The 71,508-nt window shown below is 41.3% G+C and overlaps 2 protein-coding genes across 2 annotated transcripts; one reads left to right on the top strand and one right to left on the bottom strand.

Moving 5' to 3' along the window:
- Positions 1–16,106: 16,106 nt before the first annotated feature.
- HTR5A (5-hydroxytryptamine receptor 5A) lies at positions 16,107–17,755 on the bottom strand. The gene is made up of 2 exons (XM_065744947.1): positions 17,018–17,755; positions 16,107–16,439 (listed from the first exon to the last, which is right to left on the bottom strand). The coding sequence occupies exons 1-2, from the start codon at positions 17,753–17,755 to the stop codon at positions 16,107–16,109; spliced, it is 1,071 nt and encodes a 356-aa protein (XP_065601019.1).
- Positions 17,756–36,451: 18,696 nt separating this feature from the next.
- Positions 36,452–67,040, top strand: PAXIP1 (PAX interacting protein 1). The gene is made up of 20 exons (XM_065744837.1): positions 36,452–36,598; positions 39,926–40,060; positions 42,114–42,157; positions 46,640–46,703; positions 47,202–47,315; positions 50,185–50,829; positions 53,149–53,857; positions 54,594–54,688; positions 55,600–55,695; positions 56,195–56,332; positions 57,988–58,109; positions 58,636–58,820; positions 58,952–58,995; positions 60,350–60,417; positions 60,760–60,862; positions 62,971–63,139; positions 64,704–64,804; positions 65,982–66,116; positions 66,200–66,275; positions 66,813–67,040. Exons 1-20 carry the CDS (start codon positions 36,512–36,514, stop codon positions 66,938–66,940), a joined length of 3,258 nt encoding a protein of 1,085 aa, XP_065600909.1. The 5' UTR covers positions 36,452–36,511; the 3' UTR covers positions 66,941–67,040.
- The last annotated feature ends 4,468 nt before the right edge of the window (positions 67,041–71,508 follow it).

Genomic DNA, 71,508 nt, shown 5'->3' with positions numbered 1-71,508 from the left:
AGATTGCTCCTGGCCAGGCTGCCCATTCTTCTGCCCTCCCACAGTACAGAGCTGCTCATCTCAGTGCTCCCTGTGGGGAATCAGCATGCAGAGAAAGCCTGCCCACCCTGTGCTCCAGACACACGGAAGCTGAACACTGCCAGTTTCACCATGTTCTTATGGCACAGTGTGTGTCCTGTGGCCTCATGTGAAGGCAGCCTGTGCAGAAGATGTTTTTCTGCTGGAAGGGAGGCATGGGGAGATGCTGGAGCCTTGTTCTGGGAGCAGAGCTCAGGCTGTGCACTGCTTTGTGCTGTTGTACTCCACACATTTCTCATCATAAAAGGAGGCATAATAAACTTGTCTTACGACAGATGAGTGTTTAGGAGAATGAGAAGGGGGAATTGCTTCTCTCCCTCCTCAGATAACAAATTTGATTGCTGATGTGAAAAAGTGTGATTTGTAAAAGCAGAGTGAAGCTGAGAAACAGCAAACGTCTTGAATGACAGCAGATTTCTCTGAAGGGACTCTTCTGCCTCTGCCAGCACTGGGATTTGGACTGCAGACCCCAGTACTGGCAAACACTCTGCTCTGGTTTGGATTGCTTGGACACGCATTAAAATAGACTTGTTTACTCATTTTATATATTTTCACATAAATCTGATAAGATAGCAGTAAATGTTATGCCCCTGGAATTGTTAATTTGTGATGGGAATAATGGACACATGCTGTATTTTGTCACGTCCCACCCACTGGCCACATCCTGAGAAGAGGGATCCAAGAACATGGGTGAAGCAAATTGGGTCAGAAGATGCAGAGAGGAGCCTGGAGGAGAAGGAAAGAGGAGGAGACCAAAAGCAAGATGTGACATTTATCCTGTTTCTTTCTCTGCCACTGTGCTGTCCTAACGGTAGTACCAAGGTCATGGGGTACATGTAACACACTGCACCTCTGTGGACAAAGGCACTGTGCTTCCTATCAGCACCAAACTTATGTTCCACAGGAGTATAAGTTGGAAACCAGTGTCCCCTCTCCTATATCTGCACCTTTCTGTCCTCTGCAGACCTTTCCCTCTGGGGACAGCCAGCCCTAATTAATGCACTTCTGGCTTCTTCACAGGGCTTTGCCATTTACCTAAAGCACCTCAGAGCTACTCAGAAAGGTCAGATAAATGAAGAAAAAAGTGAGATTTTGCAATGTGTCTTAACTCCATTATTGTTGCAAACTTACTGAGCCTGGCTGTGTGCTCAGGAGCCCCTCTATCTGGTGTCAACTCAACTGCCCATCTTTGGGTGGTCCAGACTAACAGTCTACCTTAGGAGTCTTGTGTGAGTAGTTAATTAAATGCCTTGGTGTTATAATTTCAGTCCAACTAGCAACATTCTTAACCTTAAATTGTTGCTTATTGCTGTTATTTTTTTTTATCTTTTATTACCAATCTATTTGAGAAAGAAGAATCATTTTTCATTAGCAAGTATTACTTAAAAGAAAAGTCAACTAAAATCTACTCCAGAATATTTCAGTCTGTGGTTCTACTGAGATGGATTTTGAAATTCGAATGGATTCCAAAAAGCAAAAGCACTGATTTGGAGGAAAAGCACAGCTTGCCTGCTGTTGTTCTCAGAGGGACAGTGAAGGCAGTGCTCTTGGGTTGATGGATCTCCTGAAGGGAGAACTCCTTGCTTGCTTCTTTCAGTTCACACTGGAACAGGAAAGGAGTCTTGGAAATATTGTTCAGAAAATAACTCACTGCTTAACTGAAGTAAGAGATTCTTTTGCAGAGATAAATTAAAAATAAGAGACTTTTCAATACGTGATGTCTCAATTTTCATCAGTGCTTCTTAGTGCTAGCTAAGAGCTATAGTGATCATTTTCTGTCTAAAGATTAGGGGAAAATGCAACTGAAAATGCCATGAAATAATTTTCTAGGCACTTCATTATTTTTAAGGTAATTAGAAGTCTCCATCTGGACCAATTTTTGTGTGATAATGACGTAAGTGACTGCTGCTGGATATTTCCAGGCAGCCCTGTACACCTGTAAAGATCATGCTTCTTCGAGGAAGCTTTGGGAATATATTTCTCCTTTAAACAAAACTAATTATTTCAGACCAAGATACTTCCTTGCTCTCACATAAAATTCCAACCTTAGCTTCTGATTCTTTTACAGCATGTGTAATTTATCTAATATGTAGTGAATGAGGGACATTTATCATCTTCATCTCATCTCTGACAGGGCAACAACTTCTGCCAGCCTTCTAGACTCCCTGTGGGTAAGATGAAGCCACCAGCCAGATCCCCAGGCACATCCCAAGCAACGAGGCAGGTCCATTGCCAAGGTGTAGGCCAGCAGTGGTGGATAAATATGGCTGCAGACCCCAAAGTATAATGTCTGGAAATTATTCCTTTTTTTCCAAACTTCTTTTCTCTCAGTATTTTATCTTTAGCTCCCTTCTGAGGGAATTTATTTATTCACAGCCCCACTTATCTGAAAGTCATAAGAGTAACTTGAGGTAACCAGACCCTTTACTGGTCCAAACCTGTTGATCTCTCACTGGGATGGTTGGGACACAACATAGCCCAGCACTGCGGAGCTCCAGAAGAAGCTCTCATGTACGTTCATAGATTCTGTCTAAGTATCAGGAGGCAATTACAAGGGGAAAAAAAATAGTCCCTGTTACATCAGTGGATGGTTTCTATTTTTCTAAGTCAGCTATTGAGCTAACATGCCAGTTTTCATCCGTAACCCAGACAGTGGCTGACTGCCACAGAGGTGCAGCTTAATGTAGCAAGAAAGACATCCTTTCAGGTGATTTGTGGGAAGCACAGTCAAGACATAGTGATTAACTCGTCTAAGTGGAGAGAGAGCTGTAAACAGATCTCCTTGGCTCCTACTCAGGAACAACAAGCAGTTCTGGATTTTTAGGGTTTAGTTGTTTGGGTTTTTTTTAAGATAATTTTCTTAACTAGAGCCAAATGGTAGCAGCAATCTAAATTCTGACATTTGAGTTTTAGCTTAGGATTGTTCACCTCTGTAACATTCACACTAAGATGATGAACAGTGTGTGGACCACTGAGGGTCTGCCCCAGGCCCTGGTGCTACATCTCTGGGGTAGGAAAGGCCCTGGCATATGCAGCTCTTCAATAGCCCCAGTCTCTGCAACAACCCAAGCACTGTCCAAATCCAAACAGCGGTGCAATGCAGGTGTCTCCTTTTGCCACTGAGAAGCCTGTGAGCCCTTCTGCACCCTGTGAAGTCTCATTGTAGTATTCTCATAGCTTATCACCAGCCATCAGAATCAAGGAAGTGGTTTATTGCAGGTTTATTTAGCAAGCTAGGAGTCCAAGGCTGCATCAATGTTAATGTGAGCGTATCACTGATTCAGTATTCAGGCCTGTAATTTTTAAGCACAAGGAAGAGTGAGCATCAAAGCCAGTGGTATTTGAGGGAACTCAAATCCAAGCGCAAGCTGAAGCTAGAGAAACAATCTTTGGTCTCTAAGTGACTACTAAGATCAATTCACAAAATCCCCTCTTATTATAATTTCTATAGCATTCAACCTTACCTCTCCTCTGCTATCCTCAGCCCTTATACCTGTTTTGATCTAAGTCTGATTAAAAAACAGATATTTGTCCCATGTAAGGGTAAAAGTACTTGGTTATCTCTTTCCACAGTTAACCATTCTAGCAAACCTTGGCTTTTTCTTATGTGATGCTACTTTGTTTTGTTCCCTATTGAGTAGGGTCCCTATCATCAGACTCACTCTCCACAAGAGAGCACCTATAGAAGTTTAGAGATTTTGGAGGAATTCAAGAAATTCAATGAAGTGTTTCCTCTTTCAGGTGCTTTGAAAATTAAAACATAGCTGTTCAAATCCATCCAAATTCTCTATTTGCTTTGTTGTTTTTGAAAATCTGGTGACGGGGCTCATAGCAATTTTCTAGTGCTCCTTTTACCACTGCTTATGTTTTTGTTTCTACTCATTTAGCCTCAGAAACCAGTGAACCGTTCCGACAGCTCTGACTACATTTTCTCATCTTCATGTGTCAGAGCCTTTTGGGGTTTGCAGCCAGGAGCTGATTCCAAAGAAGACCAGTACAGCACTGGATCAAGGATCTCACTGGTTTTCTACCATTTGCTGTGATCATATGGCTTGGCCACCTGTCTGTGGGTGGGTGGGTGAGTGACTGTACCGAGCCATCAACCCATGGAGATTTCCATCCCATAAACTGGCATTTGCCCACTGGCCCCTAGTCTGCTTGGATGGACACAGACCAACTCCCACGTGTTCTCATCTAATCACGCCTCCAGAACAAGTCCTTGGCAACCTTCACAGATCCCTTTTCTATTCCAGCTCACTCTCCTTTTTCCACTTTTGAAGGCATTTCAGATAAGTAGGTTTAAAAAGAATCCATAGAACAACATGCAGGGTGATGACCCCAGAACAGCCTGTTATTCCACAAAAAAAAAAGTAAAAAATAAAATAAAAAAGATCATAAAACCTCTGAGCACAACGGGTTTCCACCCTCCTACTCTCTTCTGAGCATGCACCTCCTTTAAATCCTTTTGTACCTGCAGCAGAGGAGCACCAAGATGCCCCAGCTGGCATCATAGCCCTTTTGCATGAAGGATCGTGCAATGAGTAGTGGAAGAGTAAATGAGATGGTGAATGTACACAAATTAAAGGCAAGTTCCACGCTGTCTTCTTCAGGGCTCAGTGCAGTAGAGATGACATGTCTTTGGGATGAAGGATGGAACAGAAAAGAAGGGTTCACGTGAACCTTCTTTCTTTCTTCTGTCAATAGAAGAATTGACAGGAAAATGATGCTACACGTGAGCCTTGTATGCACTGTCTTGAATGGCAGAAATGAGTTAGCTCTGGAGTATTTTCATGATGAACACTTTTGACAGAAGACTGCATGTTCTTGGAACTTCAATCCTCTCCCTTGTCTCCAAACTCAAAGACAAGTGTAACATCTACAGTTGCCAATCTTGTATTTACTTTAATACTCCACAGCAAAAGAATGATTTCCTGTTGAAACCACAGGAGCCATCGCTTGAACAAGCATCAGTATTTTTGCCTTTGGACATTTAAGTTCTCACTTACAAAGAATGGCCAGTAACCAAAGACCCATTGTATCACCTGTTAAAAAACATCTGTTTTCCCATTGTTCAGTGATATAGTTCTACTAAACCTCCCATTCCACACAGTTTTAGCAAACTCACTCCAGGAAAGCATTTGACCACTAGGATCTCTGGCTAAATAAGAAAGTCCTGCTGTGCTCTCACACAGCCAAAAAAAAAAAAAAAAAAAAGGAAAATAAACCCCACCATTAATTTTTGTGCATTTTTTAAATAAATGGTTTGTATTGTCTAAAGAGTTCTTTCTCATGCCTGGGATGTGCTTGGTGTTCTTCCTGGCTGTTGGAGTTCTTCCCTTCCAGCACCCAGCACTGAGGTGCCACAAGACCCAAGAAACTGCTGGCAAAGAGACCGTGTAGCTTGGCTTTTCCAAGAAATGCCAATCAAATGACCAGCTGGAAGAGATGTTTAAGTTGTAGGCAAAACTCTTCATTAACTTCCCCGTTGTGAGTTTGACATCCACATTATGCACCCACACGCTGCCAAACAGCTTCCACGTAACTTGTGATATTCTTTTTTTTTTTTCTGAAGGAATGAAAAGAAGGGAAAAAAGCGACTGTTGTATCTTTTTCTCCTTTAAATACTTGTGAGACATGTAGCTACAAGAATTCTCCAGATGATCCCTGAAGGCAATAACAAAAAGGAAACAATAAACATTTTTACTCTATTAAAAAAAATAGCTTTCATTAATTCCAAGAATACTGGATGCCAGAGTACAAGATATATTCCTAGTTCCCACCCACAATCAAACATTGGAACAATAAATTTAATTGCAGTAGAGGGTATGAATGTGAATAAATGAAGTTATCTGTCCTATTGCAGACAAAATGACTTGCTTGTCCCTGCAAGATTTTTGTCCTGTTAGTCTAAAATAGATTAAAAAAAAAAAAGCAAACAACCAAACACAACCAGAAACAAAACTTTCACTCAGGTCTTTTCAATAGGATTAGACTAAAACCAGCCAATTCTATCTCTGTAGTGATTAGCCATTGAAAATCAGAGTGAATTTCACAGGTTAGAGAACAGGAAATGAAGAATTCTGCTTTGCAAATGACTTGTTTTTTGCAAGGATTGGCTTCTTAGTTCAGAATAGAATTTAGAAACACCAAATATGCTTTGGTTTTTATCCAGTTGCTCAAACAAGATGCCTACCATCAAGGGGGAATGAAGCACTGGCACAGACTACCTATGGATGCCCTATCCGTGGAGGTGCTCAAGACTGGGCTGGATGGGGCTGTGAGCAGTTTGGTCTGGTGTGAGGTGTCTCTGACCATGGCAGAGGATGGAAATGGATGAGCTTTAAGGTCTCTTCTGCTCCAAACCATTCAGTGATTCTATGATTCAATTATATTTGAGAGCGTGTGGGCTACTACAAAAAACAGTGAGCCTGCAGACAGTAAAAAGGGACCTTTACTGAGTTGTCGCATTGAGAGAGGATCAGTGGAGGTCCCATCCTGAATCCTGAATTGTGAAAGCTAAGGTAGAACAGAGAGGACAGAGTATGGCTGCCATCTTGGCTCCTACCTTAGATTTTCTCCTGACCAGGTTACAATATATATGATCCATACCCATCATTGTGTATATATACATATATATTAACTCCTTACAAAACAGCTCAGGCCTCAGTAGATTGAACAGAGACAAATAGTGCAACCACATTTTAAACATCCTGGGTGTAATGCCAGAAATTATGGTCTACTAGGGCTTGTACCTTAACTTAGCAAAGTGATTGATATTGTAACAAGAAGTGAACCACCAAACCAATTGGGAAATCATGAACTCCTAATTTCAGCTCAGCAACATTGCTGCAGAAGTAAGCATCTGAATTTTGGTAATGTCATTGAACATTCCAGTAAGAAGTATCCAAGCTGTGACAAGAGAACCTAAGATTCTAAGCACAGGAGTTAAAATGTTTTCATAATATAAAACCACACATGGAAGCCAAAAGGGTTACACAATGGTAAAAGATAATGCTGGGTACCATAAGCTGCTGTAGTGGCTGCTGTCCTATTACTTCCACAACACGACTGGTGACAGATGTTGCCAGCTGCATGATTTGGTGATGTGGTCCATTTGAGAAGGACAAGTTTCTTGGGCCCAGCTGGAGTCTGAGAGGCCTCAGAGAAAGAAAAGCCAGTTTCACACATCATCAGTAAGTGTGGTACAGTGGCACAAATCATTTTTCACAACCCACAGCCAAAACTGACCATCCACATCTTTCCTTCTTTAATACATGAGAATTGAAAGAGCGCAGAGAGTGGGAGAGAAACTCTACCAGACTCCTAGATTTGTCCAGTCATCAAAGAGAAAAAAATGTGATTCAATTTTCTGTACTTTTCTGGGTTTGAAATTAATTTGTACCCCTGATGAAGTTAATCTCATCTCCCTATAAAAGTCTTCAAATTTAGTGTTTAAATAAATGTGGGCTGGTGTCTGTAGGCTTCCTTCATATTCAGGGCAAAAACTTCTATTTTTAACAATGCCTGACTCCTTTTGAATGGGGGGTTAGGCAACAAGATGCTCCAGAAAACACCACTCACTGATGGCCATGGTCTTCACCTCCTGGTCTTGTATCTGAGCTGTCTATAGCAGCCTATCTACAGCATCAGCCCTTTGTGCATAACCATGAGCATTTCATTCTGAGTGATCACAGTGATTGCCAAAACCTCCTGCTAATCACCTCTGGAAAAAGTTCATGAAATGTTTTATCTCTTTTAATTACATTAATTTATGCAACAGATAAATGAAACAAGTTAACAGAATGTTCCTGAGTGAAAATCAGCTTCCTTTGGCTTGCCTTTCCTTTTATCTTTGAGATGAGAGAGGCTTTTTATGCTGACAGAGATTTTTGTCCTTCATACGTTTGCACAAAGAGTCTTCCCAGACAGGAGAAAGAAAAACAAAACAAAACAAAATGAAGCGTGTGTCTGTTTGTGCAGTGTATGTTTTGTAGGAAAATTATGCATTTGGGGTGATGTTTTCTGGTGTGTGTGGGCTGATCACTGTGCCCCAAAAAGGGCACTTCTCTGGGTGTATATAGGCATTCGGTGCTGTTTGCTTGGTGGGAGGAGGCCAGAGGGTCTGATCTGGTTCAGAGGGCTGCTTTAAGAGTGGTAGAGAGGAAGAATGGAAAATACATGCACAAAGCCAAGCATCCAAGTGCAAAACACCTCGTACACACTGCTCATTTCTCACAGCATCCCACACAGCTTGCATGTACTTGCCCAGGGGCAGAGCACACTTTGCTTCCACCCTCTGTGCTGAGGCGTGGGTCATCAGGTTATTGGGGTGCTTCATTACCCTTCAGATAAAAGAAGCCTAAATAGCTTCCCATCTTCAAGGACTGGGAACAATAAAGGTCATATTGCTCCTTGGGAGGAAATTAAACCTAATCAGTCTCTCCTTGCCCTGCGCTGCCACCTCCAGCAGATCTGAGCACACTCAGCTCCTGACCTCACTGAGATGAACTGGGAGCAGAGGAGCTTCTCCAACATGGGGCTGTACCATGGGGCCCCCCCTTCAGGAATTGCTCCATGGGTCTCCATGGGCAGCAACTCCCCCAGCCCTCCTGTCCCACAGCAGCCTCTCTCCATGGGTTGCAGCTCCAGTCTGGGCCCTGCGCCTGTGGAGGATCTCCAGGTATTTCCTCCAGGACACATCCACTGCTGCACCATGGGCTCCTCCATGACTGCACGTAGAGATCTGTTTTGTTTGGTGCCCGTGGATGCAGGTGGACAGCTTGCTCCTCCATGGCTCAGTTCTGTGCACCACTGAGTCCCTTTTGAGGCATCTGCAACTGTCTCTGACCTGGGGCAGCCCCCCACTGCCAAAACCATGACCGGTAAGAACAATACACTTCCCCAGTGGGTTCGAGGCTCTCTGTGAGGGTGCCCCAAAAGAAAAAAATACCACAGCAGTGCTAGGTAAGGGGTTGGGGGGGGGATGAGACATTTCATTTCATTCCTGGAAGAAGCAGGCTCCCTGCAGGTGGGTAACTGCTGCCTTGGAGACAGGTGGAAATACAGTGACAGCACAGAGGGTGGGAGCTGGTCTGAGAAGCAGCGGTGGATCTGCTGTCAAATAGGCTTTGTTCAAGAGTTATTTGCTGTGTTCTGCATTCAAACACCAACCATGCTGGGATCTCCGAAGGAATTTAAAGGGTTTGTGCTGTTTATAACCTTGTCTGGAAGCCTAAATGTTCACTTCAATAGAAATAGCCCTGACTTTCATTTTGGTTAGCCACTATTAACACCATATGAGGTAGCCCAAAGGCTTCAGCCAGAGTAATGTGCTACGAATTCCCCTCAAGGCCAAGGTGTGTGCTGCCAAACTGTGGGAAGCAGAGCAGCGTTGCTGTGTGCTGCCTCTGCCTTCCCTTCAAAACCCTCCAAAAAATCTGAATTATTTTACACTGCAAACTTGCAGTTTCCTCCTCCACTCCCATTCCAGATATTGAGCAGTCCCCTGTGCCGGTGCTGCCTCGCACTTCACATCTGCTGCTCACCTCCTGTCTGTTTAATATTCACCCCAGCACGAGCACCCTGCCTTAATGCACCTGCAGTCATTGGCAGTGGGTGAGCAGCTGAGGAGAGAGAAATATCACAGCCCCACACCTCCCGACACCGTGTGAGGGGCTCCATATGCTCTGGTGCTCACTGGAAGACCTGAAACTGGCATTGCATCAGAATTGTTCTCCCCACCTTTGAACACAGGTCTGCATCCAAGCCATGGCATGACGTGACCATCAGTTTGGTGTGGGGCTCTGGATTTTCCCCCTAAGACTGCCTGTCAGGAGCATGGGGACTCTAGGGCAGGATAGAAGGCTCTATGAGGGCATCATGGGGTGATTACTTTAATTTTCATGAATGTCTATGTGCTGCCAGCTCTTTAGGGGTAGAAATAGTTCTGTTTGTTCCAGAGGGTCCATGTGTGAAGGCCTTGCTGATGTGCAGTGCTTCCCTTCTTCCCTCCCCTCCTGTCCCTCTAATCAGCAGGTTACTTTGATGACAGAGCTTTCCACCTTCCGCAGCCAACTCAGGGACCAGGCAGGATATATGCCCAAGTGATGCAGCAAACATTTCATCTCCAGCTGAGGGGCTGAAGCTGGGCTGCTGTTATCGTGCAGTCAGGGTTGCAGCAGGTTGAGGAATGTTTCCCTTCATTTTCAGAGCAAACCTTTTGGAGCTGATCCCAGACTCAGGCAGGCAATGCAGAGCTGCTTCTCCCACTGATGGAGGTGCTGGTCAGGATGAGGCACTACAGTGGTGCCTGGGGGATCTGGAGAAAGGGCCAATCTGTCTCACTTTTAGGATGGTTAGGGGAAGCCTTTGGTTTGCAATTAGCAAATATTGGGTGGTTTGAACCACACATTGATTTCTTCTTCACTTTTTCATGGAAGTATTGAGTGTCACCAAGACAAGTTCATTACCAAAGGATGAATACTTAATATCACCATTTGCAATGTTGCAGTCAAAGAAAGACATCAACGTCATTTATTTTAATGATATTTATTTCTTGTAATTTTTTATTCATTGAGTCCTTTATCTATTCCACGTTTATGCCAAGGATCAGTTTTAAGCCGTAAATCAGTAACAGTACTAGCCTTAGGAATATTTGGCTCTCTCCACCTGCACTTTTAAAGCACTGGCACAACCTCAGCTCTCATCCAGTCCTCTGCACTCAGGTGTTAGTGAAATTAACAGTGATTTAAACAGCTCTATGGAGCTCTGCTTTGAAGTCAAGGGCTATTCTGTCAGCTTGGTGATGTTCTGCATACTGCAGTGGGGACACAGATTTTGCTGGAGGTGTTTCACCCCACTGCTCCACATGGAGCATAAATGGCACCCTCGTTATGATCCCTGCCATGTCTGCTACCTGCTCTGTGGGTACAGTAAGGGAAGGGGAACATGGTGACACGCCCCAAATGCACAAAGCAGCCAAAATCACTACTTCACAACAATCACTTTGACACTTTGTCAGCTGCACCTCACCACAGTGACTGTTGGATCTAATAGTCATTAATTACCTCTGTCAGCTGATGTTTCCTTAATTGCCTGCTACTTTACTTCCACAAACTCACTGGTTTCAGCTGTCAGTGCCAGTTTAAAAGGCTTTCAGAGGTAATCTTTAGGAAAAATCCAGGTGAATTAATGGGAAGTGAAGTCACCTGGCAGGGAATTGAAGTCACCTGGCAGTGTGGGTGCGCATCCTGATGTCACCTGAGCACCGTGCCTTCCCCAGGGAGCACAGGAGGAAGGTGCTCAGCTGACTGCCATTTAATCCAAGGGAGTTCTTTCATGGCCTTTCCTTTTCCCCATACGCAGAAGTGGGGCTGCAGGCTGCCTGCAGAGTCACTGCTCCTTGGACCTTAACCAGAGGTGCGTTGAGCAGGCAGCACACAGCACGCGTGGCTGCTGCAGCCAGCAGCTCTGTGCAGATCTCTTTTGAGCTGTCAGGACACCGAGAGGGAAATGAATTCATCAGAGGTGTAGAAGGTTAGTTAAATCTTTTCAGAAAGTATTATACGGCTATTAAAATTGCATAGGAAAGTCAATAATAATGGGCAATAAAGTTGTTAAGAGAAATTAAATAGGAGCCCGATCTTTAATGCAGCTTGGCATTCAAACCAGAGTGTTCAACATCCCGGTACATGATAAACATTTACTAATTAATCCTCACAAACCCTCAGCAAGGTAGATCTCTTCACTTCGCTGACTCTGTTTAATAACTGGGAACAAGAAGGTACAAGACACGTTCTTTGAAGCTGGGGTTATGTCTATCTTTAAACATGGCCTGGGTCTCTGGGAGCCTGCTCAGCACATGTATCTGAATAGCTTTTTGTGAAAAGCCTCAGAGCCGGGATCAGAAGTCAAGGCTGCTTTATGCTGCTTTACATGCTCTGATCATAGCTGCATGTTTTGATGTGAATCTTCAGCACAGTCTCTGAAACACTGATATTTTTCCTGTGTGATCACACTGCATTACTGGAATGGTATTTAGAAGAAAAGCCAATGGTCTTAAGCCTCAAGCTGTAGGAATTGGCCCAAAATGGAGCTGCTAATTACGCGTGGAATCAAAGGAACAAGACTGGGGGCCAGCTGGAAGCTGCTATTTGCAGAAGATCAGTAAGGATTGTATGGGATGTGGATTGTTGTATAGATGTGGATGCAGTTTGCACCAGGACACTGGACTACCTGCAACTATGGACAAATTAGAAATATTTAGTGTCATTTTATAATTCTCCTCTGTCTCCTCATCACCACTTAAGGTGTAGCATGAATAAGCACAGGATATAAGGAAGGAGAGCTTCATCCCAGACACCAAGCTGCAGCAGAGGTAGGTGTCTTTCCCATTGATCTCAGTTTTGTCTACTTACATAGGGTATAAAGCTGAACATGCCACTTATTCCATGGCCTGTGCAAGAATCCCACTGCAAGAATGACAAAGAATCTGCACTTCTCACCCAGTAGCAAATGAAAATGGGGATAGACACAGCCCAGACATGAGGCTGTATAAACATGATGGTTTTGGTTAAAATAGTGGGATAATGTCCAGCCTCCCAAATGGTCCACGCTTCTGTGCTGAAATTGTTGCCATGGTGGCCTAACAACTAAAAACGATACCAGTGACATAGACACCTACTTGTTTAACATAGAGAGAAATTTTGGAGAATTTTTTACCCAATGCTATTTAGCTCAAAAGTTATTTCTTGTGTTTCAGAACTAAGGAAGATCTCACATGCTTCACTTGGAGTACTGCATCCTGATGTGGAGTCTTCAGCACAGGAGAGACGTGGAGCTGCTGGGCTGTGTCCTGAGGAGGGCCACAAAAATGATCCAAGGGATGGAACACCTCTCCTATGAGGACAGGCTGAGAGAGCTGGAGAAGAAAAGGCTGTGGGAAGACCTGAGAGCGGCCTTTCAGTATCTAAAGGGGCTGTAAGAAAGAAGGGGACAGATTCTTGAGCAGGGATTGTGGTGATAGGACAAGGGGAAATGGTTTCAAACAAATAGAGAGGAGATTTAGGTTGGATATAAGGAAGAAGGTTTTTTTTACAGTAAGAGTGGTGAAGTACTGGCACAGGTTGTCCAGACAGGCTGTGGATTCCCCGTCCCTGGAGACACTCAAGGTCAAGCTGAACACAGCTCTGAGCACCTGATGGAGCTGTAGGAGCCCCTGTTCACTGCAGTTGGATTAGATGGCCTTTAAGTGTCACTTCCACTCTGTGATTCTGTGATAGTTTAAGAAGTGTATGGATTGTATTTCAGAGGAGCGTTGTACAGATGAAACACCTTCTGCTTACAGGCTTTGCTGAAAATGACTACGCAGCTTCCACTACCTGAGCTGAATATGGCTGGATAAGGAAGCATTCCTGGATGAACAACCCTTCACTCAACAAAAGCACTTAAGTTCCCAAAAAGTACAACTCTGCGTTGGTGAAGAGCTGTCCAGAGAAAGCAGTGTAACTTTTATACCTTCACAGGAAAAACAGCTCAAGAATTTATCACAGGTTTTGATACATCAAAGAGAACACTGCCTTACTTCATGAAATAAAGAAATGATATAGTCTCTTATAAACCGTGGGGAGGTTGCTCCCTGGCTAGTGCAGAGCCAAGACTATTTCACGGAATTAGGATAAGATTGTTCCCATTCTGCCCATCTTCTTGAATTAATTAACTTGAAACTATGGTTTTACAAGACAAGACCTTGCTTAGGCAGGGGGGTCGGACTAGATGATGTCTAGAGGTCCCTTTTATCCCCTACAATTCTGTGATTGGGTAAAATTCCAATTCACTTGAATTCACTGAGAATTTGTCCATGGCCTTCAGTGACAGTAAGGTTTTACCCAATGTTTTGAACAGACTTTTATAAAGTAATGTTGAAAAAGATCTCAAGGGCCACCTTATCTCTCCTCTTGCCTGGAGGTGGATCAGCTGCATCTATGTCACTCCTGATGGATGTTTGGCCCTGGAAGGGCTGCAAGGCTTGGTAGCACCTTGAGCTCTGCTTCCATTTGTACCTGTCTCAAGATAAGAAATGAAAAAGGGATTTTTTTAACAGTTCTAACAGGATTTTTGACTGGTTTAAAGGACCAGTGACAATTTCAACTTCTGAGGTCTCATGATCCACTAAGGATAAGAACTAATCCTATCCATCACCAGGGAACTTTCCCATGATTTATAGACTTTTTTCCCTTTTATCCCTTCTTGAGAGATCCGATACCAAATCATGCCATTCCGGTTTCAATCTGATTTCAGTGGTTGCCCCTTAAGAAGTGATAGTTAAAAATAGTGCTGTTCTTCATCTGGAGGCCTGTCAGTCTTTCAGCAGCACAGTACGAAGTGTGTAATTCTAATTTGAGGAGTGAAATGTCGCCAGCAATGTGGGCAACAAGGGAAGGCAGAGAGGCCACAGAGCAACAGCCACCAGGCAGAAATAGCTGTAGGGGGGCAAAAGAATTATTTAATTCTGGGCCTCACAGCAGAGCACATCTATGAGTTGGTTCTGCTTCCAGAATGAAACAGTGCCCATCATTAGCTGCCCCATGTCTGCAGTCCAGTTCCCATGGAAATTAAATGGGGTCTTTGCTTTTACTCAAATGAATCACAGAACTGTAAGGGTTGGAAGGGACCTCTAGAGATCATCGAGTCCAACTCCCTGCCAAAGCAGCTCCCTAGCCCAGGTTGCACAGGTAGGCATCCAGGTGGGTCCTGAACAACTCCAGAGAAGGAGACTCCACCACCTCTCTGTGCAGCTGTGCCAGTGCTCCATCACTGCACTGTGAAGAAGTTCCCACACACATTTGTGCAGAACTTCCTGTGCTTCAGTTTGTGGCCATTTCCCCTTGTCCTATCGCCACACACTGCTGAGAAGAGTCCAGCAATCTGTCCTTAGATATTTATAGATGTGCATCAGATCCCCCAAGTCTTCTTTATTCAAGGCTGAACAGCCCCAGGTCTCTCAGTCCTTCCTAGTAAGGCAGATGTTCCACACCCTTTATCATCTTTGTGGCCCTCTGCTGGACTCTTTCAAGGAGATCCCTGTCATTTTTGTACCGGGGAGCTCAGAAATGGACACAAGTGAACCTGAATCATGCCCATAAATACAAATACACAGCTTCCCATTGACAAGAAATCTGAAATGCATCCCTTGTATCCCCTGCAACTACAGGAAACTTGCCCCACATCTGCTCAAAATACATCTGTGATTTAGAATGGCAAACACAGACACAAAACTTAACATTCACAGCCCAGGAATGGCTGGGGTTTTTTAAAGTAAAAGTCTGAAGCAGATGCTTATCAGTTAGGCAATGAGACAGGTGGATTTCCCATGCATTATTTCTCATTCCTGTGTATACCATGCATTAAGTTTTCACAATAAATATTAAAAAAACCCAACCTGCTACATGGAACAGAATAACAAACAGCACAATCTCTTGTAGATGCGAAAAAGGGCTTTGTACTTGGGAGTCTGCTTTTAACCCTTTAACAAGGAGACAATCTCTCAAATACAAGCACCTAACAATCTCTACCAGCAAAAGCTCTGACCAACTGTCTGTTCAGTGTCAAGTTTCATCCACAGTCATCAACTGCCATGACACTGAAGGCTTTGCACATGGGACAAAGCTGATTAATGCTCCAGGAGACCAGCAGTGGGTCGCACCAGAGTTTCAAATAGGAACCTTTCTCAGAAGCCATCACCACACCATTACTGCCACCTCAATGTCCCAAGAGCCTCACTGCAAAGGGAGGAGGAAAGCAGTGGGGCACCAGAGGCAGAACGCTTTGCTGCTGGCTGGAGAAATCCTCGCATGCTGCTTCATAAAAAATAGCAACTGCATAGGAATGGGGACCACTGCTAGGACGTACCCATGGGGATGCATCCTCAGCCTCACCACAGCATCTGTGGTTCTCAGCTTCCTCAGGAGTTCGTTAAGTTCCACTGAGAGCTGAGAATAGCCTCCTAGGGCAGAGAAATCTTGCCTTGCTCAGTGCTGTCTAAAGAATAGGTTCCGGAAGGCATTGTTGTAGTTTTTGTTGAAAGCAGTATAAATGAGGGGATTAAAAAAGGAATTGGAATAGCCTAGCCATAGAAAAATACTCTTCCAAATGGGTGGGATGTCGCAGGAGCAGAGTGGGCTGATGAGCTCCGTGATGAAGAAGGGGATCCAGCAGAGCACGAAGACTCCAATGAGGATGCCCACCATGAGGGCAGCTCTCCTCTCCTTCTGCTCTCTCCACGTGTCTCCGTCTGTCTGGAACGTAACCGTGGCATGCCGGACAGTGAAGACCATCTGTGGCTGCTGGGCAGCTTCCTTTATCTGCCAAAGACAAACACAAGTCGCACCGTATGCGTCTCGGCCGGCTGATCCTGCACACAGCAGGTATGCAGCCAAGGCACAGGGAAATGCAAACCATCTACGTCACGCTCCAGGTGGAGCGAGGCTGGGGCTGTGACCCTCTTGTGGGTGACCTGGGCCAACAGGGACATATGTGTGCGTAGAATTGCTCACGTATCACAGGAAGATTATTTCCCCATCTACCATCAGATCAGTAAGACAGGCACACAGCCACATGCCACGCACACAAGTCCTGCCTTCTTCATATACACCAAGAGTTCTTAATGAGGAAGGTGACATAATTAAAATACTTTTCCTTCTTTCCCCTCATGAAACCTTTACAGTGCACAATCACCATGCTCAGGATGAACAGACACAACCCACGAAGGACTTGCAAAGATACTTTGCGTGGGTAAATCCAAAACCTCCTCAGGTCCCATTTGCTCACCAGCTGATCCTCCCAGCTGGGATGGGATCCCATTCCTTGACACCCCGGAAGCAGCTTGGCCCCGCTGCTCCTAAGAGTTCCCTAGAGCACAACTGTAAGCCAGGTGACCTACCTCCAGGGCATCTGGTGAGACAGGGGTGATGGAGTTGCTCTTCCGAGATCCGATGCGAAACTTGGCCGCCTTGTAGATCTTCCAGTAGACAAAGAGCACCACACACAGGGGCAGGTAGAAGGCCCCAAAGGTGGAGAAGATGGTGTAGGAAGGCTCCTGGCTTACCTGGCATTCCTCACTGTCCTCAGAGTAAGTCTCTCCCCAGCCGAAGAGCAGAGGGGCCAGGGAGATGAAGGCGGAGAGCACCCAGGTGAGCGCGATCATGACGTTTGAGATCCGGCGCCGGGTGCGCAGCGTGTACTCCAGGTGCCGGGTGATGGACCAGTAGCGGTCGAGGGCGATGGCAGTGACGTTCCAGATGCTGGCGGTGCAGCACAGGACATCGAAGGAGATCCACACCTGACAAAGCGAGCGACCCAGCCGCCACCGCCGCCCCGACAACTCATGCACCAAGCTCAGGGGCATGACGAGGGCTGCCACCATCACGTCGGAGATAGCCATGGATGCCACCAAATTGTGGGGCACCCGATGAAACGTGCGCACGCGGAAGATGGTGGCCAGGACCAAGCCGTTCCACAGGAAAGTGGCCACCACCAGCAAGGCCAGGAGGGTGAGGACAAGCACGCTGAAGACCGAGAGCTGCGCCCTGCCACCCTGCAGCCCGCTGGACGGCCCGCTCCGGTTACTGGCATCCGGCGTCGCACCGCCGAGGCAGCTGATGTTGAGCTGGCGGTCCATGCCACCGCGCTGAGCACCGCGACTCCTCGCTGCTACCGCGAGCGCGCGGAGCCCCCTCGCCGCTCCGCGCTGCCCTTCTCCGGGGTCTTCATCCCCGGGAGGAAGAGCCGTGCGTCAGCAGCCGCCGGCTGACGGCAGCCCCCCGGCCCCGCGCCCGCCCCGGTGGCGGCGGAGCGGCGGCTCCGCGGGCGCGGCGGCTCCGCGGCTCCCCCCGGCGGAGCGGAGCGGGGCGGATCGGGGCGGCGCTGCCGGAGGACGCGGAGCGGCGGCGGAGGAGCCGGCGGCGGGCAGGTGGGTGCCCCGGGCCGGGTGCTTAGTCATGGCACGGCGCCGGTCTCGCCACGCCACAGGAGCCGCGCGATGCGGGCGAACCGAGCCGGGATGCGCGATGAGGGATGCGGCTTTGTCCCCGCCGGGGGTGGGTTCCCAGCGGTGGGGATAGGGTGTTAATAGCAAAGGGGGAAAGTTAGAGTGCGGGTTGCGTCGTAGCTGGGTCCTGCTGAAAATCTGCTGGGGAATGTCACGGCAGTGTTACGGCTTCCGTATAATGTGCATGAGACGTGCCAGCTGGTGGTTTTGCTTATCTGTGTCGAGGGATTAATTCTTTGAGAACTTCTGCTCTGGCGTTTCCTAACTTGTTAGCAATCGGAGAGCCCTTTCTTAGCGGCAATCTCTCTTTCTCCGCTATTCCTATTAACTGCTGCGTGGGCATTTCACTTGCCTGAGATGAGAAACGGGTTCTGGGCCTCGGAGCGGAGAGCAGAATAGGAACGCACCGAGCACAGGTTTCCTGCGCACCAGCTCCATGCAGGCTCCAGCCTGGGCAGCTCTCGGCAGGGCTGTGCCTGCCTGGGCACCCTGCTGCTCCGGACGGCCCCACCGAGGGCTCCGAAGGGCTTCCAGGTAGGATCTGCTGTCACCGGGCATGGGACAAGAGCAGGTGCCAACACACAGCACCCGCAGCCCCGCGTCGGCAGGACAGCTCCGTGGGAAGAGGGAATTGCAGCAGCGTTAGGAAATGGGAGCAGTGACACTTGCTGTTGAACTGCACTTTCAGAGAGTCGGGAGAGAAAAGCCAAATGAAGGTGATGCCGTGTACCCAGTGCATGCTGTGCTATGTGCAGCTTCACAGACAGCCCCTAAACGGGGTTGGGAATGCAGTGTGGGGAAAGCCCCGAGCCCAGTAATCGGTCTGAAGGCAGTCACCTTGATTTGGTGAAAGGGGGATCTGCCCATATGGACTCACGCTGCGCTGTGACATTTGTCCTCAGAGCCAGGAAATAGGACCTGGTCTGGTTTTGTTGTTAGAACGGATGTAGCCTTAGGGATTGGAACATAATTTCAGAAGTATGCTGCCATCTTTTCGGGGGAGAGATCGTTATTTTGTCTTTTGTGCACATGAATACTGACAGTTTGGAATGGGTAGTTTCCATACTTATGATTCAAAGGACAGGCGAGGTTTGTATGCTTTCATAAAAGCCTCCTGATTTAAAATTCCAGGTTTGCAAGGTGCCAGATGTCCTTGACTATCATTCAACTGATCAGAACACTCAGCAACTGCTGGCACTGAGAGGTTTTTGTAGTGTGGGTCCTTCCCGGAGAATCTTATGAAGCCCATAATTCACAGATTTAAGCACAAATTATAGAAAATATGTTGTTGTTCTTTGCTTCAGGAACAAATACAAAAATTGCATTTAAAGAGAAATGGAAATTAAAACGTATTAAATCTGAAGAAGTAAAATTACATTATGTCCTAATGAAAAAAATATTCATATTTTCATTATCTTGCTTACTGAACTTTTAAAAATATGTATTAGCAGATTCTGGAGTTAAATGGGTTGGTTGAGTACTAATTGAAAATAGAAATTGTAGACAAATAAGGACATGTATATATTTATGTATAAAATTCTTCTCCTGAAAGAAAGATATGGAAGAACCCTTTACAGCTGTACAGGCTGTGTTAGCACTTTGAAGAGGGCCTTTCTTTAACATGAATTGGACTGAGTGCTCCCCAGTGGTCCCTTCCACCTCAGGGCATTCCACAGCTCTGACTCTGTAATCCTTAGGTAACGATGCTTAATGCCCCAGATGCTGGGAAGTGACTGGATGTTGTTGTTATTAAAGACCAGCTGCTGTTTGCTTGACACATTAATTTCCTCAGAATGGTTGTTACCTATCATGCGAGTGAAGGTTTGAGATCGGTAGCAATTTGGTAGTGTTTGTAGAATAATCTCATCTATGAAACTTAAGAAAAAGGTCTAGGTTGCAAAGTCAGGATTGTCTCACAGTTTCAAGGATGGTGTTGGGGAATTCAAAGTGACACTGGTTAGTTAGAATTAGTGGATTCCGTCTAGTGGAAACTATTAAATGCTGCTTGTAACCAGATACCATATCATAGGATCACAGAATTGCTTTGGGCTGGGAGGGACCTCAAATATGACCTAGTTGCCAACCACTATGCCCAGGAACCCATCAAACCTGGCCTTGAATGCCTCCAGGGATGGGGCATCCAGAAGTTCTCTGGGCAACCTGTGCCAGTACCTTATCACCCTCTGAATGAAGAATTTCTTTCTAACAACTAACCAAAACATCCCCTCTTTCAGTTTAAATCCATTCCCCTTGACCTTCTGCTATCTGCTTGCATAAAAACTTGGTCCCCCTCCTGCTTGTAAACTCTTTCAAGTATTGGAAGATTGCAGTGAGATCTTCCTGGAGCCTTCCCCAAGCTAAACAATTCCAACTTCCTCAACTTTTCATCATAAAAGTGGTGCTCCAGCTCTCTAATCATCTTTGTAGCCCTCCTCTGGATCCACTATGACAGCTCCGCATCCTTCTTGCACTGCGGGCCCCAGGCCTGAATGCAGAACTCCAGATGGGGCCTACAAAAGGCACAGTAGAGAGGGTCAGTCCCCTCCCCCTCCCTGCTGGGCACCCTTCTATTGATTTAGTCCACGATACCATTGCCTTTCCAGGCTGCAAGAGCACACTGCTGGCTCATGTCCTTTCATCCACCAGGACCTTCAAATCCTTGTCTGCAGGGCTGCTCTCCAAGAGTTCATCTCCCACTCTATACTCACATCTAGGACTGCCCTGATCCAACACTTTGCACCATCTGCTGAAGGTACCTTCCAATTCAAAACATCCCAATGTGCTGATAGTTGGAGACTGAGTGGGAACCCCAGGCACAGTCACTACAGAGCCAGTTCCTGTATGAATGTCCAACTAGTTCCTGCCTGTGAGGATGGGATGAGTAGACTTACTGTCAACCTGTATTCAGATCTCTCGAACCTTTGCACTTAAAACCGGCAGAAACATGACAGGAAATGACCCTGGAGGTGTTTTTTTCTGAGCAAACCTGATGAATAAACTTAAGGCTATGGGGGAGGTGATGCTGCTGGGATAAGCTTTTAAGAAACATGCGTACTCACTTTATGTATACACCAGCACTGAAAGCTCTGCTCAGCTCCCAGCCAGGCTGCTCGGTAAGTGTGCAACTTGTCAGCACAATTTCTAAAACTCAAGTAGTCACCAATTAAATTTCATTTAATGTTCCTCATTTCCAGCATGCTCATTTTACATCCAGACATGCTTTCTGAACACACTCGCACGCCGCCCACTCCTTTCCTGTAAAGGCAAAACTTAGAAAACGTAAAATACCCCAAATGCGAGGCTGTTCTCACACCCTCACAGCCCATCCACACTTCTGATTATCACTCTAGGCTTTCCAAAGCCAAGATCTTCAAGCATGTGTTGTGACAGACTTGTGGTGCCCCACTTGTGGCTTGGTTTGGGTTTCACTGTCCTGTGGTGGTAGGAATGCTGAACCAGAGCTTTTCATGGAATTGCACCAGTTTTTATGAAGTTTTCATCTTTTTGTCTTATTTGTTTCATAAACACTTTCTCAGGTCCAGAGTCGTAGCTGCAGCTGGGAAGCAGGCTGAGAGGTTCCCTCCATCTGCAATGGTCCATGAGTTAAAGCATTTACTTGGGTCATAGGACATAAAGGTTCAGAGCGTCCCAGCTCAGACTACAAGCTTGAATCCTGATGCCTCATATCCAACACTGAGTATTTAATTGCCATGAGGATGGTTGTTTGGGGTAGCTCTCTCTTCTGCTGAAGCTGTTTAGGAATGACATGTTTAGGAGAACACGGATTTACCCAAGCATTTCCAACAGCCAAGTGCCACAGCAACTGAAAAATGAAGTCACCCTCTTCCAGTAACTTCTGTGAAGTAGAGCAGTTCCAGGCTGAGAAGCTTTGGGGCTGTATTAGTACCTCAGGGCAGGAACAAGGAGCACCTGAGTGCCCCAGTTCCCAGTGTCCCCTGGGACAGACCCCTTTGCCCAGCTGGTGGCCATCCCCTTTGCTGCAGATGCTCATGAGGGTCTTTGAAAAGTCTGATGCAGAAATGAAAACAGTAAATGGAAGTCCTTTTTCTTTGTCTGGAAAACTGTGTTCCTCATTCAGCTTCTCATGGCAGGTCTAATTCAGCTTAGGGCAAGCCTTTCTTTAAGAATTATCACCATTTGTATGCATTGAGTGACAAATCTAGAGTTTAATATTTGCAGTAAGAACAAAGCAGAACAAGAAAAGAAGGTGTTTACAGAGCAGCCTCTTTGTGTATCTGTCTTACCAACAGCAAAGTCGTCTCATGTAGTCTGCCATGAGTTTGTCCACGCTCCATTACATGGACAGCCTGAAGGGAGGATGGACTCAGTACCTGAAATACCATGTTTTTCTCAGTAAGTGCTCTGCCAGGAGTGTTTACCAACCTTCCACCTAACGTGAGTTAACTCCTGTTGGAATTAATCCTTATCTTTTGCTTAGGAAAAGAAAATAATCTGTGTTCATAGTGAAAGATGGAGCATAAGTTCAGAAAGTCTTATGGGCAGCTCCCACATCATTCATTGCCACCGTTAGGGTTGCACTCTGTGTAAATAAATGAAATATAAATATTTTATCCTTCCTTTCATACCTTCAGGGCCAACATTAGTCATCTGTATAATTTCAGGGGAATCCGCGGAGTTGCTAGGTGTCAGATTGGCTTTTAGTCAGAGGTACTTTGCAGTGAGCAGTTGTGACAGCAATGCAATAACTCGGGGGCCTGCCTCAGGGGGTGCTGCCCTCGTAAGGCTTCCATTGCCCTCATGTGTTTCTCAGTTGATAGCAAATACTTAACACCTATATATACCCGCATCTGTAATATTCTGTACCTGTAGTCAGTCCCTGGGAGCTGTGCCACTCTCCTATCTCCGATGGAGTTAGTCTCTGCAGGTTGCAGATCGCTGCTGAAAATTATCCGTAATTCTGATTTTTATTTTTTTTAAGTTAAAAAATGTCAAAGTATATTATGCTTCTAGGAGCACACAGTGTCCTGTGGGTCTATGCATCTTCCAGAATAGCAGGTCTACAGAAAAATAATAAGAAACCGTGTGTGAAGTCTAGGTATCTCCAACTTATTACGTGAGCTCTGGCAGTCAAAGCTGCCAATGCAAACTCTCAGGGCTCTGCCAGGCAGACAGATGGCACGATGACAGGGAATGGATGGGTCTCTAAAACTCAATTATCATTGCAGTTCAGGCTTTTTTCCTTATGCCAAGTTGTGGAAGAGATTTGTTTATCCTGAGCGTTATGCATTTTGGCAGATAATTTACATAGGTGTGAAGCTACAGAAAGGCTGCGGTAGCGTTAGCCTGAACATGGCTTTTCCTGTCGCGTGCTGTTTTCCAGGTTACCTTTCTGCTTCCTTCAGACAGGTAGATTTTTGAACGTTTATATAAATAATCCATCCATAGCCTGGAAATGTTCTGTCAGAACTCCAGAGACAAAATACCTTAAGATTCATTTACAACAGTAAGGACAGAAATCACTCAAATAGTTTTCCAGGACAGCACTTTTTCAACAGTATCTATTTTTTTTAAATGCCTCCTTCCTTCCCTATTCTGCTTCACTTGGCTCCTTGGCAGCACAATGACAAGCCCAGACCTTCCTTGATTTGATACCTTATCTCCAAACCATCACTGTCATTAGCATTCAAGACTGATTTTGTTACCTTAACAAATTGTCTGTGTGTGCAAAAATGAAACCACACAATTCAGCCATCAAATGATATCTTCAGTGGGTGATTCTTTTTTTTTTTCCATTCTGATAGCCTAATTTGTTTATTGCCATTGGTTGTTGCCTTCTTCCCTGGAGACCTCTGAGCCACATCCCTCTCACTTACATGGCAGTGGTTCAGATTTTTTAGCCTGGGTGTGGCTGATGGGTGTCTCAGGTTCATATTCACGTGCCACTTCCTTCCAGCTGTGGAATGCTTTCCTCCTCCTGATTTTTCACCATACCTATCACAGGCAAACGACAGCCAACCTTTCCAGCTATTTGAACAGACGGCAGTTTTTAGAGGTCCCCGAACGTTATTTCAGTTCCTTCTACTTCAGCAGGCACCTGATGAAGCAGCATCTTGCTGTTACAGCTGTAACATTCTCTGAGCCCACGGGATGGAAGTAATTGTATATATGTGTCTCCATTGTTTTTTTCCTTTGCAAGGATTTTTAATAGCAGCATCGTTACTTTTGACAGCCAGTATTCATTGCTTTGGCAGAAAAATGTTGTCAGACCCTCCTTAATCGTCTGGCAATGTGTTTTATTACAAAATAGCTGATCTTTTATTTTTATTTTTTTAGTGGATGTTTGTCAGTCTAAGTCCGGACTGGTATCTTGTGCTGCAGAGATGCTGGACCCACAGCCTGTGGGCTACAGCACTTACTGCTCATCAGGTTTCAGCAGTGGGTGTGATCTCAGCTACTAAAGGAGCCAAAAATATGACTTCCCTACAGAATTTCAAAGCAAATTTAGTCCGAATCTTTCATTCTGATGCTACTAAGTTATTTGAGAGTCTTGTGCAATCATGCTTCATAGGATGTCTTCATTAAAGAAGGTGTTATCCATCTGTACAAGATGATTCAGAAATTACAAATTAATATGAGCCTTATTTTGGAAACAAATAAGTCTTGCTGTGTTTTGTAAAAGGACTCCTCATCTACCCTTATACATCTTCACTGCCAGTGTCCTTCCTCCTCCACACTCTTCTCTGTCTTCGTTTCACTATATGCTAATGCCTCTCCTTTATTTTGCTCCTTGAGCATGAGGATAGTTAACATGGTCAGCTTTTAAACATCACTGCTAGCAACTGACTTGGCATGTAGGTTATAAATGGCATTTTGTAATCACAACCACTAACTGAATAGAAACATGGGAAAAAGAATAATTAAAATGTTGATGTTTTAAAGCCCTCCAACCAACACACACGTGACAGCTCCTGTCGCTCAGCCTGGGCTCCCAAGCACTACCTCAGCTTTGCCGAACTGCCCACACACACTTGTGCTCCCCATCCATCCCACCTGGGCTGACCTCCAGTCACCATAGCTCTGTCCTTCTGCCATTATCCCTTTTGCAGCACAGCCAGTCTCAGTGGCAGTCTTTAGTGGAGTCTTGGCTTGGTACACAGTGGGGAAGAGTCACAAAGAAATATGGTCTCTGCCACAGGTCACGTTCTCCATCTCCGTAAAGGTTTCTTGCAGCTTTTCTGTTTTTATGACAGCTGTGATTCTAAGGATCCATAAATCCCAGTGTCCTTGCCCTAGAGAATCTCTGCTGCCCATTGAGAGACATGCCCCATTAAACACTGCATTACAGCATCAAATTAATAGCAAGTGATACAAAAGATCATGGATTGTGGAGAATCACAAGGAATTCATTAAGATACTTCTTGCAAACAATGGCTGATAAATATCAGCTGGACAGGTGAGGGTTAGTGCAAAGGCTTGTATGTGTCAATAGAGTGAGCCATGAAGGTGTCTAGCAAATTCTACAAATTTATGGCAGCTGTTTTCAGTGAGCATCAGTGAAACAGGTGAAGAAATAGATCTTCTTAAACAACCCATGGATCTGGCTGTACCTCTTCTGTTGATTTCAGGGAGAATTATTATTATGAGTTAATAAAACTAAAATGTATAAATCCCAGCTCTCTAAATCCTCTGTACCACTTAGAAAATCTCAAGACCCCTCTCCTTTACCCTTGCAGAATCAAGAGAGACATGGGTGAGTTTTTGTTGTACAAAGAGCAAGACCAGCCTCTGAGGCGCGTTCCACAGGCAATTAAGTTGGCCTATTAGGGGAAATTACCCTCTGTGAATTGAGACGCAGCACGTAATGACATATATGCTTCTGTTCTTGTCAGCTTAGTGTAAAGCAAGTTAGATTCACTTTCCTATATTGCTGTCTTCCTTTGCACTGAAGCAGAACAGAAGTAGGCACACAAAACCAGTGAGGAGAATGTAACCCTGCTACTTACCAGCTGGATTGTTTGTGACTCCACACCCAAAGCAAGGGACAGCTCTTCTGGGGAGGCAGACCTTGGTGTACCTTGTGATGGAGCTCAATATTTGCATCAGTTAGGTCCCACTTTGGGGATTTTATCATAGGTCATTCTGAGCATGGTGTGAATCAAAATTATAAGCACATACATGCAAAGGATAACATATCCTCATTCAAGATGGTGTTTAATTTCACATGTGCGCTTCAGCCCTACAAAAATAAGCAGGTTTCAAGGATATACTTAGAGCTAAGAAGGTGATTTTTGAATTTGACTCAGAGAAAGCTCAGGAAAACTGTCACAAAGTACAGGAGGCAGAACGACTACACTGCAGAGAACTGGAACTATGGGAAAATCCCTTCCCTTTTAGGTAAAAAGAACAGAATTATGCCCAGATTCCTCACTAGGACTGTAAGCAATGCTAAGGAGAAGACTACACTACACATTTAGAATAAGTTAGATCAACTGACAGCTATCCTTCCACAGAGAAAAATAATGTAATTGTAACTGCGAGCAGCAAAATGGTTCTGCCTAATAGTTAAGCATCAGTTGGCACCAGTAGTGTGTCTAATAAAATGCAGATCTCATTATCTGTTTGTTATGTGCATCATGAGATAAGTGTTCGAGTTGAAAAGTATAAAAATTTGATTTAATTCACTGACATTTTGGATACAACGGGGTCAGGTCGGTCTTGTAACAAAGAACGGCTTGAGGCATATGGGAAGGAGTGTAAATGAAGATAAGGCTCTAGCAAGATGAGTGGAAAATGTAATAGAGTTCAAGGATACATTAAACAAATGTATCCTGGCCTTCACACTGTAATCACCTACATGTGCTGTAAGGCAAACAGCAAATGTAATTGACACCCCAAGGAAGATCATTACAGCTTTGGTGCCTTCTGCCTTGTGTCACAGTTTCTGCCATTTGCAAGACTGAGAATTCAGACTTGGCAAGTTTTGGGTCCCTGAGGCTGCTCTAATTTATACAGGGAACTCAGCAAGCTCTGAATAAACCCTGAGAAATTTGCAGTGGCTTCTTTCAACATTAAACCTGTGTCTACTGTAGTGTCATAGTCTTAAAATGACCAATATGGATGAGAATATATCGGGAAAGAGAAAGATCCCACTTTGAGATCTGATAAGTTCAGGCTCTGGTATGCCAAAATCAAAAGGGGCAGATTCTTCTCACGTTAGAGTCCTGGGGAGGTTCCAGGTGATCACGTTCTCTTGTGGGTGGCATGGCAGTTATCACTTGTCCTCAGTTTCTCGGCAGTTTTAACCTTATCTGTCTGGGCTGTAGAGGCATCAGGGATATTCCAGAGATGACAAATGTCATTAGGCACGGAAGGAGCCATGCTGTGAACTTAATCCTTGCCAGTTCACAGAGGAACTGGGCCTTGAGACATGAATCAATTGGAGGCCTTCTTGGTTCAGAGAGCTATTTGTTCACACTCAGGGAGCTTCAGCATATCACAGGGTGTATCTTTAAAGTAGCCAAAACATTTTGGGATTCAAAGAACCTTTATTGTCCTGAAAACCTCCAGAAAGTTAAAAGGAGAGTTAGAGCAAGGGCTGGCCTGAGAGACCAAGCAGTATGGCTTCATTTGCATTTATCTCAGGGGAGAGAAGTCTTAACAGTAAGACATATTTCCTTAGATTCCAGTTCCTGGTTATAACTGAGTAGTTGAGATTATTAAAATAGACTTACTCTACATACCCAGTCAATAGTTCTAATTATTATTATTTTTTTTCACATTAAAAATGGCAGATAAATAGGGACCTAAACAGCACATGTGTTACTTCCTAATGTTTTCCACGTGGCATACTGTATAGGAACTGTTGAATCACAGCCTGAACCACTGATTGATCACCCCAGACGAGCACTGAGTCAGCTGCAAGAGCACAGGTGAAGGCAATGCACCTGTGTGATGGGAAGGGGTGGAGTCTGGCTCCACCTCTCCCAGACCCCATTTAAGGGCTGACCACCACTGGGGAAGGATCTCTTGTTGGAGATCCCTCCCACATTGTTGTTTCAGGCAAGCCTTGATCATCAGTGACAGGTGAGCCCTTCCTAATTTACTGGTTGTCTTTATATACCATCTGGATAAGCTGTACAAAAACATACTGTTCTCCTTCATTATTTTGTGTGGGTACTAGTCTTTCAGGGTATTCACCCTATAGCATACTAAATAGACAGAGAGTCCTAGATATCAATCTCTGATTAATTAAGCTGGCAATGAGGTCATTAAAATTATTGATCAGCTAAGAACAGCAGTGGATTCTTCATCTCAGTGTCTTTGTATCAAGATTCTCTTGATACTCTTTTGGGAAGTTCCACTTTAACTAACTACTCAGCTAACTACTCAGGATACTCAGTTCACACAAAGATAAAATTTAATTTATAAGAGCTGGTCAGGAGATCTACTGGTCTCTTCTTCCAATCTCACAACTATATTAATGCCAACCCTAAATGCTAGCAGGATGGCATCAGAACCTGTTTTTTAGAAATGTTGGTGTAAGTTCATTTCTTTTGAAAATATGCAAGTAATGAAAATAAGGTTTCTTCCACAGAAAATACCATAAAATCATAGAATCATTAAGGTTGGAAGAGGCCTCTAAGATCATCTAGACCAACCATCAGTCCATCCCCACCATTTCCACTAACCATATCTCTCAGTGCCACATCTCCACACAGTGTTTCTTGAACGCCTTCAGGGAGGTGGTGGATGCCCCATCCTTGGAGGCATTCAAGGCATTCAAGCACTAGGCTCAAACTGATCTAGCTGCAGATGTCATTGTTGCCTGGGAGCTGGACTAAATGACAGATGATCTTTAGTCTCTTCCAACTCAAATGACTTTGATTCTATAGGGATGGTGATTCCACCACCTCCCTGGGCTGCCAGTTCAGATGCCTCACCACTCCTGAGAATAAGTGCTTCCTCATATCAAACCTGACCTTCCACTTGTACAACTTGAGGCTATTCTTTCTTCTCCTATCGCTACTACCTGGGAGAAGAGGCCAATCCCCATTTTCTACTACCTCCTTTCAAGTAGTTGTAGAGAGTGATAAGGCCTCCCTTGAGCCTCCTCTTCCCAAGGCTGAACAATCCCGTTTTTGTCAGCTGCTCCTCGTAAGCCTCATGCTCCAGACCCTTCACAGCTCTATTGCCCTTCTCTGGATATGCTCCAGGGCCTCAATGTCTTTCTTGTAGTGAGGGGCCCAACATTGAACGCAACACTTAAGGTGCAGCCTCACCAGTGCCAAGTAGAAAGGGATGATCCCCTCCTGCTGACTGCCCTCTTTCTGATACTAGCCAGGATACCATTGGCCTTCTTGGCAACCTGGGCCACTCTACTGGCTCATGTTCAGCTGGCTGTTGACTACTACTTCCAGATCCTTTTCCTCTGCACAGCTTTCCAGCCCTCTTTTCAAACCTGTGGTGATGCATGGGGTTGTGGCCAAAGATACAGGAGCTGACACTTGGTGTTCCATTCCACTGGCCTCAGCCCCTCTGTCCACATCCCTCTGTTGGGCCTTCCTACAGGTTAACACTTCCTCCTAGCTTGCTTTCATCTGCAAATTTACTGAGGATACACTCAGTCTTCTTGTCCAGATAAATCAATTAAACAGGATTAGCCCCAGTACTCATCCATGGGATGCACCACTAGGGACTGGTTACAAACTAGATTTAACTCAGTTCATCACCAGATAGTCCAACCATACAGCAGTGAATCTCACAGCCACAGTCATAGAAGTATGGCAAATGCAGTCAGCTTCTCTATTTGCAGTGTCATAGGCAGGTAAATACTTATACTCGCATGTTTGTGTTTATCCAGATATGCCCTTCCACCGCTGAGAAAATACTTCTGTAAATTTCAGCGTGTAGGAAGGTCATAAAGCAGAGATGTGCCATCAGACAAGGGCTTTTTTAAGAGGAAAATAATGCAGTGATGAATTCTGCACCCTGAGCTACCCTGAGAGGTTAACCTGTAATACATTGTAAGTTTGAGGAGCTGCTCTGAAGATGATAGAGTTGCTGTGAATTTCTGTCAGCCAGAGCAGTGTCCATGGAAGATCTATTTTCCATTAGTCTCAGTGTGGATCCCAGGGCTATGTGTGAATTTCTCAGGCTTGTGTGGCTGCTGCCTTGAGGCTCCCACCCCACGAACCCCAAGTTAGTGCTCACACCATGCCAACACTGGAGCAGTAACTGAGTCAGGGAAATGACCTGCTGAAAAAACAACCATTTCTATTAGGCTTTTCACAGCAGTGAAAAGCAGTGCAGATCATCCCTGGGGCATTTCAACTTTTGTGTGAGAATGAGGCAGAAAAAAGTGCAGAGGCATAAATAAGTGACCAGGACCAGAGGACATTCTGGAACAGTTTAATTCAATTTAAGTGATATTGCAGGTAGATTGACTTCAGATATGCCCTATGTTGTGTGATGCTGTGCTACAGTGGGAAGAGAGACAACAATTCCCACAGCTTGTTTTGATCTGAGAGCAGGAGTGACTTAAGACATGTGTAGCTGGTGCAATTACACTGCATAGCATCCTGCTAGCATTGCAATGCTTTGATAAAGGCAGCTTAGGGCTATTTTTTTTTCTTTGCCACGTGATATGCTACATCTTATTCACCTTTCCCCATGGACTAATATGCCAGATAAATTCCTTGCCAGGTAGAAAAGTATGTATCTCCTTCTTTAATGTTGTCTCACCTCTGATTTAAAAAAAATGCCCTTATGTTACATGTGTTAACAAGAGCATTCTCTTCCCCTACCCATTCATGCACTGCTATCGTAAAGGTAGAGCTTATCACTTGGCATTTGCAAAACATTTTGTAACTATTCCATTAAAAAAAGAAAACTGTCAAGCAAGCAACACCACGTTCTCAGTGCAGCTCTGGAACTTGAGGAGAATCAAAAATGAAATGATCAGATCCGAATCAGCCTTTTAAAATTCAGTGTCGTAGGACAGATAAAAAGAAAGTTTTTAATTACAAATACTGTTTGCCTTTGCATATAGCTCTGCTGAAGGATAGAGGAAACATGCACATTTCAAGCTGAAGTGGAGCCCTCTATGTGTTTTGCATATTTTGGTTTGGATGTAAAACCTCATTCTTATTCACGTTAAGAAATGTATGCAGTGATAAGGCAGGAAGCCTGCTGTATGCGACATTTCAAAAACTTTCCAGATACACTGAAGCTAACAACAGCTTTCTGTAAAAAAAAAAAAATAATAATGGTATTTTGTAAAGATATTTTTTTCTTGGAAAGTAACATCTAAAGAGCCAGCTGGTACCAAGTGAGTATGTATTATTAACGCAGGGCTGGGAAAAGCTTCTGTTCACTGGAGTAAAACAAATATACAATTTGATCTAAGCTCTGAATTTAATGAACTGGAAGAAGAAAATTCAAAATGGTGCTTTTTTCACAAGTAATTGTGCTTAAATGATCCTGTAGGTGCATACAGATTTTTCATATAGTTATTTGTACACACAAACAAGGCACTTGTGTAAGCAAAGACTAATTGTCAGCATAAACCTCATCATACTGGTAGGTTTTCCCTATGTGCAAGCAAAGGAAACATTCTACAACTTTTGTGGCAATATGATCATAAAGTTTTGTGTACAGAAATTGTACTTGCATTGTTAAGACATTAGGTACTGTGCTTGGTGATTTTATAAAACAAAGAATGCTCTGTTCAGATCGCTGTAGACTATTTGCAATGCGCAAAAACTCTACCAGTCTATCCACTAGAATAACTAAGCTCGTATGATGGCATTGTTGATCCCTGTGAGTGGTTACTCCCATGGAAGTACAGTGTTGTGAAGCGTCAGAGCAAAGACAATCATACTTTAAGAAAGAGTTCAATCTTGATGTTTCTTGGGGAGATTAAGGTTTTGCCATGAGCTAAGCACCTCTGAAAAGTTCCCTTGGATAGGTCTCATCCCTCTGTGCTGTGATCATTCAGTATTCTACATGTTCATTCAGTATTCAACAACAGTTGCTTGGCTTGACACATGAACACACCACCATGTGGCTCAGCATCTCATGTTGTGTGATGGGCACATGTCCAGCAATGTGACAGAGAAAGCCTGCAAACCCTTCTAAATGAGTGGGTACAGTGAACACTGCTAGAGAAAAATACATCAGTATGGATCCAAAAAAGACATGGCAGCTGCTGCTGCCAACCAGTAGCGAGGCTGAAGATGTATTCTCAGCAGCTATTTTTATCCCAATACCACTCTATTTTCCCGTTCTGTTTCTCTCTAAACCTGTACCTTGCTACAACTAAGCAGACCAGCACGTTGATTTGACTTAGGTCTGTGTGCTGTTCAGGAAGCAGAATCTAGTGGTTATTTTTGGCAAATACAGGGGATATTTTCCATGTTCAATATCATTTGTTGGCTTCTAATTTAGATCACAAATATGATGTAGAAACAGGAGTTGTTTGTTTCTGTTAAAAGTAGTCAAATTACTAGACATTAAATAACTTGTTGACAGATACTTCATTAAGTATATAAAGAAGTAATACATGTGTTCATTAATTTTATTCTCCATGGACACATTATACAAGACTTCCAGTACTTAGAGAGGGCCTGGAAGAAAGCTGTAGAAAGACTTGGATTGTAGTGATAAGACAAGGGGTAGTGGCTTTAAGCCAAAAGAGGGGAGATACAGGTTAGATGTTTGGAAGAAATTCTTTACTTAGGGGATGGGGAGGCACTGGCACAGCTGCCCAGAGAAGCTGCATATGCCCCATCCCTGGAGGTGCTCAAGGCCAGGCTGGATGGAGCTCTGGGCAACCTGCTCTGGTGGGAGATGTCCTTGATCATGGAGGGTGTTGGAACTGGATGATCTTTAAGTTCCCTTCCAAACCAAACCATTCTATAATTCTAGGATTTTTAGTTGATAATTAAAGAGAATAATTTGTACATTTCTACAGTAGTTGTTTCACTTGTATGTGATCATCGTGAAGCTAGACAACTGTGGATTAAAAAAATATATACTTATAAACAGTATGACTGTTTAGATTATATCACTACTTAGATTTGTATCACTGCTGATAGTATAATACCCTACATGACCAGAAGTCCCATACTGAGATTTACCAAACTACTTCTCAGCAGACCCTAAAACATTTAGGTATCTAAAACAGAACATACAGAGGATGCAGGCATCCAGTGTCCATACCTAGCTGTGCCTCAGAGGAAAAGTTCCCTTTAACTCATTCAGGAAGAGAAGGAGAGACCTGAATGTCCATCTCCCGTATTCCAGATCAGGCCTTCACCTTTATCTTTGCTTTCAAGTTTATAAAACAGATTATTATTATTATTATTGGCAGAGCTTAATTCCTATTCCTACAGATGGAATTAAAGTTTTCTAAGTATAAAAAAATCATTATTATTAATTAATTAATGGTTTATTAATTTTTTCATTATTATTTTTTTCTAATTATAACGAGAAAGTTATAATTAGTCAAAAAGCACAATTCTTTTTAAGACTGGTGCCATCTTAATGGATACTATTTTACAATTTAAAAAAAAACCCAAAACAACAATAAAAAAGATTTTGCAATGAATTTCAGTGTTCTAATGCAGTACTCTTGACTTTGTATTGCTAATATCGTAGAAACCTAGTATATCCCAATTCAAAAGGTTGCTCAAGGATCATCATCTCCAACTCTTGGCTCCACACAGGACAACCCAACATTCAAAGTCCATGACTAAGAGAGAAATCCAAACCCTTCTTGAACTTCAACAGCTTGGGATCACGACCACTGCCCTAGGGGAGTCATGCCTAACAACCCTTGGTGAAATCTGATGTTTTGTAGAGGATTTTCAAATTAATTGGATTTTCAATACCACATTTACCTCATGCTCTTCTCATCTGATTAGCTGAACAGAACATCTGAAGTGACTCAACCTGATGGTTCAATAGCACTGTTAGAGCTGAATGTTTAAGGAAGGACTTTATTCTTAAAAACCATGTTGAAAATAGTTTGTTTGCCTTATGCTTCTTTGCCAGTATTGGTGCAGTGCCTCATTGGAAATGTTTGCAATCTGATTGTATGAAGAGCTAAAAATAATGTGGATATGGTGAATCCAAAGGATAGGAACACCAGGGGAACTCATTATAGTAACAAAGAAAATAGGCTGAGGAGAGAAATCAAGAGGAGGAAAAGCTTTGGTCTTCTTTGTGCAGAATGGGAAGATGCAATGACATATAAAATTAGATATAAAGAAAGTACTCGAGTGAAAAGGGGCAATTTAGCAATCACACTGAGAAAGAAAATGAAGCCAAGTAATGAATGACATCATGAAGAGAGAATAATTCAGAGAAAAACGTGAAACAGAAACCTAAAACCAGCTATATTTATCGAAGGAAAACAGAATTAGTGCTAGAAGATGCAGATGATTATGGAGGCACTAAAATCCAAATGGAAAACAAATTCAAAAAGCAATGGTTTTAATGACAGCTGATAGATCAAAAAGAATAAGAAAAAATGTTTCTCTCTAGGTGAAAGGATATTTTGGTCAAAGTAGTTCCAATTTAGTGGGAAGAAGACAAAATTGATCAAAAAATGGAGTTAGAGTGAAAATTACATGACAAAGAAAGCAGGGGCCAGTTTTGAGGGGCCTGGATGGCATTTTTATTTAAAGGCAGAGAGCAGGAAGGTGGTGTTCAAAGACAGTGCAGGAAATACTTGGAGCATGAGAATAACAGAAGTCAGTTATTAGGAAAGATAAAAAGTGAGATGAGAATATGAATTGTTGCATGGAGGAGACAGATTGAGATGTAAGACCTGATAGTTATTTCTACATTTTTTTTCCTGTATTACAAAAAGAAAAAAAGCCTATCATATAGAAGTTTAAGGACTTTGCACCTTAGTTTGCCCTGAAGTATTAAATTGTAGTCAGGGAGCTAATACAACAAAACCTACAAGGAAAGGGTAAGATCTTCTTGAACAGGAAAAGAACTGGTTAGTGCAGACTTTAATAGCTTTGGTGTTTCTTCCTTGGCCGGAGTAGAAAAGGATAGATGTCATGGTGAAGAATCTGGAGCATGAGTTTTATGAGAGGCTGAGGGAACCGGGAGGAAGATGTCAGGAGACCTTACAGCTCTCTACAGCTCTGAAAGGAGGTTGTGTTCAGGTGAGGGTTGGCTTTGTCTCATGGGTAACAGCGACAGGATGGGAGACGATGGCCTTTACGTTGTGTTAGGGGAGGTTCAGGTTGGATGTTAGAAAAAATTTCTTCTTAGGAGAGTGGTGATGCACAGGCTGCCCAGGGAGAAAGTGGAGGCACCGTCCCTGGAGGTGTCCAAGGGTAGGTGTGGCCCTAAGGGACACTGTCACTGTGCACGGTGGGGTGGGTCGGGGTTGGACTGAATGATCTTACAGGTCTTTTCCAACCTTAACGATTCTATGTGAAGATTTGGGAGGAAGGCAAATGAAGTATCTTGGTCGAAAAAGGAGGAAAAGTCAGGAACTGAGACAGCCGATTAATGTGTTTGGGTGAAAGACGTATTTCGGTAATATTCAGTATGTTCATTAACGAGCTGGATGTTGGGATGCGTCCTGTGCCTACTGGGTTCGCGTGGATTCCCAGCTGCCAGTACTCTGACTTTGTATCATAGAATCATAGGGGGGAAAAGGACTGAACCTTGGAGTGACTTTGACAAGTTGAAATAACAGCCTGAAGCCGGAAAGCGCCCAGTGTTCCGGCTCACACAGCGTGGCTGCACGCGGGACCACTCCGCCATCGGGTCCCCGACGCCCGGACCTTAGAAAAGCGGGAAGAGAGAAACGGCTCCGCCGGAGCGTGTAACCCCTCCCAGCTGAGCAGAAAGAGCCGATAGCGCTGGGGCAGCCGCGGAGCTGGGCGGGGCCGGGGCGGCATTGGGGCGGGGTCCGGGCGGCATTGGGGCGGGGCCGGAGAGCTCCTCGCTCCGCTCCCCTCCCCCCCTCGCCGCGCCCGCTCGCTGATGGGCGGGGCCGGGTATCCCCCGCTGCCCGCCTCTGTCGTTTCGGGAGAAACCATTGCTCTCCGCGCGTGGGGGGGGAAGTCGGGCCGGGCTGGCGATTCTGGGTACCGCTCGGAGGCGGAGTGAGGAGCGGAGGTAGCGGCCGCCGAGCGGGAGCGAGGCTTGCGGTGCGGCGGCGGAGGCGGCGGTTGGGGAAGGGGGAACCGCTGGGTGCCGGCGGCTTTGCCCACCCCTCTCGTCCCACCCCCGCGTCCCGGCGTGGGATGGTGCGTCCCGCAGCGCGCGCCTTGCTCGCGCGGTTCGGCGGCACGGCGGGGGAGGGGACGGGGGACCCGGACCCCGCGGTTGTGCTCGGCAGGCGGCTCGAGGCGGCGGGGAGACGCGGCCGGCAGCATGTCGGCGGACGAGGAGGAGCTGAAAGTCCCGGAGGAGATGTTCAAAGATGTCAAGTTCTTCGCGGTGGGAGACATCGACCCGAAGGTAGCGCCTCGGCCGCCCCTCGGGCTCCATCCCGCCGCGCGTGTCCCCCGCGGGGGGGAGGGCGGAGTGGGATCGGCCGCCTCTGCCGCGCGGAGAGGTGGAGGTGGTGGTTGTGTATGGGGAGGGGGGAATGAATGTAGCGCGCCCGCTTTCCCTCGGGGAGCACCGCGGTGACGGCCGATCCTTCGCCACCCGCCCGCCATGGGTGCCGGCGGCCGCGGCGCGCAGGCCCCGTGCAGCCTGCGAGCGGAGGAGGGGCGGGAGAAGGGACTTCCTGTAGGAGACGGGGCCCGCCGCTCGTCCCCGCGCTGGGGAGGGGCTGAGGGCCGCGGGGCCCACGCGCGCGGACGCTCGGCCCAACCCCACGCGCGTGTGTGTGTGTGAGCCCGACCCGCCTGCGGCTTGAGGGCAGCGCCGCGAACGCTGTGATAGGGTTAAAAGGGCTGAAGGGGTTATCGAGCAGGCGGGCAGGAGTTGGGGTGGGATCCTGAGGCTGTTGGCGGTGGAATTAAAAGTCTCGCTTGCTTTGTCAGGTGCGGGAGTTGAGGCTTTTGTTCGGGAGGATGGTGTCCTGGCGTGCGCTGAGCATCGGGGATACGGGAGGCAGTTCAGGAGTACGCGCTGAGCTGCAGGATGGGTTCTGTAGCTCATGTGTTAAGTGGAGACAGATGAGGATGTTCCCCCAAAGTCCTTAAACTGTTTGCAAGTGGTCTTGGGATAACAGCTCGTCTGTCTCTTAAGTCTGTGGCAGTAGTAGTAGTGCGTGTGTGAGTGCACAACACAACGAGATGCCTACTGCCGTGTAAATGATGTCCCCAAAGGCATTCTGTTAGGTTTGTGTTGACATAGCAAGATGGTCAGCGGTACCAACAGTGAGGGAGTAAACAAACAACCACGTAAGCAGGTTTTATTTTCATGTGGAATTTTATCCTTCCTAGCAATATCGTTATTATGAGGCTCTTTGCACTAGATCAAGTATACTTTTGTATACTCAACTATTTGTGGTTGGATTTTCTGAGTTTCAGATAGACTCTATAGCTTTTCAAAAACTTATGAATTATATGCAAAGCTTTCCTACTTTACGTACTAGTGGATGCTTGTTTGAATTTGAAAAGCAGTTTCTTTCTTCATCCTTTGGGCATGAGCACGCTTTGATCAGCTTCTATCCAAGTGTTTTCACTGAAGACCGATTACCTTAATAAATATTGAAACAGGACTAGCACAAGTGAGCAATCTAATCAAAACAAATCCAAGAGTTAGAAAGAAAACATCATCTAGTCAGGTGATAGCTGCATACCCACTACCTGTTAAAACATATGCAGCATAAACTAGAAGGGAAACAAAAGTCTGGAATCGTGCCTGACTGTTCTTTGGCAAATGAGGGAGAATTAGGCTGCTGGCACTCGAATTTGAATCCATTCCATTGGGATGTGCACTTGGCTGTTCTCACCTTACAGGAGGTGATGACTTGATGTCAGCTATTATTATTTTTGTTAGATGCTTTTAATGCTTTCCTAAATGTGTAACCCAAACTGTCGAGCTATGGTAACTTTGGTTAAGATCAGTATTTCGTGCAGAAAGAAAGAGAAATTAATGCAATGTAGCATAAGGACTTTAATTAGTGTGTTTGGTTTCTGATTCTCTCTTGTTCTATTATACTTTTATTGCCTTATTTCAGAGATTCAAGCTCCTCTTCTGTTTCTTCTAATGTAACTTTTATCGGGAGTGATTGAAGAGGAAATTTTTCATGCCTAAAAACTTAAATTTCCTTTAGTGGATTTAAGCTAGCACCTGAACCAAAAGATTTTTACAATAACCATCTTAAGATTTTATTTTCTAGTAAAAGCTACATGTACATACATGTGCCCGTGTATCTCCCTATACAGGGAAAAATCTCTGGGTGTAACTTTTCAGCCCTATCACTGCTTCAGCTGAAGAGGGTATTGTGCTATGTGAGGAGTTTTGAAGCTGACACAGGTTACCCCAGGAAAAGTTTTCTTCGTACTACTTTAATCCTGTGAGATGATCTTCCACAATCTCACCGTTAGACAGCTGATACTGGCATAACTTCCTGCACAAGCAAACTCGTTACATTGACTCTTGGGTACATAATTAAAACAGAAAAAAAAATCTTACTTTATTAGTTGTAACTTTTTTCTCAGGCTCTCAGATTTGGATGCTTGGATTTGATTACAGTTTCTCCTCTTTTTAGCCTTCCCATAAATAGACAGCTGAAGGGAACATGTAACTTGCAGAGCTGTGCAGGACGAGGAGCTTGTGTGCTGGGCCTGATCTGCTATCTGCTGTGATGTTCATGCCAGTTTGGTTCTGCAAAACCATTATGCAGTAAGGCTATTCATTTCCAAATAATGAATAATCTTAATTGGCGTTTTCATTTGAGCATTGGACCTCAATTCTTGAACGTTTTTCTCCTATTCCACTCCATGCTCTCTGCCTTCTGTGTTACCTTTATTCAAATCCTATTTCTTGTCTGCCATTTTTCTTATGAGCAGGGCTAGAATGGTGAAATCTTGAGCTGACACGTTACATACTGGCCTTGCAAAAGAGGAGTAAAATATACTTTGTGGATAATGAGGGCTTTTGTGTTTTCTGAAGGCAGAGCGATGGAATGAAAAATTTCTACTTTATCTCTTTAAATTTTTACTTTACCTCTTTATCTTAGAGGCCATAAGTCCTTCGGCTTGTTTTGTTGTCTTTTTCTTTGTCTTACCAAAATCACTTTTTAGTCCTCCATCAGTCCTCAATACAGCAGCTCTTTGTTAGGAGCCTTCACTTCTCGGGACAGTGGTTTGACTTACTTTACTTGTAGGGCTTTCTCGTATCCAAATGTCTTTTTTTTTTTTTTAATTCTTCCACCTGCTTTTCTGTAGCTTTCATTGCTACAGATTCATTTAGGTTGCTTTTCTTTGTGCCAAGTGTATTCAAAGGCTTCTGAAGCTAACATATGGAAAATCAAATGCTGAGGAGAGAATTTCTTAGTCTGCCTGAGAAAAAAACAGTTTTTGAGGACTATGTGTTTTGGAAAAATGTTGAAACATTCCAAATTTCTGCCCCAGCCTGAATTTTTTTGGAAGTAAAACTTCAATTGAATCATCAGAATGTAGCAGAGTTGCAAGCCTTGGGAAATCAGGATGTAAATGGGTTGCATTTGCCAAAAAAAGGAGTGCTGTCCATTTATACAGGGCAACCAGGAGAGAAGATTGAACTCATTCCCTTGATGTGCTGCAGTTCTTTCGTTATTGCTTTTCTCAAATGAAAGGTAATAATAATTTATCACTTCTCTCCCTTTTCCCTTGTGTTTTTTAGGTTATTCAACTTCTGAAAGCTGGGAAAGCAAAGGAAGTCTCTTACAATGCTCTGGCCTCACATATTATTTCTGAAGATGGAGACAATCCAGAAGTTGGAGAATCTCGTGAAGTTTTTGATCTCCCTGTGGTAAAGGTGAGTGACTCTTCCACTACATTGTCTGACATAGCTCCTTGGTTACTGTAACAGAAAATACTTGTGTTGGGATAATGTCTGAATGAAATGTATCTTTGCATTTCTTTGATTTTTTTTTCCTGAATTTGTACACTTTTACAATTCTCTTCTCTCCTGTTCTGTATCTGGTGATCTGTTGATGGGTTTTCTTTTGTGTGTGTGTCCTTTCCTGAAATTTTTCCTTTCTTTGCCTGTGGGATGCTGCACTCCTCAGCTTTACTTATGAACTTTCCCATCAGAAACATTTGTAATAAGTTTCTGGTAGTGGAAAACCTCAGCATAAAAGGTGTAGAGATTGAAATTTGTTTTTTGCTTGTTTGTTTTCAAACACACTTACTTGGCAAGGTGCAGAATCGTAGGATCAGTAAGGTTGGAAAAGACCACTAAGGCCATCTAGTGCAACCATCAACCCATCCCCAGCATACCTCCAAACTATGTCTCTCAGTGCCACATCTGCCCTTTCCTTGAACACCTCCAGGGACTGTAACTCCCCTGCCTCCGCTGGCAGCCTGTTCCAATGCATAATCCATCTTTCTGAGAAGCAGTTCTTTCCTAATATCCAACCTGAATCTCTCCTGAGAATGACTTTGTGGATTCTGCATATGTGTATGGTGCTAATTTTCGACAAAATAAACTTTAGAAAAACAAGACTTCTGTTTTTTTCAAGTCTCAGGGCTTTTTTCTTTCTTACAATGAAATTGTCAGTATTTTGTTACTATTTTGTGATCTGTGCTTATTTTTCCAGTGAAAGTTTCTGGGCTTCATGTTTGAAAACGTGAGCTTGTTGTTCTGCAATTCATGAGTAATGAGAAAAAAAAATCATTATTATTTCTCTGCCAGTACTTTTGGGTGCATGAATTTGGATTATTCTTTCTATGTAGTTGGAGGCAATGATACTGAATATTGATGGCTTATAGCATGAGAGTTCATCTGGCAGTGGAGAATTATGAATTGACAAATGCCAAAAAATAAAGGGTGCTTAGCAGATTGCCTTATGGTTTTAGATGGGAGTGGTGATTAATTTTAAGCTTAGTTCTTGTTTTTAATTTCTCCCTTTCATAAAGCATTTTGTGACATCATTTCAGTCTTGAAAAACAAGAAGACTGCAGCCATTCTCATGGGATGGAAGGGCATCATTGTCCTAGCAGTACTTTCTGCTATCGGATGCCTTTGACTGAAATAGTTCAGTTTTCTTTTTAGGTACTTCTGAGTAACCTTTCTTTCATTTGCCAAACAACAGGCCTTTCAGTGATGTCACTGAGTGGGGCCTGGAAACATCGCAGCATGATCTGTAATCAAGAAGATTAGACTTAGTATTAAGGGAATGAAACTTGGTGGCAGAGGTAGCTTGCTGCAGAAAGAAAAGGGGTGGAGAACAAGGAAGGAAAAACCGTGAGGGAGAGAAATCTCCCTTTTATTTATTTTATTTTTTTGTCAAACTGTAGAAGGAAAACAAAGCTTCTCTGCCTTCTTCTGAATGAGATAATAGTAGGAATTGGGACACCATAAACAGTTACATACACACAAACATGTATCCTGTATGCTGTGGGAAGGGAGAAGGTGGGGAGGAAAAAAGTCATTAAATGGGATGCTGCTTCTTCCCTCATCTTCCCTATACACTGTCCTACATGGCCTCTGTTCTCCATCTCCTTCTCTTTGCTCCATTCTGTTGCAGCACCATCGTTAGGGTCTGTCACCTGTGTGCTTAGCAGCCAGCATTCTTCTGTAAACCCCTTTCTGTGTAAGGGTATGTGGTTCTTGACTCCTTGGTTATAAATGTAAGGTAGGGAATTGTTTTTTGTTTTTTTTTTTGGAATGGAGTGCATGAAAATACTGTAAGTACTACAAATACTTGTAAATAGCATTCAAGGTACAATGGAGTTAAATGACAAAGGAGGCTAATTCTCATATTGCTGTATGATCTCTGAAAACTCTCTGTATTAACTTACAAATCAGTCAGAACTAAAGTGAAATGTCTGTGCAACACTTCTATCTCACAGTTTTTGTTTTTCAGCCTTCCTGGGTGATCCTGTCTGTTCGCTGTGGAGCTCTCCTTCCGTATCCTTTAAGTTAAATCTTGATGAAATGCTGTAGGAAACATCTTAACATAGATAGCATGGTGTGAGTGAGGATTGTTACATGTATGTACATCTTAACGTTCCTGAAACAGTAGGATGTATTTTGCTTGTTAAGATTGTAGTATGCTTGGAGCTTCTTTATCTTTACTTTTCCTTTCCCCTTAGCTGTTTTGGATAAGTACTTAATAGATTTCCTGCAGGTGCTTATTTATCAAGTGAGCTCAAACATTTTAGCTTGAAGTTGATAAATAACTGAGGATCTGGGAGAAATGCTGGAATGGAATAAGGGGAGAATTATTGGTCTAGTGGAAGGGCCTGTTTTTATCACCTTTTAAAGAACTGAAGTTAAGAAAAAAACACACAATACCTCATATCTATACTCTTAGAAATAATACTTTGTTAAGTGATAATGATAGCATTTTCATTATTTGGGAGTATTGTGGTTTATGTTGGCTAGATTTTTCTCCACATGTTTAGAGAATGTATTCTTGCATTTGGATGGTGTATTGTTTTATTATTTATTACATATTTATTACTGTTTCAGTTTTTCTTTCCTCAGTTTTTCTTTGGATCCTAGGAATGATGACAGTGGCTGTTGTTAGAGGAAGGAATTCATCCTTTTTTTTTTTTTTTTTAATTCCATTCATGCTAGAGATTATGTATATGTAAAAGCTGAAGCAGAACAGTGCCTTTCAGTAGAGATACCAGCAGATGATTGCAACAAACAGCAGGACTGGGGAGGAAGGCTGTCAGGCATGAGATCTCATTTTGGAAGGATAGCAGGTGGTACTGTTCATAATGGAAAACAAGAGGTGGTAGAAGCCAGAGTCCAGGTGTTCAGATTAGGAATTTCAGGTCTTAATGTGCTTCACTGATTCAGAATTCAAATTTTATATCTCATATTTCAAAATAGATACCCTTGCATCTATTTGTGTGGTCTGGACTGTTTTGGACATGCCTTGTGTATCCTCTGCTTCCCCAGGAGAATCCAGCTCAGGGAGTTAGCTGTAGGAGAAAAAGAGAATCAATAAAAATAAAACATATATATATATATATATATAGAGAGAGAGAGAGAGAGAGACAGAGACAGAGAGAGAGGCATTTAAAGCTGCTTTCATAATAATAATGAGCATGTCATATAGTATTCATCAGTTAGTATGGAACATTTGCTGTAGTCATGGACTATCTTCTGACCTAAGGGAAGTTTTCCTAGAATGACTTTGCTTCTGGGAGAAGGTGCACAATACGTAACATAGCAAAACCCAAAATACTTCTAATCAGTTGCTGTTGTGTGATCTGGGCTGGTGATTTTTATTTTTGCTTTGTGTTTTGTACTAGAAGTAATGTGTTTGTCAGCCTGTCATTATCAGGAAGAGAGTATACAGTTGTTTGCATCACACTAATGTAATGTGTAGAGCTGGTTGGAAAAAAGAAAAGAATAAAATAACTGGGAATTAGTTATATTTTCAAACTTGTGTGATGTAGCATTGTATCTTTTCTCACCCGTAGAGGAATTGCACTATTAGGCAGTAAGTTTTCTATCTGAAACTGTATGTTTTCAAAAGGGTTCTTTAAGTGCTGATTTTATTACAAACCCAGAAGAGAAATCAGGAGATAAAACAGAGTGGTGCAGTCTATAACTAAATTGTAGCAAAAAGTGTGGGAATGTAGACCCGAATGGCAATTGCTTAGGAAGTCTTTATTGTGGTTATATAAGAGTGGCCAAATGAAATGACAAGTCTCAGGAGGATCATATTCTTGAGTTGCATGGAAGAAAGCTTTGTACACCTGTCTGCAATAAATGTGTACTTAGACATTTACTTTTATTCTTTCTAGCCCTTGGAACCTGGTGTTTTTGGATTGTGTTCAGAGCTCACTAAAATGGGTTGTTAAGTCTTAACATTGTTCTGTTTCAGTCTCTTTATGACTTCTACTGCTGTGGCATCCGGCCTTTCATTAGGGGTTTAGGTACTACAATAAGGGAAAAAAATGTAGTTAATAGAAAACTTTTTTCCTGGTTAATTGGTTTGGGGGTTCTTTTTATTCAAGGCTTTGAGAGTCAACTTTTTTGCCTTTTTCTTTATTTTTGTTGGTGTTGAAATACTCAAAATACTGAACTTACTGAATAAGCAGGTCCTAGAAATATCTTTTGACCATTGAATAAAAGGATTGAGTAAGAGCTTTAAAGATTTTATGTTTACATGCTGATTTTGGTACTTACTTGATAGGCATTTGAGCATATAAAAAAATATAATAATGTGTGAACATAATAATTCCTCCTTATGAATACATTTTAACATTCTGCTGTGGAAATTGTTTTCACCAAAGGGGATTTCAGAAGGCAAAGTGTTCTGTTCACTACTAAATGATGTCAACAAGCTGACTATCCTGCAGATAAAGGGAGGTAACAGAAAAAGCCATTTGGAAGCGGCCTTCTGGAAGGAGAAGAAGATCAGAGTTCTGTGTGTTAAAAGCCACAGTTATAATACCGGAAAGAGGGCTGGTGATGGCTTTGTTACTTCTGTTGGTAGCAGCAAAAGCAGTAGTGATGAGGAAGGTTGTCTTTTTTTTTGTAGTCTTGTGTATGTACGATGAAAAGCAGTCAGCATTTCTGAATGTTGGTTGCTGAGGAAAAGAGTCGTGAGCTTTGTCACATCACTTTTGTTTTTCAGGCCCACTTGGAACATTTTCTGCTGCTGTTAACTTATAAGTCTGTTTCACTCCTATTTAGAGATTACAAGCTGTGGTCAAACTGATGGACGACTTAGAAGTTATGTACAGAGCTGTTACTGCTCTGTGTGCTAGGAGCAGATGCCAAAGCAAAGAGTAGACGACTGCACTGTTAAAAGATGCAGTACTGAATCTCTGCCTTCGATGAAATACTGAGCAACACTGACATTTAGGATGCTCCTTGGACTTGTATTTCTTGGAGTACTCTGGATAATGGCAGTAAATTTGCTCTTAAGTTTTAATGTACCCTAGGCTTTGTTGTCAGTTTTGTGTGTTGTCTCTTCTGTGTCTCAGAATTTAAATATTGCTGTGCCTTTTGTCAGCAGCATGAGGAAAATAATTTTGTTTCATGACAAAAGTCTAGGTATATACTTGCACTATAATGCAGTGTGTTTGTTTTTGTAATCTATCTTTCCAGATAATTATATAGTCCTTTAAAGCCATATAGAAGTGTAGAAGAGGCAGGGAGGTCATAAAATCAGCTGGTCTATCTAATTTTTCCATGTTGTTTCTGTCAAACCGTTCTCCCTCCTATTTCATGAGTCCTGTTGTTTTCCCCCATTCCCAAATGGAGACTGAATTCATAGTCTTCGCAGTCACCTTATAACAGTGATGCAATGTATTGCTGGAGATTTATTTGAGCCATTCTGACCAGGAAAAACAAATTCCTTCTTTCGTTTGGCAGCCTTTTATGGACTTGAAGGTGTCATCTTAACTTCTTAAACCCATCAGTTCTGGTTCTTTCAGTTTCCTCTCATAAGTTCTATTTACTTGCTCTGTAAGAAGTTCTTGTTGCTGTTTTTGCATACTGTTTCATTTATCCATCTCTCTGATGCATCTCAAAACACATATGCATTGCTGTCAGAGATCTTGTTGAGTGTTGAAAGTATGGTGGAAAACTTCACATTAATTTCAGGCTGTGTTTCTGTTTTTACATCCTAGTGTGATGTTTTTTCCATTTGTCATTCACAGTAGTGCCTTGATATTTTTTTTTTCCCTCAGAATCTGTTGCCTGGCTAACTTTCTGTCCAATTTTATACCTTGGTATGAAAAAAGTTAGCTGTAGAAAATCTAATACTTGCTTATACTGACCTGTCTACTTCTGTTTTCAGATCACCTCTGTAGTACTTAGTTTGGTTTGTTATTTTTCTTGATACATGAGCTTGTAAACCTGTCATTGAGCACCTTTTGTGGACTAGATAACTGTGTTGTATACTAGGAGAATGTGTTTCTACTTTTCTAGTCTTTGAGAATTTGAAAGGGCAGAATAGGTTCCCAAAGATGCCTTCAGACAAAAAAAGTACTGTTGTTTTGTGGAATTTATTGCATACCATGTTCATCCTGTTTTGTCTGTTTCTGACTGTAAAAAGACTTTCTTCTTTGGATTCTCACTTCTAAGTATGGAGGATAAGCAGTCAGTGATAATGGAAGAAAGCTCTGTTGAAGGCTCAACTCATGTATGCTTTACTTCCTGTGCTTAGCATCTTGGATAGAATTGAGGGAGACATTCTGGGAATGTAATATTACTGTAATTAGTCCAAAGTTGAGGATGTCCCTATCCAGTTTCTACCTTTTTATTTTTTTTCTGGTATGTGCAACTTGAGTTGTAAATGCATCACGTGTTTTTGAAAATAAAGCATGAGAGTACTGTGCACCCCGCTTAATTTCCTTCTGATATCCCTCAGTAAACTCTTGTTTAGGTCATTTTACATCCTTGACACCTGCTTTCCAGTGTGAATGGCTTCTCTCCAGAATCATGTCAGACCTTTTTTGGAGTTACTGCCTGTCTCTCTCAGGTAAGAGGTGAACCATGTTTCAGTCTATCCCCGTGTACTGTGTGCGTGTGATGCCTCACTTTTCAAAGGTGTTTTTTAAGCCATGGCTTAAGTGCACATGTTCAGCTCCAACAAGAAAGCCATCAATCACAAGAAATAAACCTTTGTTTATGTAGGCTGTTAATTTGGTCTACTTGATAATAAACTTAAAAAAGAAAAGAAATAAATCCTGTTTGCTTGATCACTAATGTTTACTTCTTGTGAAAAGTGATATATATCTGTGTTAAAGAAGTGAGAGCTTCCTACTCCGTACAAGCTAAAATGATAGTTTAATGTATTTTCTTATGGAAGCTTTTTATGTCATGTTTTTTCCTCTGTAATGTTCGTGCTAATTTGGTATTTAAAAGCCATAGGTGGTACATTACCCAGCTTTGTAAACGGGTACATCAGGAATTGTACTGAAGTTCCTCAAGGAGGCAGCTGGTTGCACAGAGCTGAAAGGCTTATTTACCTTCTTAGGTTTCATCTGAAGACCGAAATACGCTGTGGGCTTTGATTACTTTTTATGGTGGGAATTGCCAACTGAACCTGAATAAGAAGTGTACCCACTTGATTGTGCCTGAGCCAAAGGGGGTAAGAGTTTATTACATGTATAGTTCTTCCTGTTGTAGCTCTCATTTGCTTTTGAATAATAAAAAATTCTGCATCTCCCTGAAGTTAAGATCCTTGAACTTGTTTGTTAGACTTAAGCCATTAAATTCAGCATTTATGCACTGCAGTTCATCAGTTGGTCTTTATTTTCTCTGTGGCTTTAAGCCTCATTAATTCAAAATACATCAATTTTATACTGACATTTGCATCTCTGGTTGAATAAATCATATTCTAATTTGACATACAATCATTAGCAGTGATGGCTTGAATATCTGTAGCTAGAATCAGGGGAAAAAACAAAAAGATACAGGTTCAAAAAATTGAATAAAATACCATTAGATGTTATGCACTGAAAGGAATGCAGTGTGGAAAGAGGAACAGATTTCTCGTTTTATTTTTTGAAATACAACTCTCAAAGACCCATGACACTTCTTAAAGAGGAGTAGTAGGTAAGCAGTAGACAGCATTCCTGTACGAGCTCTGATCGACGAAGTAGTTATGTTTCAAATCACTCCCTTGAAGGAAATGAAATGTTGTTGTCTTTATGCAACTGGAGAAATGGAATCAGGAAGATTAGGTAACTAGCTGAAGGCAGCACTGAGCCCATCAGAATAGCCTTCTGTACTCTAATGACATTGGTTATAATAGTTCCACTGAAACTTTCTGAAGTGTTCAGATAATCATCTTCCTGGAGAAGAAATAACACTTGTAATTGATTAAGTGCATTTCTTCAGAGACTAAAATTACTTAGAAGAAATTGAGGCTCGCTTAACAAAAATGTGTACATGGATTTTTCCAGTTAATGCAGATAAAGCAAGGTTTTACTATAATTTTCTGCATTTTATTTTTTATCCTATAGTAACATGAGAACGTTTTCATCATTGCTTTTTAAATTCCAATCAGTTAGAGAGGCTATGTGTGTTAGTGTTTTCTAAGTCTAAGATCTATATAATATCTCCTTTGATTAATATATACAGCTTTGTCAATATATTATTGTTCCTCCAACAACCCTTTTACTATTCCAAAGTTAATGTAAAATATCTGAAGAGGAAAGACATACAGCTGTTGAGATGACTTTAAAGCTCTGTGTGCAGTATGTAGGAAAGTGCTTTAGAATAAATCATGGGACACTGGGAGAAGGGAAAATTGCTTGTACAGTGTGGTTAATGCTTGCTTTTTTCCCCTGTTTAATTTAAAACTTTTAGAAGAGCTTTTAGGGTTTATTTTGTGCAAGGTCTGTGATTTTTCTGTGGAAGCTATAAGGATGTACTGAACCCCATCTTCGTTGTCTTTTCTGTCACAATAGTATGTAATGCTTGAATGAAGGGCATTAGTAACTAAAACTGAATTTTTAATAGGTAATTGTATGCATTTAAGCATTACCTTAAATCATTTTAGAGCATTTTAGAGTAAGGGCACTATCTTAAATTTATCACTTGAACAGAAGAAAACACACTAGCATTTCATGTCTTTAAGACAGAATAAATATCAATATCTTGCTTTGCTTCTGCGATGAGTAGAGTCAAATTTATAGGATGGTTATTTAAAATGCATCCAGGCCTGCTGCTCAGACATACAACTGCAAGGGAAGCTGCAGCACTTTGTAATCAGAATAGTTTTGACACTCGTGAAAGCTTGAATGATTGCTTTGTCTAGACGTGAGATGATAAAATAAGATTCTTAATAATTCTTACCACAAAAAAAAAAAGAATGAAAACTTGTATCTGCAAATAAACTGCTTCATCTGTAAGGTCTTTATTGTGTATGAGTGACAGTTTCATTGTAGGAATAACTCTGGAGAATCATTAAATGAAATTAATTTCCTCAGCATGCACTGATTGCTAATTTATATTGTCTGACATATAAAGAAAATCCCAGTTTAGTAATTCTTAAATATTATATCCTGAAATTAGTTTCAAATTTCATACTAAAAGGTGTTTTTTTTCACTATTTTGATATTTGTGAGGAGTTTCTATCAAAGTGAGGACATTTGAACACACAGAAAACTCATTTTGTGTGTGCTTCTGCTTTGTTAGGAGAATAAATGGTGAAAGGATAGGGAGGAATAAAATGTTCTACCTTGTCAGTATTACAAACTCCCGTTGAAATTGATTTAGCTGATACGTGGACAGAAAAATAACTTAAAAGTTGAGGGCCATATTGCAGTTTGCAATATCTGAGAAGGTGTATGAGAAGTAGGCTTCCTTTTACTACTCTGTATTCGTGTTAAAATTCATTCTTTCAGTGGGATCAACTCTTAATAATTTGTCTACTTTATTGTAAGTTGTTCATTTTCCGCAGATGCTTTTTCATGTTTTACGTAGTTCTAATGGAACAAATGCCAGAATAAACTGTATTTAGGCTCACCTTAATGTCCAACTTGCCCACTAAACCATGTCTGTCACTCCCACATCTCCATGGTTATTGAACGCTTCCAAGGACAGCGACTCCACCACTCTGATGGGCACCCTGTGCCAGTGCCTTATCCCTCATTCTGAGAAGAAATTTTTCCTAATGTCCAGTGTAAACCTCCCCTGGTGCAATTTAAGGCAGTTACCTCTTCTCCTAGGTTATGATGTTTTCCAGGTGAAGACTTGATCATTTGCCCTCCTAGTCAATTAAATGTGGGGCTTTTGTTTGAGTTGGAAGCTGTGGTTACGCACAGTGTTGTTTGTTCTGTTGGTTCTGGGAGAGAGCAGTTTCTGTGACTGAGCAGTCTCTTGTGATCTGCCTTTCCATACTCTGTCCTAGCCCCACCAAAAGTAACTGTTGGATTTTTTTATGGCTGTGGGTTGTTTTTATTTTGTTCAATGAAATGTTTCCTCCTTTTTTTTTCCTTCTTGTTTTCTAGGAGAAATATGAATGTGCCTGTAAGCATGAGAGCATTAAAATTGTGACACCAGAGTGGGTATTGGATTCTATAGCAGATAAGGCTAAAAAAGAAGAGACTCCATATCATCCTCGTTTGATTATATACGAGGAAGAAGAAGAAGAGGAGGAGGAAGAAGAGGAAGAAGCAGAAAATGAAGAGCAAGATTCTCAAAACGAAGCTAGTACTGATGAGAAGTTATCAAGCCCAGCTTCTTCTCGAGAAGGATCACCTTTGGGTGATCAGGGTTTTTCACCAAAATCTACTACTGCTGATAAGGCAAAAGGGGAACTGATGTTTGATGATTCTTCAGATTCTTCTCCAGAAAAGCAAGAGAGGAATTTGAATTGGACACCAGCTGAAGTTCCGCAGTCATCTACAGCAAAGCGTAGGTTGCCTCAAGGGAAAGACTCTGGGTTAATTAATTTGTGTGCCAATGTTCCACCAGTGCCAGGTAATATCTTGCCTCCAGACATGAGAGGCAATTTAATGGCTTCGGTACAAGGTGCCCAAAGTTCTGACCGACAGGAAATGATGGCTGCATGGAGTCCAGCAGTGCGGACGTTGAGGAATATTACTAATAGTGCTGATATTCAGCAGATTAATAGACCATCAAATGTAGCACATGTAAGTGTTGGATTTTTCATTTCTAAGATATTGGACTTGTTATTAGGACCTAACGTTTCCAAGAACTTAAGTTTCCTTTTATTGTTTCCTAATGGTACAAAGGATTAAAACTGTTACTTAGAAATTGTTGCCAAATTAATAACCTCCCCATAATAATCTTCATTCCTAGCAGGTTCAGAGAAGTAAGAATGCATGTGGAAAAAGTGTTAGGAATAAAGCTGTGTTTAATTAGGACTTTGTTTAGAGTTTTACTGTATTTGGATATTGGGGGAAAATAAAAGGTTTGTTAGTTAAAAATTATTTGGTCGAAGGACTGAGATTTCTGGGTAAGGAATGAGCAGAGTGGCCAAAATTCTGGTAGGGTGGCTAGTGCTTTCATGTCTAAGTACAACATTGTCTACAACACGGTCATAAAATACTCTTTAGTGACCTCATATCGGAGTATTTTTGCGTAACAGGTGTTTATGCAGGTACAAGGCAGTTGGTGGTATTGTGGTTTGGTTAGACTTTGTTCTGTGGAAGTCCGTTGGCTTTGAGGTTGACTGTGATGTACAAGGACTGTTTTTGAGTACCATACTTGGCTGGTGCATGAGTTAAGGTGCTAGCTCAAGTACATGGAGGAAGTCTTTGCTTCTGAGAATTGTGGAACTTACTCATAGAGAGCAGATCATTGTAGTATTGCAGAATATCAGTTCTACCTTTTTTCTTAGCACTTCCCTTTCGCTAAGTTATCCTCTATCTATTTTAAGCCTCCCTCCAGAACTTCTTTACTTTGAGGGTGGCAGAGCACAGGAGCAAGCTAGCTCCTTCTCTGGAGGTACTCAGAACCTGCCTGAATACTCTCCTCTGTGCATCCTGCTGTAGGGAATCTGCATTAGCAGGGGGTTGGATCATCTCCAGGGCTTCCTTCCAACCCCTACAATTCTGTGATTCTGAGATACTGTGGATCCTGCTTGGGTCTTAGGTGGGTTCTGTGTTAGGTGCACAGCCATTGGAAGTTGAACTGGAGGTTTCTAATGAATGGCAAGATCCATATTAGTTAGATGTTCTGTAGCTATGAAGTAATTATGTGAATATAGTATAAGGAAACTTTTGAATATTTTATGCCTTTATTTTGAAATATCTGTCCTGAAGCTCCTGTGATTTTGACTTGTACTTCTTGTGGAGTCTCCTAATGCTGAACCACAGAGAAATTCTTTCTGTGTCTTTTAACTTTTACTTACTGAATACTTGAAGCGTGTATGGTACTGCCTAGGGCTTCGTATGATGGGTGGTGTGCTGGTAGTCATAATTATAATGTGTGCTATACCAACAACATAACATTGCATATGTGAAACCTGAGGTGTTTTGAAGTGCACTGTAAAAGCATGGAAGTCACCTCTGCTGAAGAGTTGATATTGAGAGGATGCAGTTAATTGGGTTTGTGTCTTAGCAGTGTGCCTTGCTTCCTCTGTCTCATGCACACACATCACACGCATCACAGTTTAAATTGCATGTGATGAAACAGAAATCATGCTTTGTATGATTCACCAAAGCTGACTTAGTGTTTAAAAGATTTTATGAATGGTGAAGACTGTAGGTTCCTTTGCTTCACCTGTCTTTTAATAGCTGTGACTTTATTAGGAATTTGTCCAGTTTTCTCAGTGCTAACATTTCCTCTTACTAACTTGTTTCCACTCTGTTAATTACAGATGAGAAAATGAAATTCCAGATTACTTCAGCACTTTGTACCAACTGAAAATCTTTTTTTTTTCTTTTTCTCAAAACACAGTGCTGAGAAAATTCGTTTTTCTTTGTATTTTGGGACACAGTTTTAAAAATGTAGCTGAATATCTTTGCATTGGTTCAAGAGAACAAAGGCATGCATTAAACTCCCATGTTTCAAGCAGCATTAATTAATGGCAGCATTATTAATGATTTTGAAGTAAAAGAAAATCTATGAAACTAAACTTTGAACTTAATGGGCCAACGGGATTGTAAATTGAGTATTACAGTTGGTTGAGTTGATGAGTATAATTACTGGCACCTAATTAACCATCATAACACGTATTACCAAGAATATGGGGATGGTTTCAGTCTTCAGTTTTGCTGAAATGTGCTCTGTGTTTTATTAGGGGTAGAGTGTTGATCCACAGTTCTCTGTGTAAGACCTGTCTTTTCACTTTGGGAAAACTATTAGCACTTAAGGACTTTTGAGCTTAGTATGTATTTAAGCGTAAGATTCTTTTGTTTTAAGAGAGCTATTCTCCCAGTAGTTGTTGAAATAATTTAAAAATTGAATGACAACAAAATATCACAAAACTAATCTTTGTTTTCTAGATATTACAATCACTTTCAGCACCTACAAAAAATTTAGAGCAGCAAGTAAATCATAGCCAACAGGGACATCCAAACGCGGTGCTGTTTAGTCAAGTGAAACTAACACCAGAGACACATTTATTGCAGCAGACACATCAAGCACAGCAGCAACAGCACCATCCTCTTTTACATCTTCAACCTCAGCAACTTATGCAGTTACAGCAGCAGCAGCAACCCCAGATTTCCCAGCAGACTTTCCAGCAGCAACAGACTCATCAATTTTCGCAACAGCAACAAGTTCATCAGCAGCACCAGTTTGCACAACAGCAGCTTCAGTTTCCACAGCAGCAGTTACATGCTCAACAACAGCTACACCGTCCTCAGCAGCAGCTTCAATTCCAACAGCAGCATGCTCTGCAACAGCAACTTCATCAGTTGCAGCAGCAGCAGCTGCAGCAGCAACAGTTGCAGCAGCTTCAGCAGCAGAACCTTCAGCAGCAGCAGCTACAGCATCAGCAGCAACAAATTCAGCAGCAGCAATTACAGCAGCAGCATTTACAGAGATTACACCAACAGCATCAGCAACAGCAAATGCAGAATCAGGCTACACAGCACTTAACTCAGACATCTCAAGCACTACAGCATCAAGCAACCCAGCAGCAGCACCATCAGCAGCAACAGACACAACTGCAGCAGCAGCCACTCTTTGGACATGATCCATCAGTAGAGAGTTAGTAAAATTACCTTCTGGTCCTGGAAAGAAATGGCTAATAGCATGATGGAATTTGGGTTAGAATATTAAAAAAAAAATAGTTCTGTGTTTACAAAATGGGACTGTAACCCTCTGTTTGTGGTTCAGGACTTGTTCTAATAATTTTCATGCGAACATTTAAATTGTAACTAAGGATGTCCAGATATCTGAAAAGCATGAGAGTCCTGAAAACTTTCTATTTTCAAATACATGCTAGTAGCAAGAAGTATATAAATTATGCTGTGAGAACAGCACTGGCCTGTGCATAGTGTAATTTCCTTCAATTGAAAGGGGATGGGGAGGCTTTCAAAGAGAGTAACAACTGAAAAGATAGCTTAAATTCTGGAAATACTAGCTCAGAAGAGGAGTCAGTTTCAGATAAAAATTTCTATAGCTGGCTTTTAGTTCTGCTCATGCCAGTAGAACTGAAAGCTTCATAACTGTTTTAGTTGTTCATGGATGGTCTGTGTATTCCTTTCATCATCCAGTTCTACACTTTTCATCCACCCCTTCCTTCACCAAAAAAAAAAAAAAAAAGGAAAATACCACAAACAGTGATCTGAACTGTGCCTTTAGGTATGATGGTCAGCTCTGAGATTTTGCAAGAAAACTTCTGAATTTTTGAGAAAGAGTAATGTAGTGCATGTGTTACAAGATGAACTCTGCAGAACTTAGTATTTAATTTTCTGTTCTTTTATGTGCCAAACTATTCCAGTTCCAGAAGATTATTTCCTACTGGGTTGTGTCTTTGCAATTGCTGATTACCCAGAACAGATGTCTGATAAACAGCTGCTAGCAACCTGGAAACGGGTAAGATGCTACTGTATTTACATAGAACTATGATAATCTTGCTGTCATAATAACCAAATCCTAAAATGGATAATTGCAAATACTTTGGCACTGGACAATTTTATTTAGGTTTCATTTTGTTTAGTGTTCGTTATGACTTAAATGAATATTGTTTCACTGCAGCAGACCTGAAAAAGTAATAAATGCTTGACATGTGGAGTCTGTCTGAATTGGATATTTACTTAGCTAGTGTTCTAAGTTAGAGCATTAAATGTTTCTCAGCTGTTTATACATTTAATCAGGCAACTATAGTGTAGCAAGCATAATACAGTATTTAATTGTTTGGTTGTTGGGTTTTTTTTTTTCCATATAATTTTGGCACTTAGTAGGCTATGAGGTATCCACCTGGGTGAATAAGATGAAGGAATAGTGTTTCTATTTTTTGCCAACTTCTATTTTTCAGAAAAATCTGATTGTATCCTTTCCTAAATGAGAGGACTTCTTCAGAAACTTCTGATGGATTTTATAGTTGAATTTTCCCAACAATTTTGCATAATCAAGTAAGCTGTTGACATTTTTAACAGCACTTGTGTTTATTGCTGAGATAGAGTTGAATGGTTCATGAAAAATTGTTTTAATAGTTGTATTGCAAAGTAAAAAAATAGGTTATTTTTGTTTATATATAATCTTTTTTTTCTTGCGTCTTAAAAAGTTAAACTTTTTACAGTTCTTTGAAAGATATATATTTAATGGTATTTTCTCCTATTTTTCCCCCAAAATTCTGAAACTAGATAACAAACCATTTTTTGGGGGGAGTAACTCTTCAGTGAAATAGTTCAATCTCCTCAACGCTAGACTTTCATTTCAGATAGTTTGTTTCTTAGAGTAATTTTGAAATAGTTAGGTAACTTCTAGATGTGTTGTTTTCCCAGATCATTCAAACACATGGTGGGACTGTGGACCCTACACTTACAAGCAGATGTACACACCTTCTGTGCGAAAGCCAAGTCAGTAACATGTATGCTCAGGTAAGCAAATTAGTAACATATATTACTGAGTCATAGCATGTTATGGGTTGGAAGGGACTTTAAGCATTACCTGATTCCAACCCCCATCCTATGGGCAGGGTTGCCACCCATGAGATTAGGCTGCCTAGAATCCCATCCAGCCAGGCCTTGAATGCCTCAGGGATGGGGGGGAGTCCACAGCCTCTCTGGACAGCCTGAAATGCCTGTTTTTATTCCCTTAATGGAAAGGTAGGGGGTTTTCAGTATGGACTTCATTCTTTAAGTGTAAAATAAAAGTTTCCTGTGATACACTTTTTTTTCCAGTCATCTGTTGTTTGTAATGTAACATACTTTAATAATGCATATAGTAGTTCATTGCAGAGATCACTAAGATTGTGTGAGAAACAGGGTCTTGAAAATGTTGAGATAAACAGTCACTAAGACTATAGCTTCATATTGTAGAAGTCTAAAATAAAAATGTATTTCAGGTTTTAAAAGTTGTCCATGCATGTCTTCATAGGCTTTAAGAGAAAGGAAGAGATGTATTACAGCACACTGGCTGAACTCAATCTTGAAGAAGAAGAAAATGGTACCACCTCATCGAGCCCTTCATTTTCCAGTGGCGTTTCCACCAGGAGGAAAGCCATGTTCTCAACATGTAAGAAGAAAAAGCTTACCTCTAAAGAATGCTTGCTTAATTACACAGTCTTTATTAAATTGTAGCTAGAAAGTGGTTAGTCAGAGAAAAATGCATGCTTCTTATGTCATATGAAGAAAAACTTAGTCTTAGTCCTGTGTTGATACAGGGCATACTGCCATGTGATTCAGAGTCCTTTGCACATCTTGCTGAATTCTGAGAGCTAAATATTAACACCTGTGTTTGATACCCTTCTCTTAGAAAGAGAAAAGGTACAAAGATAACATGAGTTATTCATAAGAACATTACAGGAATCTAAACCTCTTACATCTTGAGTAACAGTGGATCAAATGTTTTATGCTTCTTTTACACTAACCCAAAGTTTTGAGGATTTTTGATGTGTTCTTTCTTGTGCTCAGTACCTAACAAATATTGTGAAGTGAAGCTTGTGCTTCCAGGTAGCAGTTCCAGAAGTCTTTGTGATATGGCATGTAATGAGGAGCTCTGGAGAACTGGAAATGTGTAGGGTCAAAAAGTAAACTTGAAGTTGAATGAGATTCATCTTGCTATACACTGCAAAATAAGATGTGAAAGTATGTCTTGATTTTGAATTTCTTTGTCACAAGCAGACAGGATGATAGCCTTACTACTAGTAGTTTAAATATGTAAAAAGATAAAGGTTTGGTGAGATTGTAGTATAGCAATATGCACGTGAAACACAGTTAATGCAGTTTATTCTCAACAACAAAATTGCAGTTGCCTCCTCTTTAAATAAAAGGAAAGAATGGCAAAAATGAAAATTGGGCAAGACTAAGTGTAAGAAAAGTGGATAAGATATTTTAGGACATTATGAAAGTAAGAGGTAGAATTCAAGCCTGCTTCCTATGATCAGCTGATACTGCTCATTCAGCTTCATGGCAGGGTAGAGCAGGGAGTCGAGATTTTTTTTGTAAGAACACGAAAGTGAGGTAAGCTAGTAAAGAAAATGTCTTCAACAATATGAAGAGCAGCAGAAGAAATGAGTGAGAGATGTGTGAGAAGAAATCTGGATGTGAGCTTTTTTGTAGTAAAGCTCTTGTAAAAATGTAGTAAATGACAAAAATCAGACCAACATGTTGGAAATAATTCTTCCTGAGTCAGAGCTAGTGCTAGAAGCCTGTAATTTTTGAAAACCATTTTTTTTTATACATAATTTTGTTTTATGTATGCTGCAAGCCATGTTTTAAGTATCTATATATCATAACTGTAAAGGTTGTAAAAGCAAAGAGACCAATGTGAACAAGGTGGTGGTGCAAAAAGAAGGAAAATTAATGCTCACTGGTCTTCAAAGAGCTAGGCTCAAGGGGAAGGAACTCGTAAAAAAGGAGATCTCCAACACAAGATCCTTCCTCAGTGGCAGTCAGCCCTTAAATGAGATCTAAGAGGAGTGCAGCCTGGCTCCACCCCTCCTGGTCACACAGGTGAATCACCTTCACCTGTGCTTCCAGGGCTGACCAGGTCTCTCCTTCAGGTGCTCATTCAGTGGTTCACGGTGTGATTCAGCAGTTCCCATACAACAGCTATGATGTATGTTTTATTAAAATGTAAAAAGTTAGTAAAATAGAAATATTTTCAACAGGAATGTTTTATAAGTACCTTCTAGTTTCAGTTATTTCTGTCTTTCTGTCTGCATGTAGATAATCTCTGTGACAGGATTTGTTGATAGCGACAGAGATGACCTCAAACTAATGGCATACCTAGCAGGTGCCAAATACACAGGCTATCTGTGTCGCAGCAACACAGTTCTCATCTGTAAAGAGTAAGTAGTTTATCTCCAAGGTGCTTACATCCTCAGTTGCTTCCTAACAGTTAATGTGTTTCTAATTGTGAAGTGCCCGTTACATCTCACTGTTTAATCATTTTTGTGATTTGAAAGCATTAAGCTCCGTGATGTTGCTTCTTGAAGATTACTGCATGCTTCTATCTTAAATTTGGCCACCTGAAAACTGGCAAAAGAAAAGTCATTTCTTGTTGCACTGTTTTAGATTATTTTGCAAGATCTTTACTGTTGTATTGTGTCGGGGGGGAGAGATGGAGGATGGTATAATTGTTTTTAAAATACTGGAGAAGGGAAAACTGAGTTAAATTCAGTTCCAGCCTCATTGCGTTTGGGGCAGGAATTCTTCCCAGTTGATTGTTAGAGTGTTTTTTTGAGAGTGCCCACTCTATCCCAGTTAAAATAGATAATAAGCTAACAAAGAAATACTTGATATTTTAAGTTCATTGGTATAAATGCTATTTATCTGTTCTATTAAAACCTCTTTTCTTCATCTCTGAACAATAAGACCCAGTGGCTTGAAGTATGAAAAGGCCAAAGAATGGAGAATACCGTGTGTAAATGCACAGTGGCTGTGTGACATACTGCTAGGAAATTTTGAAGCTTTACGGCAGATACAGCACAGTCGATACACAGTGTTCAGTCTTCAGGATCCACTTTCTCCTAGTCAACATCTAGTTCTAAACCTGCTGGGTAAGCTTCCCAGAATTCTTGTCATCTGTAGCATTTGTTCATGTGAAACTATTCAATCCAGAGAAGCATCTTCATTCTGCCATAAACAGTTTTGTAGTGAGTTCACTTCTGTGGTGTTCTTCACTTCCCAGATGCTTGGAGAGTCCCATTAAAGGTGTCGCCAGAACTTCTAATGGTATGTTGAGTCATACAGCTGTTTTTGTAAGGTTGCTGTGCAGTGACTTTAACATCTGTGTGCGTGTGCATGCTAAATTTTAATTAGGTTAGATAATGCAGATTACAGCTTTGAAGTACTTTGTATCCTGTGGAAAGACTAAACCTTTTGGCTCACTTTCCAAATACTCAATTTAAAAAAATACATTGTGATTTTAAAAAGCAAAATTGTAAGAAACATTAAGGAAACCTAAGAATGAACCATTAAAAAAAAAAAAAAAAAAAAAGAAAAATTTTTAATTGAGTGGATTCTGTTAAATATGTAAAATATGAGACGGGTATTAATTGCTGTCCACACCATGGCTCTTGTCTTCTGAACTGTTCTCTGTTTCAGTTTTAGCCTACTGAAGGTTTTTTTGTACTGTAATTTCTCCTTCCATTTCAGATTTATACTTGATAACTGTTTTCACTGTGCCTGTCTTGATGTAGGTAATTTCTAGTTTGAGCTAATGAGCTTTCAGTTCTTTTGTACAACAGATGACTGTCAGATAACATCTTATATTACACAAAAATACCTTGACTTAGCCTTTGTATTCTGGATTGTTTATCTCAGTCCGTTTGTATACTCTTCTGAAGACAGAAGCTTAATGATTGTAGTAACTTAATTAGTACCCAGATCCAATTTAAAGTATTAATACAGTTTTATTAGTAGCCACTATTTGTTGTAGCCACTATTTCTGTATCTCTTATTGTGACCTTCAGTTCAGAACAGTCTTATACTTGCAGTCCCTTGTGAAATGGTGTTGTAGTCCATTAGAAATCTAATAAAAAAAAAAAAAGAAAAATGTTTTTATACTTAGTGCTTTCTCCTTGAAGAGATTAAAATTAAATTTCAGGTGTTGATTTGAAAGCTAAAAGTAAATATATGTCCTACTTTTTTTTTTCTCTTATCAGGGAGCTTGTGTTTCTAAAATGTAGGTGTCACTGTTCTATGTTGACATGTAAATTCCTGGAAGACTACTGTCTTCAATAGTTGAAGACTATAGTCTTCAACTATTTTACAAATGAACAGGTGTTTTGGTCTCTTTCTCATTTAATTCTTTGAGTTTTCCAGTAACCCAAACATCACGTTTTTCTTGGATCTTCACTTCACTTGTTGCATAACTTTGTGGAGAAGCTTTAGTTAATGCTCAGCTGTGCTCTTGGATCAGCTGTGTAAGCAGTCAGTGCACCAGGACACTTTTGGTAGCAAGTCTTTCTCATTTCTGTGTTTGAAGTGTAGTCTCAGAATACTGTTGTACAGTTCTCCTGTTTCAGAAGAGAAGTTGGGTTCCCTGCTCAGATCAGATGTAAACACATAGATGGTCTAATTTCAGGGTGTGAGGTTGCCTTTGAAACCAAAGCAAAATGAATCCGGTCTTCAGCCATCTTCCAAAAGAGCAAGGTAAGAACAGTCAGTGCCAGTAGTCCTTAATTTACTTTACCATGTAACTGTGAACTGCTCATCATTCTGGTTCCATCCCATGCCCTGCTAATTGAAATACAAGCATTTTAACAGACAGAAAGAGAATAATAACTGGAGAGCAGAATAGTAAGAGGGCTGGGAGAGAACGGAATCAGGAGGAAATGCTTTGTTCTCAGTATAACAATTTTTTTTATCTAGAAGATTGATCCTGTCTAATTCTAGTTCGTGTTTGTATTTTCATCCCTAGAAGTTGCTCTGTTTTTAAAATAATTGAACGTTGTGCCCAGACTTAGATTCTGCTGTGTTTCATGTGTTCTGTAGGATTGAAGACCTGCCACCACCTACTAAAAAGCTTACACCAGAGTTGACACCAATGGTGCTCTTCACAGGATTTGAACCTATGCAAGTTCAACAGTACATTAAGGTGACTTTTGCACTTAGCTCTTGTGAACTACATGGAAGCATTGGATAACATTCTGGACGTTGTGTTCTTGTTTTGTCAGACCTGATGAGCCTTTGTTTAGTGGATAAAAACTGATACTTGCTGTGAGTGAGATTAGGATGTAGAGTTACGTGAAATTAGTTTTGTTTGATAACTTTCCTACTTTAGTTTACTTCTGCCTCTCTGCTACCTTTTTGTTCTCTATGGTTGTGTAAAAAGGCAAGACCCTTCCATGTTTTGTGGTTACTTTTTTGTTTCGTTTTTTTTCCAAATCAGCTTCACAACCAAACTTAGGTGAAGAAAGTAGTGATTGCTGCACTGGATAGCCCAAGCTTCTCCTCATGTAATGCCAAATGCTTCAAAGGAGGTTGAAGGCAGGGCTTTAAGCAGACTTGAGATCCTGTTTTGTTCTGTTCTTTCATAAACCTCTCCCAAAACTTAATAATGTAAAAATCCAGTCACTTCTTGAACTTGAACAGTCACTGAGGATTAGGTAAAAAATAGTTTTTCATTTGTAGTTTGTCACATGTTGGCTGAAAATTGAGACATGGTAATGTTTTTAGTTTTGTTGTTTTTTAAACTGCTGACTCCAGTAGGGCATGAAATATCCTCCTGCTTTTACCTGCTCCAGATAATCAAATAAAGACTAGCTTGATTCTTTAATTATTCTTAGAAATATGTGTCACTTCAGCACTCCTCATATAACCTAGTTTCTTCTTGGTCATACCTGAAGTATTTTTCAGATAGTTGGAATTTTGAGGGTTTTTTTTTTTGTTTGTTATGGTGTTTTAATTTGAAGCTGGATAGAACATATTTTGGAACATAAATGATTTTCCAGTTTATCTCAGTAAAGTTCCAGTGCCAGCTTCCCATTCTGTCATATTGATACCAAGCTGACTGTATGAAGAATTTTTGTTAGAGCTATGGCTCACAAGTACATTAAATACACTTGGGTCTCAAGGCTTGTGATGTTGATGCCTAATGTTGCAGTGATAATACCAGTAAGTGTCAGCATTTGAATACCTTCCTGAGGGCTAGATACCTCCCGTCTTCTTCAACTGGAGAGTTAGTCTTTTTTTCCTGTACACCCAAATGGCTCCTTGAAGATCAGAATGGAAGTCTTGTAAGGTACTCATAGATATACAGTGTTTGAGGTGAACATATATTATGGATGAAAACAACAACTTTTACATCTCAGAGGTGTAGAAGTTTAGTATTCACAGTGTATTTTTGCATACCTCAGAGGAGTTTAGCAGCAGAGAGATGGATAATACTTTTGTGTATCGTCTCAATGCAGGATGTCAAAATAAGCCAGCACAGTAAAGAAGCTTAAAACATTGTCCCTGTCTAACTTGTTTGTTACTGTCAGAGCAGTACTGCAGGATGCCAGAGATCTTTCAGGGTTTCTAATGCATGCAGTAAGCCTTCTTGCTTTGTTAATGTCTGATGACTGATGTAATAAAATCACTCTCATACATTAAATTTTAATACTTAAAAATACTTTTTTTTTAATTTGTACACAATACTTGTGCTGTAAAAATGAAGAATCTGTGGTGCATAGATGGTGAAACTGTCCATATAATTTTGAATGTTGTAATTGTTTAAATTTTTATCGGGAAGTCCTCTTTGTTTGTGTATCCAAAATATACATGGTTTTCATAGGAATATTATTTTTCCTCTATGAAGAAGAGACTAGTAAAATTAAGTTTACCCAAACTGTGATGGATATTGTACATTTTGTAGAGGAAAAGAGCAAAATTATTAAAATTTTTACTTATAAAAAACCCCACAGAATTAACTTATAACTTACCATTACTTCTTTATATAAAAAACTAGTAAAGCCATGGCACGTAGCTCTCATTGTAACTAGATGAATTTATGTCTGGAAATACCTGGATCTTCCATGGCTGCAAATTCTGTTCTTTAATCATCTTCACTAAACTAATTACTGTAATACAGAAATCTCTTATCTTACTGTTTCATTAAGAGCTTAGTTTTATTTGACAGCCGTGTTATGATTCCACATTCTCTGCCTTCCAATCTGTAAGGACTATTTCATTCTGATTTGTTTTTGTTTTAATAACTTTCAGAAACTGTATATTCTTGGGGGTGAAGTAGCAGAATCTGCCCAGAAGTGCACTCACCTAATTGCCAGTAAAGTGACCCGCACTGTTAAGTTCCTGACTGCAATTTCTGTAGTCAAGCACATAGTAACTCCGGAGTGGTTAGAAGAGTGTTTCAAATGCCAGAAGTTTGTTGGTAAGCCAAGCTGCTATCAGTTTTTATAATAAAGTTAAGGTTGTTTGATTTAAGTGTGTGAAGATGGACTTCGTATTTAAAAACCCTTTGTTAGATGTTTGATTTTAATGTCTCTTGAGGATTTTCTGGAGGCTTCCACTTTGAATGCAAAGGTTTTTAAGTTAGTAGTGAGTCTGACCATCATAGTTCATAACTCCCAGAGTATTATGTGCTAAGCTTAAACAGTTACACTAGCAAATTGTATTTCACTTAAGATAGAAGGTTACAGTGGTATGGTCAAAGCTGTCACAGGACTGTTTTATTAAGTACTCTCTCAGCAGAACATTTTGTCACACTTAATTTTCATTTGATTAAATCTTTCCATGAGGTGAAATAAAAAAGAAGTTTGCTCCAATGTGGTTTAAGTATTTGGATGTTTGCAAACAGTTCTTTCTCTGATATAGCTATTGATAGTTCTCACCTTCAATTAGTTTTAAAGTCTCGGGTGATTTTGGTTTTATCAATTCTTCTAAAATAAAAATAGTAAAGAAGTAAGCAATTGTTGGAAATGTGTACAAGAATTCATTTAAATAATTAAAATTAATTAATTTTGTACTGTAACAGTGTTGTAATGTATCAACCTTCTACGCTTCCCTACTGACAGCTGAAAATAACAAAATAGTTTATTTGAAAAGGATTCTGGATCTGAGGAAAAGCTTTTTAAAGGCTGATTATTTGTTTTATTACTGTTTTATGCTTTTCATGTTGTTTGTTTGGAAGGAGCAAGTGTATAACATTGCTACCTAAGAACCACAAGGATTTAAATCTGGATAATTAATAAATCAGCAAAGATTTTCATTAATCAAAAGAAGTCAACTTGCTGAATTCAGGGCCAGTGAACTGAGAAATCAATGCATTTGAAAGCTATTAGAAGATGAATAAGGTCTGGGGATTTAAAAGGATAACTGTTTTGATGTAGTACTTAAAGTACTTGACTGCTGAAATTTAGTAGATTTGTGGAAAGTGGGTTGCCTTCATTTCTGTACCTAGTATAATGATGGAAAATCTGTACACTTTAGAAAAGTGACAGGTTGTCAGAGTTGTCCCTCGGAAGACTCACTTTTTCTTAACAAAAAGTTGTTTTTGCTCTTTGAATTAGATTGTTTTGAATTAAATCTGATTTTGAAATATGCTTAACGTAACTTCTTGTGGAATGGTGAAGGTAAGGTTGAAAGCACATCCCAATCCTACAAAAGACGATTAATTAAAAACAGCTGAATAACAGGTAAAGGGAAATAGGAAGTAGTTTCATTTAAGGCTGCATGAGGGCTTGAAGACACTTCTTGGGCAAGTAGGGAAGGGGGCTGTATAATATTGTACATTGCTACATATGCAAGAGTGAAACTGTTTTATTCTCTGGGTAATCGTGGGTCATCCTAATAAAGGCATACTGTAATCTTGTCAAAATTGCAGTTGTAGCATTTAGGGTCACTCAGCCACTAGTGTTTTGTAATTGGATTTGATCTTAGGTTGTGCTGATGTTACAGTTGCTTCCGTGTTGCATCTGTTACTCTTTCTTATACAGATGAGCAGAACTTTGTCCTGAGGGATGCTGAAGCTGAGGTGCTTTTCTGCTTCAGTTTGGAAGAGTCCTTGAAGAGAGCACAAGTAGCTCCACTGTTCAAGGTAGGCAGTTTAGGAACAGCATTTAAACTCTTGGAGCTTTTCAACCAAATTCTTTCAGCGCTGAGACCATAGCTTTTGTAGCTCAGAACACTAAAACAGACAAGCACATAACATACATATTAAATACATATTTATATAAATGTATCAAATTATTTCTGTAGAGAGAGGATTGACTTTATGCGTATTTCCTGCTTATGTATTGATGGGATGGGGCTGAGCCTTCTGAGTGACTGAATCCTGTGTATGGGAACCAAGTCTGTTCAGAGTATAAACAGTATCAGAATTTATTCCTTTTCAAAGTGCTACTTATGGAAGGGGCATTTTTTTCCCCAATTGTTAAAGCACATCTCTAGAAAAATGAGTCATAGCAAGTGTGCACTTGAGCCTGATTCTCCTTGAAGACAGCACTTAGCACTATTTTCCAGCAAGGAGCCTGGTGCAAGATGGCTTTCCTGCCTCTGATTGAAATTATGCTGCTGTGCAGAGTGGGATTTGAAGATTCAGGTTGCTAGAGATTCTTCAGCCTAACTGAATTTGAGCCTTTTTCCTTGAAGCAAACCACCTAAAAAGTGTATTGTTCAACCTGTAATGAATAAGTAATCTATTACATCTAAATACTACATTTCAATCAGTTTTGCAATCCTAGCTGATAAAAAAAAAAGTTTATTTACTTGATGATCTGTTCTTCTGTATAATCCTAATCAAGTTGCAGGATAATTTTTGTCAGGAAGTAATATATGTAATGTTATATTTATTTAAAAAATGAAAGCTTTAATTAAAATAACCAAGGTTTTTGGAACCTCTTAGGCATACTTGTGCTTGAAGCAGCAAGGGGCATTGTTCTTAATAAATTGCAGTTATTTATGTATTTTCTTTGTTAATCTCAGTTTAATCAGTGGTTATTTAAGGTTTTCTGGTTGTTATTTTGAAGGTGTTGGAAGAGGCATTTCTCAGCTATTAAAATTAAGAGAAAAATTGCAGGTTTTCCACTCTAAGGAAAGCAGATGAGCAGTAATTAAAGACAACTCATCAACTGTTGGGTTTGTTGCTGTTGGCCACTGTAAGCTGTTTACAGACAGCCAATGATTGCATTAGAGTTCATCCTTAAAGAAACATGGATATATTGCAGGTATAAGTTAACAAAATAACATTTCTTGTTCTTTTTTTCTCTTCTTAGGGAAAATATTTTTACATTACACCTGGCATTTGTCCTAGTCTTTCCACCATGAAAGCTATTGTGGAATGTGCAGGAGGAAAAGTGTTATCTAAACAACCTTCGTTTCGAAAGCTCATGGAGCATAAGCAGAATAAAGTGAGTACAGTGTCACCTTCTGAAATTTACTGGTAATATCTTATTGTGTTGTTCTGTGCTTATAATTACTTTCTTTCATTTAGAGTTTGCCGGAGATAATCTTGATTTCCTGTGAAAATGACCTTCACCTATGTCGAGAGTATTTTGCTAGGGGCATAGGTATGTATAAGCTATCAGTGAATTTTGAACAGTATAGATGATGTATTGATTTTTGCAGTTATTATTTTACAAGTACAGATACCTGTTGAAGATGTCAGGTACTAGTAGAGGGGTATGTGGTCTATCCAGGAGATCGTAGAAGTCTGAGCCAGCTGATTCCCAGATGTTTCTAATACACGTTTGCTAGCTAGGTCACCACAAATCTCTGCAACAAGAATAGTCTTGAACTTGGGGCTGCAGTCCTTTATGATGCCAGATTGTCAAATTAAAGATCTGAGGTTTTTCCACAGTAGCTGGTTTTCACTGTAGAGCCATGTTTATGGATAAAACATACATTCTGGAGCCTGGTATCTGTAGCATGAAGCATGTGGCTAAAAGTTGGGCAGTGGTAGTGATGGATGGAGCCATATTCCCTTATGCCTTTGCATGAAAAGCAGGAAGGTATTGAGTGGCTGCTCCCAATGCAGATGCACCTGCCAAAGCAATAGAAATGCCTTTGTAAGAATGTAACTGTATACATGTTTTTGATATTTTCAGATGTCCACAATGCTGAATTTGTCCTGACTGGAGTACTTACTCAAACACTGGATTATGAGTCATATCCTTTTTGTGTGGAGTCTTATCAGCTGCCTAAGAATAAAAAGTTTTTCTTAATTAGGAACTAACTACTTAATTTTTTTTTTTTTAGGATGTGTAATGTTTACTTGGTAAGAGGGCAACTTAACACCCAAAAACCTAGTTTAATTTAAAAGTGGAGTTATTTTTTGATAGAAAACACTTCAGTGGAACAGGGATGCAGGGTTGTCAGAAAGTATCAGTAGTAGAATATTAAGCAGCCAGGGAGTGTCAATAAGGAAAGTATCTGCACCGGTGTAGACTGTAGAAGACAGAAATTGCTTTTACTGCAGGAGATTATAAACCCTGTTTGATAAATGCACTGTAGGACTGGAAGGGTGCTGTGTCTTTATGGGTGTGTTTTATACTTGTGTAAGTTTTGCTTAACAGTCATTTCTTAAAAGTTGTTCTTTCTTAACAAACCTACATATAAATTTACTTGAAGGATAGTAAAATGCCTTAGTGCTTCGGAGTCCTTGGAGCATTAAATCTAGCTATTCAGCCATTGTACAAAGTAACTAAAACTTCCTGTGGATGCTGTTTTCCAGCTGTTTGCCTAGGGATGAAGAGCAGTTTAAAGCAGGGAAGCAAAAATAAACTGCATCATTTTTAGGATGTGTAATTTTATTATGAGGAAACATAATTTACTATGTTTTGTATTATACTACCATTTTAAAAGATCCCACTTTAGGTATCATAATTAGCCAGTTTTTAAAACATTTTAATGTTAATGATGGTACTTCAGCCAAAAGTGTAATTTGGGTGTAAAAATAAAAGGGCTTGCTGTCTATTAAATTATGGATGTTGAAGATGAAAATGTTTTGTACTTTATTTTTATTTCTTATACTCTATTTTCTTTTATATTGATATTTTGCCCACATTTTAAATAAATGTACTTTTAAATGTTTTACTCTATATTTTAGTGGTGGTTCATTTTTTTGAATATTGTGCAACAATGGCACTCTGGTAAGAGTAAATTACTCAGATCTTTTTCCAAGCAATGTAAAATTATTTTAGACTTATTTTAACAGGTAGTTTTAATATATAAAAATCCCAGTGCTTTAAAGGGGAAATTGTTAAAGATTTGTAGATGTGTTTTTACTGAAAAAAAATTAAAAGCTTGAAGGAAGGAGGAACTATCACCCCACATACTATGCTGTTGTGATAAGTTTTGTTTGTATAGTTAGTTTTACTAAATAAATTATTAAAAACAATTCTTCAAAACCTATATTCAGTTATTCCTCCTAACTCACACACAGTTCTAATGAATCTGACTTTACATTTTTATTAGTTCAGAATCTGGTCGATTCTTTGATCAGCGAGCCATTGAACTCTAGTGAGAGTGCAGATATTCTGCATAGTGTCAGGTACATCATAGCAGCTTGTGAACCATTTAAAGAACAGTTCAAGATGCAAGATGAAGCCTACTTAAAACAATTGCTTATTGTACTGTTTGTTCTAGCATTTTCTATTTCTGTGCAGACGTGTTTTACAGGGAGAGGGTTTTTTCACAGTCACATTAAAGGAAGGTAGGCAGCTATTTTTAGCTTATGCAAAGCTGTCTGCAGAAGTTATTAATTTCAAATCTTGTTTGTGCTGTGGCTTAGAATGTAAATCCACCTGATATTTGACCACTGTTTCTGTTGCTTTTTCTTCCCCGTGCCTCAGTTCAACAAGATGCTTAAGCAAATGACAAATTCAAGCTGTAAGATCACAGTAAATTTCAAGATGAGTGAAGTCCCGTAGAGGTCAGTACTATGTTTGTTGCCTGTTAGTTCTGGCTCTGGGTTCCTCAGCTATCCTGATTCTTTTATTCACCATTTCTTATTTAAGTAATAAGGAGTTAACATGATGTTAAGAGGAATTTCTGCCAGCCTGACCTTTGGTAAGGACAAAATGTACTACAGATCTGTTTTTAGATCATGATCTAAAATGATCTTTAGATCATTTAGACTCATGAAATACCCCAAGTTGCAAGGGACCCACAAGGATCACTGATTCCAGCCCCTGGTTCCACACAGGACCCCCCAAAATCCAAACCCTACGTCTGAGAGCGTTGTCCAAGTTCTCTGTGAACTCTGGCACAGCCTGGGGTGGTGACCACTGCCCTGGGCAGCCTGTTGCAGGGCTAGCCACCCTCTGGTGAAGACCCTTCTCCTAATCCCCACCTGACACCCTCCCTTGATTCAGCTCCACGTGGTTCTCTCAGGTTCAGTCACTGTCACCAGAGGGCTGAGATCAGCACCTGCCCCTCCACTTTGTGACAGAGCTGTAGGTTGCCACAAGGCCTTCCCCTCAGCCTCCTCTCTGTGCTGAACAAAACAAAGCAACTTCAGTGGCTAAAAAAAATACGGTACAGGGTGAGAGGAGAGAGTACTTCTCCCCAGATGCCATTTATTGCATCCAACATATGCTTTTTATTGTGTGTGTGAGTGCTGTTCAGCTGTCCATAATAAACTTCATTATGAGATAGGTTAAGAAAAATGAATTCCTAAATGTGGAGATCTGGAAGTTGGTAACGTGTTTTTATACTTCTAAAAAAAAAAAAGAAAATGAAGGATGTAATCTAGGAGTTACTTGTTGGCTAATGAGTTTTCTAAATGGCTTGAATTGTTCAGACACACAGACCTACCTGATACAACCTCCCTTTACTGTCAGTGGAAGGGGAGTGTAGCTCTAAAACCTGATTTAAAGACCACTGCAGAGCACACAACTCTTAAGAATTTAGTGAGCTGATTTAGTTATCTACACTTTCTAAAGAGCACTAAAAATAGACAGGAACTTCAGTAATGCACTGCATGCTATTTTTTTCAATGGTAAAAAAGGTAAGCTATTTATTTTTCTGTGTAGCTAAAGTCTTTCTTCATTATACTAGTTACCAAAGTATTTTGGTGCCTTTTCCTTTAGAAAACTGTTGCAGCTTTTGAACTTTTCACAATACTGCGATACACGAGGCTTCTCACCTTGAATAAATGCTTTTCACTTCTCAAGGATGCAGTATATCTTTCATATATCTTGCCATGTGAAATGTAAATGCTGATTTCCAAAAGCAACTCATGCTTATAGAGGGGGTGTCACTGTTTAACTGTGTATGGAATCAAACACAAGACACAGGGTTTCGTATGAAGTTCTAGGAGCTAACAAGACCTACTAAGTCAGCTCTGGGCAGAATGAAGCTTTCTGTGGAGGGGAGGAGAGGCAGAGGGAAACCAGATTTGAATATGTTAGAAGTACTGTTTTGGCTGCTGCATTCAATTATTCATTCAGCTTTTGGTGATGGTTCTCACCTTTTTTGGGATTAACTTTCACATTTTCCATAACCAAACAGCACTGAGGGTGCACGATGCCTTTGCCAAGGACTATTCTAGTTAAGAGACGTGTGAATGCAATAGCATCTGAAAGGTGAATTTCCTTTTTGTGAGAACTATCCAAAATGCTGTCAGATATTGCATAGAGAAGCTTGAAGAAAAGCAAATGCAATCATGGAACAAATGAACCCTGTGGGAAACGTGAGTGGTAACGCATCTGTTTCATCATCAGTGGAGACAGTGTGTTTATTTAGCCAACATACAAGTATGACTGATTTGATTAACCTTTCAATTAGAGTAGAAAACAGAACCTGCCAAGAAATAGTCTTTCAAGAACCACAGGAGCTGTCCAGAGCCAACTGGCTTGCACAGATGTTACTCTGTGTGTGTGTGTGTGTGATTAGTGGTAGGGAAAGGGTTTGAAGTTTTCTGATACTAGATTGCTGTTTCGTGCTTCCTTTTGTTTAGTGCAAGGTTATGATACTTGAGTGTCCTATTTGATCCTGGCTCTTGTCCTTCTCAGGGGAAAGTAAAAAAGCTTTCACTTTCTTAATGAGTTGTCTGCGGAGTCATTATGTTCACATTATAAGTTTTGTGGTAGAAAACCTGTCTTGATGTATTAGTTATTTGTAGATAAGTGAATGTGAAACGTGGTCTGATAGCAGAGGTATTCCACCAGTAAAAGAGCTAGTGGATGTTAGGAAGACTTGGTCTCCACTCCTAGCCTCACAACTTTCATTGCCATTGGTCGTGGAACTGTAGAACAGATCAGAGAAGTGGAAGTTGGGAGACACCTTTGGAAGTCCAGTCAGGGTTTCAGTACCTCAAAGGATGGAGATTCCCTGGTTGATCCCTGGGAAGGACACTCGGTGCTGCTTGCTGGTTATTGCTTGTTGCAGCACTTTGAGTCCAGTGGTCCACTGAGTTTTCCAGACTTTTATCTGCCTACTTCTCTGTAGGCACTTCTGGTAGTATGGGAGACAGCATAGAAAACCATGGTGAACCTGAAACAGATGACAACCTGTGCTCATCCTGTGTCTGCACAGGTTCAGTTGACATGTCTTGGAAGGCAATCAGATTTGTTGTGTGATTTGTCTTTGCTAATTCCCTTCTGGCTGTTGTTTTTCTTGCCCTTCACGTGGCTGCCAGTGGCTCTGGGGAAGGTGTGCTCCAGAACCTTCCCAGGGGCTGTGGTAAGGTTCACTGACTGGAATTCTGGGGGCTATCCTTGTCCTCCTCTGCCTTTTCCAGACATCAGTATCCTATGCCAATCACCCTGCCCTGTCAGAGATCAGAAGTGGCCTTGTGGA

The sequence above is a fragment of the Cyrtonyx montezumae genome, unplaced genomic scaffold (genome assembly GCF_038088225.1).
Source record: "Cyrtonyx montezumae isolate F1298 unplaced genomic scaffold, pur_monq_1.0 scaffold_32, whole genome shotgun sequence".
In the NCBI taxonomy this organism is placed as follows: Eukaryota; Metazoa; Chordata; class Aves; order Galliformes; family Odontophoridae; genus Cyrtonyx; species Cyrtonyx montezumae.
Note: the sequence above shows the minus strand (reverse complement) of the source record. Positions and strands in the feature narration are given on the sequence as shown.

What these genes read in the sequence shown, in the direction of transcription:
- HTR5A (XM_065744947.1), bottom strand. Translation starts at nt 17,755, where the DNA reads ATGGACCGCCAGCTCAACATCAGCTGCCTCGGCGGTGCGACGCCGGAT. An exon ending in TCTCACCAGATGCCCTGGAG is followed by an intron (nt 16,440 to 17,017) that starts GTAGGTCACCTG and finishes TGTCTTTGGCAG; the next exon opens with ATAAAGGAAGCTGCCCAGCA.
- PAXIP1 (XM_065744837.1), top strand. Translation starts at nt 36,512, where the DNA reads ATGTCGGCGGACGAGGAGGAGCTGAAAGTCCCGGAGGAGATGTTCAAA. An exon ending in AAGTTCAACAGTACATTAAG is followed by an intron (nt 60,863 to 62,970) that starts GTGACTTTTGCA and finishes AATAACTTTCAG; the next exon opens with AAACTGTATATTCTTGGGGG. An exon ending in TGGAGCATAAGCAGAATAAA is followed by an intron (nt 66,117 to 66,199) that starts GTGAGTACAGTG and finishes TCTTTCATTTAG; the next exon opens with AGTTTGCCGGAGATAATCTT.